The 72,089-nt window shown below is 30.9% G+C and overlaps 3 protein-coding genes across 6 annotated transcripts in view; all 3 read left to right on the top strand.

Moving 5' to 3' along the window:
- Positions 1–11,854, top strand: part of LOC121118374 (cell fusion protein aff-1) — a 12,765-nt gene extending 911 nt beyond the window's left edge. For 2 of the 3 annotated variants that reach the window (XM_071888300.1, XM_040712944.2), the window contains 5 exons: positions 9,311–9,504; positions 9,569–10,034; positions 10,502–10,770; positions 10,823–10,981; positions 11,040–11,854. In XM_071888300.1, coding sequence (XP_071744401.1) covers positions 9,340–9,504; positions 9,569–10,034; positions 10,502–10,770; positions 10,823–10,981; positions 11,040–11,612 — 1,632 coding nt within the window. In that variant the 5' untranslated portion in view covers positions 9,311–9,339 and the 3' untranslated portion in view covers positions 11,613–11,854. Of the gene's footprint in view, positions 1–9,246; positions 9,505–9,568; positions 10,035–10,501; positions 10,771–10,822; positions 10,982–11,039 lie in introns of all 3 variants that reach the window. The other variant, XM_040712943.2, reaches the window with a different exon arrangement.
- Positions 11,855–26,797: 14,943 nt separating this feature from the next.
- Positions 26,798–50,404, top strand: LOC121118788 (neo-calmodulin). Of its 2 annotated transcripts, none has more exons than XM_040713373.2 (4): positions 26,798–26,929; positions 45,809–45,981; positions 46,045–46,179; positions 47,577–47,838. In XM_040713373.2, the coding sequence occupies exons 2-4, from the start codon at positions 45,832–45,834 to the stop codon at positions 47,742–47,744; spliced, it is 453 nt and encodes a 150-aa protein (XP_040569307.1). In that variant the 5' UTR covers positions 26,798–26,929; positions 45,809–45,831; the 3' UTR covers positions 47,745–47,838. The 2 variants fall into 2 exon arrangements, with proteins under 2 accessions (XP_040569307.1, XP_040569306.1); XM_040713372.2 differs by having other exon boundaries at positions 26,802–26,934; positions 47,577–50,404.
- A 5,085-nt stretch (positions 50,405–55,489) lies between these two features.
- LOC121118148 (salivary peroxidase/catechol oxidase) lies at positions 55,490–58,897 on the top strand. Its single transcript, XM_040712691.2, is given in 7 exon segments — positions 55,490–55,904; positions 56,072–56,375; positions 56,377–56,463; positions 56,552–56,894; positions 56,967–57,201; positions 57,267–57,675; positions 57,735–58,897. Coding segments are annotated over 7 exon segments (2,586 nt in total). The 5' UTR covers positions 55,490–55,596; the 3' UTR covers positions 58,635–58,897.
- Positions 58,898–72,089: the final 13,192 nt, after the last annotated feature.

The raw sequence follows: 72,089 nt of genomic DNA, 5'->3' as shown, positions 1-72,089 counted from the left end.
TATGTTGACACGTCATATTCGTCAGTTGCAATTAAATGCACAATATATGTACATTGTAGATATTGTGTGGCCATATTACATCTTTGATTAATTAATTATCATTAATGAATAACATGTTATGCATAAACGTGTAGCAAGTTTTAAGCATTGATTTATGCAACACAGGCTCTTTCTTGTACATAAAGTCAAATGACAATATTAGGGGCTTCGGATGGGGATTTGCTGGAGGGGCTGCAACCCCCTCCTTCTAAAAAAAATGAAGAACTAGATATATGCAATAGAATACAAGGTTACACCATAACGCATGTACCACTGATATATGACTTCCACCACGCTTTCAATACTGACGTCATAGTGGATGATTGGTTGAGCGTTTTTAGAAAAACTATTTTTCTTGCCCAGCAGTAGATACGATACATTACATTGAACATTCTAGCAATAGTGACTTCATAGACTATGAGTGGTTGCGTGTTTTGTAAAAAAGCTGCCTGTGATGCCCAGTAGTCGGTACAATCCATCAGATTGAAAATTCTAGCGAGCCCGATTACATGATGGTCAAACCTTGTATTTCTATAAGCCTTGGGTATGTTGAATTTTTGGTTTTAAATATTTATATTTAATATTTGATTTTTTTTTCTTAAACATTTAATTTAATTTTTCAATTTATTTTCCAAGATATTTAATTTTCTGTGAATAGCTTTCGATATTAAAAAGTTTTCTCCAAAAATTTAATATTTGAATTTTCTTTCCAAAAAATATAATTTTATCTAAATAACTGCTGATTCTTCAATTTTTTTTCCAAAAAAAATTTTATGGGTAGATGTGGTTAGTTGAATCTTTTTCCAAAAAAAAAAATCAAAATAATTAGATTTACAAAATAAAATTCAGAAAAATTTAATTTTTTTGATTTTTTCAACAAATTCTAAAAACCAAACCCCCTCCCACCCCCAAAAAAAATATATATATATGTATATTATGTACGGACCCCCATGTATATAGAGTGCTTTCATGTGACGTCAGAATTGTTGATATCATGAGTTTTGAGGCCTACAATCAACCAAGTTTTTTTAACAATGTAAAATTTTTTCCATTAATATAAAGGAACATAGTAAACTATTGGATGTCAAACTGGGACCAACAAAAAAATGACTTAAACCTTACTTTCTATCAAAATTATTATATATCTGCCACTAAAATGCATTAAAAATATAACATTTTATTGTTATACAATCTTATTTCCAATGTTGGAGATAAAAACTAACTATTCTAATGAAAAGAATAAGATATCTTTCTCTAATTATCGTACTTTCTTGTCCCTAATCGGCCAAAAGAAAAAAATGTACAAACCTAGCTATATCCTACGGATTTTTAATACAGATTATTTTGATTTAATTCAAATATTACTGTTAATCATTGGCATTATTCACTTCAGTTGTTATGCCCTGTTTGATTATTAAAGCTGTTTGATGAGGTTTCTTCGAGATGTATCCAAGATGGAGTCTTACCAAAAAATTCAAAATAACCAATCTTCTTAGAATAATATATATATACAGTGATGAAAATCCGTTGTATTTTTTAGCTGGGCCGGTTTTTTTTTTTTTTTTTTTTTGGAATTGGTAATTTGAAGAATTAACTTTATTTTCCCTATCAGTTGACATTATTATTTAATTCCTGAGTAGTGAACATCTTTTTCTAAATAGATTCAATTATATTCCAAACCTGATTGAACATCCGTGTGCCCTTTTCAACGACGGACATTGAATAATTGTATGTTCTTTTTGGACTCAGATTAGAATTGGGGATCAACATCAGAGTCATTTCTTAGGTTATATCCTTTTTTCTTTCCTCTGCTGATTGTGACTGATCTAATGAAACGTCATGAGCATTATTTTTTCTCTCCTCCAAAACATTCTTCAAATTGTCAGGGTTACCATATTGATTTTCGGTTTCTTTTTTTTAACATGCACATTCTGGATTTTTCTGTCTGTTTGTTTTTTAACATTCCCATTCTATACTGAATTTTCATCACTGCCTAACAAGTACTTTATTCCATAATGTAGGGGGTAGGTAAAGTTGCAACTTTTTTTTTTAGGGGCTTTTGGTTTGACTCAGACATATCAAAATTTGACAAGATATAAAAACATATATTTGCTATTGTTGAATTTATTCAAAGAATGTACCACTCTGTAGTTGTTGTTTTTTTTATCACAAATTGAATTTCAATGCGGTCAGTCAAATGTTGAAACTGCCCCAATATCCATGGACGATTGCAACAGAACACTGTTATAAAACTGATTCACCAAAAGCTTTTTCTAACATTTTCAACCTGACAGCATGTGAAATTTTGTTCCCAAAAGAAAATTTAAGACAAAATCTTTGTTCAATAATTTTGTTCATTGTAAAAATTGTGGAGCACTACTGAGGTTGAGTGACTTATCCAACTGTTTTCAGGAGAAAAATGATTACTTAATCGAATCTATAAAACAGTAATAGCATGTATAAAATATAAGCTAGATTAATTAGTTTTTTGTTTTTTCTTTCATAAACATTAATGTTTTAAATTGCGATATAATTTATTTACAGACTACAAATGACTATGGATTAGTAGTATTTATATGTACGCCAATGACTTAAATTAATGTTAGAACAGACATTTATAAATAGCAGATTTTTTTTCCATAAAAGATAATATGTACAAGCGACTCTTTAACTCTGATTAATAAACATATTATTCAATCAGACTAAAAGTTTACTAGTGAAAGGCATAAAAACATCACATCAAAGGTCTTCACGCCATATCTTTTATAACTTGATACAAATTTATTACAATAAAATAAAACAGTTCAAAGGGAATCATTGAAGCATCGCTATATGAATTAAAAGTTAACTTCTTTGAAGAAAGCAATGCTAAATTAGTAAATATATATTTTCTCTTTATTATAAAGTAAGGCTGGAACATTTTTCTTCTTTTGATCAGGAGGAAATTCTTCGCGTCATCGAAATAAATTTAGATAAAATGCTTTTGAATAGAACTAAGCACACTTAAAATTGGAAATATTTTTAATTCGTTGAGTTTTTTATTATGCTTAATAAAAACCACTAAATCTCGACGGATATATCAGTGAGAAAATGGAACAATTAATCATAGGGGAGTTTTATCGGTAATTGCTCAAACTTGGCGATTATTAACCATATTTTTATTATAATGACAAAATTAAATAATGATTATAATGTCACAATCAACATTTTTTTTTTTAAAGGATGGAAATCTTTAAATAGCTTAGCTCTTGGAAACCCAGAAGTGACAAAAGCAGTCATATTTAATAGTTCCTTTTCCTTTCACACCTTTAATTATTATCCTTGTCCCTTAATTTAGAGCCCTTATCACACGGCAACGTTTTAAACTCTCCTTTAGTAAACATCCTTTTTACTTAGTTAATTAACTGGGGTAAAAAGTTGATTTTTAAGCGAATTTTACTTAATGATAAATAGACTCAAACTTACCCTATTTAAATTTGTAATATTTTCATAATTATTTCATCAACTTTGCAATCATAAATACCCGATGAAATTACTTCAAAAGTACTTACTTATGTTAAAGACAAGGAGAATAAATACATTATTTTTAAAATTAATTTTAACAACATTAGATTGTGGCATCAACAACTCATTCTTTGGATGAGGTTGAGTGTGATACATACAAAACAGCTGATATTAACAATACGTTTCCATTAATTGAAAAAAGGAACATAGGAAAAGGAATAAACGACTTAGCCCATTACTTCCCACACGTACATATATGTACGTTAAAATTACATTTTTTGAAATTATGTTTTTTTGCTTCAAACGGTACTAAAAACATCCGTTTGTTTGATTGTAAGTAAACATGATGACCACCTCAACTTCATTATTTTCCTTTTTTATTGCCATAGAAAAAAAAATTGAGGAAGTCATTACCAACACCCAAACACATCCCATGATCCCTGATAATTTTGAATTTAGTCAACTTTAAGAAATAGCGAACACTCTAATGTATGAGTTCAAATGATTTTTTTTTAATATGTAGACGAATAGAAAGAGAAAACCAGCAATCAATTGATAGTCAAAAGCTCATACGAATTAAAAAATTTATAAGAAAACAGTCCCCATCCAAATATCGCATCCAAAGTAAAATTCCACTATATAAAAGTTTAATTTGATACCCATTCAACTAAAATTATTTATACTCAATTCCTGTGTAGAAAAAAAATATAAGTGGAGACAAAAGGACATGCCTGCCGCTCAAAAAATCCAACCTTCAGTGAAAAGGTGAACAGGGATACAATCTGAGCGAGTAATGCCATCATGTACCTCAGTAGCTATCCCAAAGCGACACAAAAAATATGTATTGCCAAAGACGGGAAGACTCAATTAATATCTTATGCCTCGAAATAGATTTGATTAATTTTGCCGACAACAACTATCCGAATCTCTACAACCCCTTTTGGAAAGTTGCAATGCTCTTAGATATATAAACGGAACTGCAAAAAAATATGTGGATACGTCTGAACATATTTGTGTGGATGAATTGATGGTCAAGTACTTTCGACCCAACAATGTGAAAAAATATGCCAAATCAAAGCCAACACTATTTTGATCTAGATTTCGGTTTTAGATTCATCTTCCGGCTTGCTTCTTCATTGCATTTCTTAAAATTTTTGTTAATTGAAAAAGAAAAAACATCCAAATGCTGTAAGGGGGTCATAGATAACCTTTTTATTATTTCTGACCTCATTGACAACTTGAGAGATTAAAAAAAGTTGGAATACTAAGTACTGTTAGATCCAATAGATTCTTTTCAATTTTTATCCCATCAAAAAAGGAATCAATGAAAATGAAATGAGAGTAAATGAAGTACAATTTCAACGATAATGATAAAGTAATAATCAATAATATAATTATCGATCAAGAGTTCAAAAGCTGATAATGTTCTATCTGTAATGATGTTATGTTTTTAAAAATGATGATAGCCCCCCGACTTCCTTAAAAATATTTTCTTGTCTAAAAAGGGCTGAACTATTTCAATTTCCTATTTTTTTTCGTGCCAAATTGTATTTTCCTTAGAAACAAACACACAATAAGTCGGTTGATTTATGTTGCTTAGAAGGCTGAAATTGAGTCGTCACTTGATTGTATCCTAGCATTTTTTGAAATGTTAAATATACCATTTAGTCGTAATTAGTGTCATCCAAAACTATTTAAGGTTTTCAGCAAAATTCCTTAACGAGAGAAATTTTTTCCAAAAAATTTCAATCCCCCTTAAACAAGTACATCTGATTCTGAGAAATATTCTGATATTTTTGACAAGCATCCCATTATCAGCTTTTGAACTCTTACATTAACTTCATAAATTAAAATAAACAAACAAAAAAAACATTTTTTTAATAACAAAAAACGTAAATAGTTAAAAAAAAAAAAACAAGATGTTATTGTCATAACTATTAAAAAGTAAACATAGTTTCAGAATGCTCAAATATATAAAAATTGATAGTTTTTCATATTATTTACTTATGTAAAACATTAGACTTTCCCATTTTGAGTTAAAAGAGACATATTCCGAGTACTGAACTTATTTTATATTATCATCTAAATTCAGTTTGAAAACTCATCTTGGAACACTTTCCGAAGGAACAAGAACCCTTAGGCAAGGAGAAGAAAAGGTGAATTCATCTTGGCAAATAAACGTTTGAATACATGAGACGGATTCCCAAAAAAAAGTTTCAGTTAAACGTGAACTTTGATTTTTTTTTATTAGAATGTTAAAATATAATTGTATTATTTATCAAACTCCACCATACTTCTGGAGACTTCCTCAGAAACATTATCCTCAAAATGAGCCGAAAGCGTATAATTTAAGTACGAAAAATTAGAATTTAAAGCCCAGTAACTTCCTTATAAAACAACAACCCATTAATTTAATTTTTACATTCCTTGTAAATCCTAAGTTTTTTTGAGTGTCCTTGTTTGCTGTTAGTTTTAACTTGAAGAGTGTTTATATTTTCTAAAGATATTATAATTATTAGTTCATTCTTGGGGAGAGAATACACAAATATAATGTGTAACCTTGAGTGTATGTGCTCATGAATGAGGAAGAGTAACCCCTAGAATTTGTTAGTGAGTTACACGTGAAATTCGTGTTGGAGTTGAATTGAGGATCCAAAAAGAAGTCCTTCCTGCCAATGTATATGCTAAATAAAGGGCAATCCGCAGGGTTATATTTTGTTTTGGCTTGGTTTTTGGATTTTTTTATAAAAAAAATCCAAAAATATTTTTTTTAGTAAACAATTTTCAAAATGATATATGTTTATTTTTTGTTTTTGTTTTTTCATATACCGAAAATCCTTATGATTTCCAACCCTACATAAACTATGCGTAGTTCATCCATCTATCGGTACAAAATAACATTCATTTATCATTCCGTTCGTTTGTCTAAAGTAAAAACAAATGAGAGAACGAAAGAATAGGAGGGTCAAAATGAAGTATGTGTTGACCTCAATGAAATGAGATATCTTTTTTCGATTTGCATCAATGGATATAATTATATTTAACCCATGTGGAAGAAATCTTCACCCTTGTAACATGCTAAAAAAATACATAAAATTATAAATAGTTAAAGTTGTAATTATCTTTTATCTCACGGATTCATCTTGCAATAGATAAGACACACAAAAAGTTCGAAGAGGAATTAAAATAGAAACTTTTTATGCATTGAATATATAATCTACATTATTAAAATAAAAGTTAAATCCCTTCTTTTAACAATATTGTTCCTTGTTATATTCACATATCTTCTTTTTTTATGTATATTCTATATTAACATTAGTTTTGGGTTTCGCTCGAAAAATCCTAGACTGGTCTGACAACGTTATGATTTTTGTGGACGAAACTCATTCGGTCCTTTAAAGAAGTTCAGTCTGAAAAGGGGAGAGTAACAATAATTATTATTTTTTGAAGTTATCTTCGAGGTATTTTATTGAAGCAAGGTTTGCCTTTTCGTAGACGTCTAATAACTCCGGTCGATGCCGGGTACTTCTACCAGTAAAATAATAAAAAAAGGAGGAAAATTGCATTGTTTGTTGCATAAGCCCCCTTAGTATTGAGTGTTACTAAATCTCTAATTTCTTAGTAAAGAAAAATTTTGATAAAATTATATCAACAGATATCATTATTATTCCATTCCTTTAATAGATTCAATTATACTCAAAACCTGATTGAACATTCGTTTGTGCTTATAAAAGACGGAGCATAACCCTGAGGATTTGTTGGGAGTTATAATTGTAAGCCCTTGTTGGACTCAGAGTAGAATTGGGTATCAACATTGGAGTAATTCTAGCAAATGCTTGTTTATATACTTTTCTCCTTCCTCTCTTGTCACAGCTGATTGTAGCTGATCTCATGAGACGTCATGAGCATTATTCTTTCTCTACCTCTAAACATTCTTCAAATTGTCAGGGTTACCATGTTGATTTTCGGTTTCTTTTTTTTAACATCCCCTTTTCTGCAATGGATTTTCATCATTGATAATGGTTTCATTTAGATTCTGTAATTGAGTAATGGAGGTAGAATGATTAAAAGCAGAAGCTAATGTGCAAGTTATTATATGATAGACGCTCATGACTTATATAAGGTTGTCAATGCCTTTGTTAAAAACTATAAATATTCGTAGGTAGTAGGCATGGGATAGAATAACAGAGGATGTATATAATATAAATATGTATAAATATACAAATACATTAGTCTTTAAAACAATCTTTGCTACGCACAGTCAATAAATCATTGGAAATTTTTCAAAGTTCTGGAGCAATGGTTTTTGCTAAATGTCTTTATAGAATTTTTTTACAAGTAAAACTACTATATAAAACATTTTTGATGATTTAGAGTAGATGTAAACTCACTTCTATTATATACTTTAATTAATTAGATGTTTCTTGGTATTTGAAGAATATGCTTCACTGTCTCTATCTTTTTGATTCCCAAAATCTACAGGGTCCTGCAGATAAATTGGGACTGAATTTAACTGCTTCTAGATTAATAAATATAGCAAGTAGAAAAAAATTGTAATCATTCAATTTATTCTTTATTTTATTGACAATAATGGTATTCAATGAGATCTCCATTTTTGGCAACCATTCTCTCGATTCTTAGCCTGAAGGCCTTGAACTCCTTGACAACTTCCGCGGGATCAATGGACACCCAGTGCTTGGTAATAGAAACCTTCAGTGCCTTGATGATGTTGTGGCTGGTAGCACAAACCTGTTTCTCTAACTTCCTCTAGAAGTAGAAGTCCAAGGAGATCATATCAGGAGATTTGGGCCAGGTTTTATGGCCTAAAAAGGGATTTCATTGCTGTTAAGAAGGACCTGAGTCTTCTTGGAGCAGAGTCTTGCTGAAACACAAACTGGGTTCCATTTACATTCGGTAAATAGTAGACTTAGGGTAGCCTTCGTTATAGCAAGAAGGTCGTTCCAACGTCAGGGAGTTCGACAATGGTTGACCTTCTTCGCTGCTCAGTCTTTACTTATTGTCAAACCACATTCAAAATTGACTCAATCAAAAGATAATAACATAAACTCACAAATGGTACATTAAAATGACATATACATGTTCTATTTATTGATGTGGATGCAGTTAAAGTCAGTTCCAACTTATCTGCAAGTCCCTGTATACATCCTTCCTTGAGATTCGATAGGAACTTATGTGATCGTAGTATAATCTCCATTTTTTCATAACCCAGATGACATATTTACATCCTTGGGCATTACAACAATCTGTCAGCCTCACAAAAATTAAAATCTTAAGCTCTTAAAAATAATATATCGACTTATCCTTTCATAGTACATTCAAGGGAGTAAGTATATTAAATCATAGATAAGAAGAAGGGAATAATGTTATGACAACTTAAGTATGGAACGCCAAAAATATTTTATCTTGTTCCTATCCTTTTCTTGTCTTATTAATTAATCCATGGTGTACTTTGTATCTCTACAAATGTATGAGAACGTAATATTTTTTTATTTTTTTAAAAATATGAATGGAAAAATATCTACATACATATTTATTCATCTTTGTTAATGAATCAGAAGAGTATGGATTTCGATGGAATGTTCTGAATCATTGCTTCCTTCCTTATTGTTAGATTTTTCTTTTTGCAAAAAGAAATAGACTGCAATTTGTTATTATTAATATGTATTCTCTCTTTTTCACCAGGTCTGAATATAAAAACTGAATAGATTATCCATAACAAAGGAATACAAAACCATTCCTATTTTAGTTTAATTCGTAATGATTGATTGAAGTAATATGTTCACCACTGCGTCATTCCTTTTAACCATAGTCCTTCTCGTAGAGGGAGCTACTTTTAGAAAAAAAGGATCTCTTCGATGTTCCAATCCTCTCGGATCTATGGATGGACGAATACTTGTCGAATCTCAAACTGGGGAAATATCAGACTTTACGACTCTTCAAGTAAAATATATTAATCGAGTAATTAGTTAATTATGATTTAACATATGCAAATGATCCTTTTCAGTGGCAGATTCGCTTAGGAGAAACGGTTTGCTATCGTTTTAAATCTGAAACCCCTTCAGGATTAAAGGGTTACATTGAAGTTACCTATGAGTCCATACGCTCAATTTACTCCATTTCAAACCATTATTTCTTTCGATTAGCAAAATCAAATGTCCAGTGTTACTGTGATTGCCCTGGTGGTTCTAACTCCTGTAACACAAACACTCGATCCTGTGAAGGAAAAGACAATTGTATCAACTACTACAGCTCATCTGTATCTTCTGCTGGATGTTTCCTCAAGTTTTTAAAAATAAGTTCCTCTGTATGCTGCTCTATAGGAGTTGAAAGACTAGAAAAAGACGAAAATAAAAGATATCGAGCAGTGGAGCTATCTGTGCCGAGCATCATTGCTGAGCTCAATGTGAGACATCTCAATGAAGATTACTCCGTTGTTGACTCAAGAACCTATCATGTAGACCTCAATTCGGGTAAGTGAAATATGATTAGAGATGTGAAAATTGTCGAAATCCTTGTGAGCATAGATTTAAATTATATATATATATATACTTGTAATCTGCAAGATGTTAGTTCTCTTACTAATTATTCCTCCATTTTCTGAAAATTCCATACTATTAATGAGAAAAGAGAAATATAGTTTATAATTATTATTGTAATCCCTGTCAAGATATATTTCGTCTCTTAAAGTTATACTGTTTTTTCTTTTTTTTAAGTTTACAATTGCGAGGATTTCGACAATTTTTGCATCTCTATATATTAGGATATTCTTCATTCATTATGATGTATATATGTATGAATTTGAATGTACACCCTTGTGGAATGTACATACAAATATATCCATGTAAATATTTTAAAACTCTGCAGGAGATACCTTTCCGAAAATGACACTTATGATTTGTTTTTCACGAAAAATTCATTTGAATTGTTTAAAATATAGGATCATCTGTGGATTGGGAAGTAAGTCTTCAAATGAGTGGAGCAGGACCAAGTAACTCCGTTCCTCCTGGCTGGTATATGGTTCCAGAAATGTCACATGACTTATTTGGAAGTATTCCTATCAATCGCTTGGATGAATGGAATATTTATAAATTAGGTTGGTTTAAATCAAAAAGGGACAAGGATCATATTGAATCAACTGGGCATCAACTAAGGCGAGCGTTTGACGTAGAAATGTTAAATTGTATGGATAATTCTTACAGAACAGAGGTACTTATACATAAATTGAAATTGAAACTCATTCTGAAAGAATTGTTTTTAGTTTTCCACTCCTTACATCAATGATAATCAATTAACCAATGCCCAACGCATTGAGTCCATGTTTCCTTTTATACAAAGTGTACAAGTATGGAGAAGAACTGTCGAAATTGTTCACCGAGAGTCTCCTCTCCTTGTTTTAACTCTTCAACATCGAAATAAGGTTGCTTCATATCACAATTTTAATTTTATAATCTTTCAATGAAACATTATTATTCTAGGTTGGAGTTGTTATGCAATATCATGAATCCACTCTTGATAATTTTGAAGGTTATGTTCTCTTAGATAGCCACTCTAATCAATTTTTATGTTTAAACATGAGCGGTGCAAGGGGATCTATTAGAGGAACAGTTTCTTCACAACATTCAGAACAACAACTAGTCATATCCACGACAGTGAAAAACAATGGGAGTGCTCAAACTTCGAAACGGATTAAGCTTCGGGGAGGACTTTTATGTGATAGAAACCAAAAAGTAATGGTTATTCTATCTCCATCGGACTCAAATAAAAAAATAAAAAAACTACTCCCATGTTTGGAGGATGGACTTCAAGATTTCGATTCCTACTTGTCAAAAGTTAGTTCAAAATCTATTTCAACTTATAGGGACTGTCCAAACTGCTCTGATTCCTGGAAATATTGGATAAATCCATTCAGTTGGGGAACAAATATATGGAGCACAACAAGAATACTCTTAACGACAGTTACTCTAGTTATAATTTTAAGTTTAATCATCATTGTCGTTAGAATAATGTGTTGCATCTGTAGATGTTCACCTAATAATACAAGAAAGTGATTTGGTCAAAGAATTTTTTAAGAAATTATCTTATTTACAGTCAGTTACTCACACAATTATTCATTATAATTCTTTTTATTTTTCAAGCGAGAATCTAGTCTGATGCTTCTATTTTTTATATAATTATTTTTACAATAAATTATTTGTTCATTTATATCTTCCTAGATTTTATTCAATATACAAAGATTTTATTGGTTAAAGAAATAAATATTAATGGCTGGATGAATATTGAATACACCCGACATGGAGTGGAATCATTTATAATTTTTAAAACTTTATACTACATTAATAAACGGAACAATGTTATTAATGCATATCACTCAACCTATAAAATCGAATCTTTCATATTATTTGGAGATATGATGTTAAATTACGAGTATTTACTTTTTTTATTTTTGTTCTATAATTTAAAATATTGAAGGTCTTGGACTTGTGAGCAAATACTACAAACTCGATTTAGACTTGTAGTATTATAAGGAATTTTCCTCACTTCCGCTAAATTCGCAGATAGTTCAATCATAGAAGACTATATAGAAATATCTGGAAATGAATGTAACAATAGGGCCCGCTCTTTTTCAGCAAAAGATAGCCTAAAATGTTTTGAAAACGTGGTCTTGATAGATGTGCTCAAGAGACTTGGATTGAATTATATTTAATTAATTGTTATGGGTTTCAAGTGATGTACCTCTGGCTACAAGCAAGGCTATAATGATAGTAAAAAGGACTCTGATGTTAGTTTTCATCAATTTCGACTGAAGGATCCTAAAATTGTACCTAAAGGCAAGCAAATATCCATGTAGATATAACCTCCAGAACTGAATTCTTGTTCCTCCACACGAAACACAAAAAGAGTTTTTCTCCTGATCCATGTAGTTCACAACTTTTAAAAAATATAGAATTGTTTCCAATGCAAGGATTAAAACAGTTATTTGTCCCAAGATATACTTCCCAGGCTCTCCGTCTCTGCCCCTAACTTCGCACATATAAAATAAATATATCATAAAGAATCTACCCTCCATGTAAAGCTGGCTCACAAGCTTTCAGTCAAGGTGTTAAATCCAACCCCGATTGAGAAAACCAACGTCAAATTTGATGACGCCGTTTTCCATGAGTCCCCCATTCGTAAAGATTTAGAGCAAAAGCTAATTATGTAGTAATATTCGGCGATATTACTCCTTATTAAAAGCATCAAAAAATATTTTTTCCCGGTTATTTATGCTTATATAATAACATATCATGAAGGATACACACAATTGCTAATTATAATGCTACACCCAATGCAACTACCCCCGTGTTTTTGTCTTTTATGAGTTTTCTGAGCACCATTTCTTGGAGGTTATCAACTATAACTAATCCTTAAGTAATAAAAAAGTAATATTTATTGATTATGTAATATTATATTATTATATATATGTACCCAAATCTTTAAGTGATGAAACTAATGTCATAAAAGTAGTTGCGAACCATCCAAAGCTACTACCCCCGTTGTTGTGTCCATTTAAGCACTTTTTTTTACCATTTAATGAGTTGTGTATCATAATTCTTGATAATTTTAGCTAAAATAGAATCATATTTTATGATAAGATTTTTTTTTAAATGAATACTTACTGTAAGATGGTACAAAACTCAGAGTTCCATTTCATAATTTGGTGTGTATGCCTCTAAACATCCTGAAAACTATCTTAACTTCACAATTTACAATGGAGGTATTCCTATAAATGACATTATTACCAACATCCTCCATTAATTAATGATGGTTCGTCGGGAAGGGAAGAATGTACTCGTGTATTTTTCCATAAATTTTTTGAACGTGGGATAATTAGCAATGGATAAAGTTATATTACATGCAATAAGCATCTTTGTGAGATGAAAGTTAAAGTTTGACTTGATGTATTTATCGTTAACTTGATTTTATAGATGAATATCCATACTCTTGTTATGAGATGAGGATAATGAGTGGCGTGTAATTCTAGACAGGGGACTCAAGGCACACTTATATCGATAAATCCGACAAGTCATCTGTTTCTCATCTGGTAAGTATTTTCCAAATCCCTGGGCCTCCATTTTCAGAAATCCAGACAGAAGGCGATGTTATTTTAGGCATTTTATTTAGTTCCATGACGACTATCAGCATCTAATATTATATTAATATTGAATAATAAAGGCGGGAATGAAAACGTTCTTGATAGAAGAAGATGTATATTATTTAATCAATGATGTCATAAGTATTTCTTCTCATCTCCTAGCACACTTTTGTATTCTTACCAAAATTATCAACCTTACTTATCACTAAAACTGGTCTGTTATGTCAAATAAACTATTGTTTTGATATTAGAAAAGGAAAACAGTTGGTAGAATTTCTCTTTTTCTTATTTATTCATTCTCCTGAAAGAATCTTTTGTTCGCCGAATCCGTTTGAGTTAGTACAATAAAATTAGTGAAATGGCAAAAAAATTCTCCCTACGCCTGCATTGAAATTAATGGAGGCTATGAAATTTGAAGCTACCTACCTGACGGCAACAAAATATTTTGTCGAGTATGCTGACCCAGAGTCAAACGACACTTAATGGCCTCGTTCCACATAAAGAATATGAATGCATACAAACAATATTTGACTCAATATGATTCTGACAACTTTAACACCGACCTCTTAATCATGCTAGTTTCCTGTAATATACCTTTTTCACAGTGGAAAACCCCATTTTCTCAAAGTTTATGAAGAAATATGCCGATAGAACCGTCCCTAGTTGAAGGACTCTACATAGATTAATGGAGGTTGTTAGCACGGATGTAATCTCTAAAATTAAAGGGATAATTGGAGATAAGTATATTTTCATAGCTGTTCATGACACTAAAGACAACCAGTAACGATCAATAACAGCTATATTGATGCATACTTTGGATGGTTGTTTCTTGGTTCGTCCTTATCTAATTAACATGATAGACATAAAAGTTTCTAATGTCGTTAATGTTGCAAATTTTGTCGTTCAGAGTATTCAACTAACTCGTGGTTTGGACTTTCATGAAAATAATTTAAAAGTTTTCATCACGGATGGAGCTTCCTACAGTAAAAAAGACGGAGAAGGCCTCAAAAGAAGCTACCCCAATTGAAACATATTATTCGTGTAGCTCATGGACTCTATAACGTGGCTGAACCACGTACAGAATTCCCAAAAGACAAACGAGCTCATTTTAGAAATAAAAAAATGTTTTTGAATGCTGGGCTAAGAAAATGGAACTTTACTGCTTCTTACCAAATTCCCTTACCTCCAGCACCTATCGTCACTACGGGAACTTGGTTGAAAGCAATTGATTACTATTTCAATAACTTCGAAGTAATCAGGGAGTATTTAAATAACCATAATGAAAAAACATCAACGGTTTTTAAAGCTAAGGAGATCATAAATGATGAGTTTATTTATGAAGAATTGTCAATAATTAATCATAATCTCAACCCAATTACTGAGGGCATTACAGCGTTAGAGGAAAGAATCCCTTTATTTGTTGAATCAATTCGTAATATTTAATTTTAATAACTTTAATTTCGTTTCATTTGTCCCTAATAGTTTGTTGAAATATTTTTTTGTAATATTTAGAGTCGTTTGTTATTAATTTGTTTCAGTTTCTCTGTATAGCTACTATTAAAATTTATAATTAATATTTTTCCTTATAATTAATCATTTTTTATTTGTGTTTTTTATTTTATCCATACTTCTTTAACTTAATATCACAAATATATGTTATAATACTTTAATTTATATATTTACTAGTAATTATATTTTTTTTAAACATTTATTGCTACACTTCATATAAAACATAAAATCAGTACGTGGACATGTAAAAATAATTTTCCCTTTTGGTGCCTCGCAATAGTTTGCCGGATTAGGCATCCTACTGCAGTCCGTCCTGAAGGTGTTCTGGGGATGTTGCATTGTTTAGTCAGCCCCCGATATCAGAATTCCTTAAAAAACTGGAGAGGCTGGAGACGGAATTTCTAAATTTACTAGTAATCCACTGCTACGGTTTAAGAGATAATCATAAGTTTTGACTACTAATTGTATGAGATACCATACTAACGACTTTTATTAATTTTTGTTAATAAATCTACTATATAGAAATTGGGAAGTTTTTTCATGATTTTCTTGAATTTGAAAATTTCAACAACTTTCTATATTCACTCTTCCAGTGTAATATGAAATATAGAAGATTCTCATTTTTATACCAGCATCACGTGATATTCTATCCTCCAAAACCGTAACTTTTGATCAATAATAGCATTTATCTCGCTCCTGCTCGATGCCGAGCAACTACTTATCACTAGTGAATTTTTCAAGCATCGATTTTACTCAAATTAAGGAACCCCTCGGCGGCAACAAGATCATCAATTCTGTAATCATACTTACTCACTGGAAGTCTTACGAATTGGAGATAATTAAACATATTGAAGAGAGCAGCGCTCTATACTTTGCTGCTGGATGTACTGCGTGTTTCTCTCAAGAAAAAAGTAGAGTGTACATCTTGGAGAAGATGTCTACTCTTAAAAGATACTCCTCTAGATAATATAATCAGGTTTGAGGTGGAATCAGACCTGAATAAAATTGAATTGGACGTTTCATCGAAATTATGAGTAGGGGTGTGTTATCAACACCGTCTTACATCCTCTTTCACACATCTGGGTATACCTCCTATTTATTTTATTTCAAAAACCGGTACATATATAGAGACTTTAAATATAAAATAAAGTTGTTCACAATTCTGATTTATGTACTTAACTCCATGTTTCATTCTGATCAGACCAGATTCCTGGGCTCTGAAGGGCAATTTTTTATTTTTTTATACATATAAACAAAATCGAATCCCTGTGTATCAAATTTTGTTAAAGTTATTGGTTGTCAATTCGAAAATGTACCAAAAAAGTAAAGAAATCCAAAAAATGAATTATTGTAAAAATTTGGAAAAAGGGAGAACGTCTATTCCATACAATTTAAAAAAAGGGAATAAGGAAGAGGATTAGCAAGTTAGTCTTAGGATGTATCTTCCTTATGGTGATAGCAAGGTTAATAAAAATATAAGGTTAGACTATCATGTAATCGGGCTTCTTAGAATTTTCAATCTGATGTATTGTACCGACTGCAGGGCAAGACAGGCTGATTTTGACAAAACACGCAACCACTCATAGCCTATGACGTTACTATTGCTAGAATTTTCAATTTAATGTATCACACCAACTGCTAGGCAAGAAAAACAGATTTTGACAAAACACGCAACCACTCATTTATCATGAAGTCAATATTAAAAGCGTGGTGCAAGTCAAACATCAGTTGTAAACGTGTAATTGTATAACTTTGTATATCTGTTAACCTTGGGTTGAAGAAGCAACATATTTCTAATGATCAGGTTGTCTATCGACAAGATTTACTAAATTCCGGAGTTATTTATAAAACATTAATAAAATAATTCGAAATAAAATATATATTATACGGGTACGTTCTAGTACTTTATGATTTTATATTATGTATTAATAATTTTTATTATAAAATCATATAGTAATACAGAATTACAGGTAATGCGTGTTTAGCTTGTTTTCTTTATTTCTCCTCTTGATGAAATGGAGTAGAAAATGACGATGGCTCATTCGGAGTGATTATTCCATGTCTCTAGAACTCCCTATTCAAGGGAACAATTTAAAGAAAAGAACCAAGTAAGTCCACATGGGGGGCTAAAAATTATGTGAAAATACATTAATACTCACATAATGTGTACAATGTACATATTCTCTCAAAATATTTTAACTATATGCGAATTTTGATAGTATTTAAATTAAAATTTAAACCTTGAACTGTAAAAAGGTGGAATTTAATGCACTTGTGAAATAGAATGGGATTTCAATAGATGGGGGGAAGTAATCAGGTTTCTTCTTTTATATAAAAGACATTCACAAATCACGTGCCCACATAGAAGAGAGTAGGGCCTAAAAACATCCCTTTACTAGTTGATGGAGGGGGCTTTGTCAATTTAAAATCACGTAGACCTGAATAATATGCCAAGACGGTATAAAATGACGTCATAGGGGAAAATATGATATTTAAAAAAAAAAGAAAAAGGATTGCCTTTTTTGTTTATTTTTGAAGAAAAAGTGACCGCTTCCAAAATATTTCTAAAAAACAGGTCAATTTTTAACCAAAACAACATGTGGCTCTTGGGGAGGGGGCAAAGGAAAAAACTACGTTAGTCCGCATGGGGGTAAAAGTATGTGAAAATATGTTATTATAATTATAATAACTCACAGAGTTTCTGTTGGAATATCTATCTAGGGACAAAGAAACATTTTGAAGGACAATCGGAAAAATAACAAATGAACAATATTTTATCAAATGTAATTATAATGTTTGAAAACCTGAAGTGGATTCATCAAAATTAATAGTTATATTGTTATAATCACTTACTGCTAAACAACCTCGAGAGTTAAAAAAGAGTAGGGATATTTTAAAAGTGTGTTCAATCATTTCAATGTCAGAATGTGAGTAACAAATATTTCATATTTGGTATATACAAGACACATGTTACATGTTGTATGTTTCTTGGCAACTTTGTCATATTTTGTAAGAAAAGCTTTACAAGTTAAAAACGACTCTTTTTTTATTAGACATTTTCGTAGTCATCATGTTATTTAATACACTTAAATAATAATGTAAATAAATGAAATCCTGCGACTTCAAATTCATCATTTTCGAGTCATTTATAAAATGGTAGAGATGTATTCGAGTCAAAACTTTCCACAAGGGGAGGTTGGAGGGGCTGTAGCCCTCCCCAACTTAAGGATTTGCTTCTCCCTCGAAAGTTTACTATTTGAATTTTTTTTCTGTAGATTTCTAATAATTTTTCAAAAAGATTTGATTTTTAAAATTTAAAAAATAATTGTTGGCAAGATATGGAGCGTTCGAGTTGAAAATCTCTAGGGCAATCGAAAGTACTTTGGACTGGGCCTCTGATATCCTTAGATAAAATCAAAAATCCCCAGCTGTTCTCAGAAAAATATTTTTTTGAGAAAATATTATGAAAAATTAATTTTTTTGGAAAAAAATTTCAAAAAATTTAATTTCAAATATTAAATTTTTTTAAATATATTTAAAATTTTCTATTAAAAAGCAAAAATTCCTTATTGAGGGGATCCAGTGATAGCTAAGAATCGGAATTAACCATTATTTTCCCGATTCCAAAAATAATACCTGATTCTCCAATTCCGATGAATTGTCCCATCTCTAATCATTATTTCATTTTTGTGGAGAGAAGATCTGAGTATTGAGTAATTACCTGTAAGTGGGTTCATAAAAAAGGAGGAGTAACACTGTGGACTTGTTGAAAGGTTATTTTTAATATTAATATAACAAATCTATATTATTAAAACAATGTTTCTCTATTTGCCGACGCTTAATAACTCTGGGCTATGTCGGGTATTGGGTGAAGTTATAATTAACTATTCCTTTGTTAGTTTTTTATGTCATCTGTGCTGCTTGAATATCATTATTTATTGACGTACGCCATTTCTACTGTTGCATAAATCGTTAAACGTGTTATCTCAAGTAAATCCTCAACATGTATTGGATATAATCAACTTGAACACACGTAAATATTTTTGAATTTGATAGTTATTAGTTACTAGCGGTAGTACCTGGTATTGCCCGGAGTAATAAGGCGTCAGCTAAAAGACAAATTTTGCTCTAATAGTATAGTAGATAACTCCTACAGAAAATCTCAGTGATAGTCTCTATTATTCATGAGCACACTTAACTATTCAATACTTATACCAATCATATGTGTTCTCTCCTCAAGAATGAAAGAAGAATAATAAGAATTAACATGTGATTACTTATGGCAATTATAGTCTCTAGAGCGCTCACTAACAAAATCAAAAAACAAAACCAGTGTTCCCTGTATGCAACATATCAAACGCCTCCCAGAGTTAGTTCATCTTTACCTACCAGCGTTTATATTTTATTCAAATACTAAAAATCCATATGAGTGATGATATACATCATAGAGCATTATATATAAAAAGAAACTGTACTACATATTCGATGCTACATGTACACGCCTGCAATATTTCATTAATACAATACATTGTTATTTCTTCGATCAAAAATGTGTATATAAACAATTCGATGCTATATTTACACGCCTGCAATATTTCATTAATACGACTACATTCTTAATTCTTAGATCAAAATATGTTTATGATATACATCAGGAAGAACTATATACATTGCAACCGGTGACTGTTTTTCATACATTCAGACATAAGTACAATGTAAATACATACATACAAATAGACTTTGCTCTATAAATAAGGGATTGATATTGTCAATAGATATTTTCACTGAATGCTTTCAAATGAAAATATTAAATTGACATTTACAATTGTATGTATTCAAATAATTCTAATTTTTGTAATTGAATACTTTAAAAGTAAATGGGCAATAGATTTATATTTATGAGCTGTATGCAAAAGTTTTGTCCATTTCAGAGATTGATATTTAAAAAAGGTTAAATATGTATTTGTATGATTTATTGCTCAAAGAATATAAGGATTTGTCATCTTATTTATAACATTTGTAGAGTGTATTTATTATATCTAGGGAGTAATATATTCATAAAGATATTAGACAATATTAAGACATTCATATATCAGATATAAAAGTCTAATTAAGATCACTAAATATTCTAAAAGTTTTTATTTTTTCCACGTTATCCTGTCATTTAATCATGCTATTTTAATGGGCATAAATACTCATCAATGAGGAAGAAAAGGAATAACGCATATCTATGTATAGCATTTTCCACAATTTGACAAAAAAAAAAAGTTATTGAAATATTTCCAAAAAGCTCTTCTTTTGAAGCATTTGCTATTAAATTGTATGTACATGGATCGTGTAATCTTTGCCTAAATGTCGAAAATAATTATATTCATGTATTAGTTGAAATATCAGAATTAAATGTCATAGATAATGCATCCTTCCAGATATTGTTCTTATATTCAGAGGTGAATAAAATATGTGCTAGAAAATGGGAATGGATTTTCCTAATTGGCAATCTAAACAGTTTTTTTTTTTTACTTTCCAATGCTGCTATTATTATTATTTTTATTTTTGAGAAGGGAACCTCTCACTAATAAGTAATAACAAGTTTATTGTGATCATGAAAGATGAGGAGTTATAACTGTTTGATTTTTGTTTATTTCCAATCTCTTACGGTTGCTTGCAGCTGATCTAATACACGTCATGACAGCTGCTCTCTTCTCAAAAATTCTTCAAATTGTTAAGAACATTCATGTTCGGCTTCTTTTATTTTTACAAAGCTGCCAGAAATCGTTTATGTTATGATCTTTTTGGATACCGTATTTGAATTGATCTCTTTTTTTGTCTATTACAAAGAATGTTTAGCTGCGTTTCGATGGAAATAATGTGTTTGAACAGTTTTAGCCTTCAAGGGGCCTTTTTGTAACCTTACAATTACAAATTGCTTTAATGGCATTAATGTTTTTACAAATAAAAGTTATATTTTCCTACAATTTATCTTCTATAATCAAAGGCTAAAAATGGACATAATTTTCTATAATATATCTTCCGGCTAAATAATATTTCATATTTACTGTTAACATAAAAATAAAAATGAAAAAAGTTAAAAGTTGGTTGAATAGGGCTTGAAATATCGATGAGAATTGTTCAGGATCAATACTCCATACCTCCTTATTAGAGAATGATTTCCTAAAGTCCTTTTAGAGTTCGTTTCATTGCTTTATCAGCATATGTATACTCCAAAACAAATCGTCAAGGTTCCTCCGTCTGTCTTTTACACACAAGAATGTTCAATCAGGTTTTGAATACAATTGAATGTAGTAGAAAATGAGGTTCACTACCCTGAAGTTAAATATAACAATGACAGCAATTTACCAATTTTATGCAATAATAAAAACGAAATGTATTTTTAAAAAAATCTTTTAACGCTATAAAATTTGATTAATCTCGGTAATCAGCTTCATTTTATCTTCAGTTTTTAAAGTGTATATCGTACATTATAAAAAATTGCCTTGAATCAAATATATGTATAACATATTCTATGCCATTGAAATGGTAACTGTTTAATGGCTTCAATAAATTTAATTTAATTTTGAAATGGGCAAAATACTTTATTAAAATAATAAAATTATTTTGCACTTCATTCAAAATAAGTGGACGCCCAAAAAAAGATATTGTCCTATATTTATTAACTCTTTATGGCTTGAATTAAAAAGTTCAATAAAAATACTTTTTTTTCCATTATTTAAAACATGAATATTAGGGTCTGTATAAGCTCATATTTGTATTTTTTTTTCTTCTTTTTTTCGACCGTCTGGAAAAATGTACATTAATTAAAGTAAAAATTGTCAGTTAGAACTGCCGATGTGACTAAAAAGTCCCACCGATAAAAACTGGTGTATTTGTCTTAATCTCAACTTATAATGTGTTTTAGTGACATAAATGAATACTTTTATAAACGTACATGATTGTTCACAACTACTTAGCCTACCAGGAATTTTGTTCATCAAGTAAAATGAAAAGGATGTCAAAGAAAACTAAAATGCACGTAAATGTACCACAAAAGTTTTTGTTTTGAGGGAAAAGTGGTGCAATTTTTTGATGCAATACTAACTTAAAACGTATACAGAAACGTTTCTCTACCAGCCTCGTTCTGTTTCTAAGCTCAAATTATTTATTTATAATTGATAAATGTATTTTTTAGTGTATGACAAATTAGTCACATACATTAATCTGTCCTAGAAAGCGAAAGTGGCTTTTTCTAGTTGCCTATCTGAAGAGTGTTTTTTGTTGTTTTTTTAAATTCTTTTATTGAATTCTTGAAAAGTGAACATCTAAGTATAAGGTAATAACTAGTGGCTGTGCTTAGGTAAGAGAGAGAGAGGAATAATGGGGGGTTCCTCGGAAGTTATAAGTGTAAATCTTTGTTTTATTTCCTTTCTCTCACGACTCTTTGTAGCCCATCTAATAAAACGTTACAACAGCTAAGCTACTCTCTTCCAAATTGTCCGAATAATCACGTTCATTTTCATTTATTTTTAGATAGCGACTGGCATGTTTTATGCATCACTGTTAATCAATCATCTCAGGATTTCCTCACATAAATATTATTTTCTATATATAAATATTGCATGTAGTCATTTATGCTTACAATACTCTTTAATTGATAAAAGATTTAATAACCATGTAAGCAATTATTCTTTATATATTAATATGAATTTTTAAGTGGTTCTGAACTACTCCTTTTGTTATTAAGATGCAGAAAACGGTGTACTTTTAAAAAAATTCAAATCAATTGAGTCATTCATCCCTATCCTGATTATCTCGTAAGCTCAAAGTTATATAAATAGAAAAAATAACCTATCTAATTTTTGGAGCGTAATGCGGGTGAGTGGAAGTAATGAATAATATCTTTATGTAACTTTAAAAGTTATATAACTGCCTACTAATAACTCGGATATCGTACTAGATATTATCAAGGTTATAAATCAAGTAGCAAGATGCCCCAGTTAGCGTGAATAGATTCCTTGTCTACGTGAAATATTTTTCCTCCACAAGATGTCGTTTTTTATTATACAACAGATGATATTACTGTACTCTTTACCGATTTCACTTTGTTAATTCAATGAAGGTTGCATTGTTAGGTATAGAGTGATATCAAGTGAAATAAATCATGTTAATTTCTTAGGTGACCCATTTTCTGGGAATTGATAATCTGAAGAATGAATTTTCTTTTCCTCAGCAGTTGTCATTATTATTGAATTCCTGAGTAGTGAACATCCTTTTGTAGCTGATTGAACATTTGTGTGACCTCAAAAAAGTTGGAGATTACCCCACAGGATTTGTGGCGGAGTTATAATTGTAAGTCCTTTTTGGAGTCAGAGAGTTGAATTTGGAATCGACATCGGATTAATTCTTGTCAATGTCCTTGTTTACTTCCTTCCCTCCCCCTTCTCCCTCCTCACAGCTGATTGGCATGGTTACCATGTTGATTTGCAGATCAGTTCTGCATTAGTTAGTTAGTTAAGAATTTATTGCTGTTTACCATAGTACATACATATATACATTACAAAAATATACATAAATACGACAAAGAACACGACCACACACAGGGGTATATGTGCTACTATAGCAGAAATCGATCTTTAGTCCTGCTTAATTTTATAGCTATCATCAATAATTTGTTTCATGTTTGTACATTTAAGAATACGAAAATCTTCATCCTCTTCTTGCATGGCTTGGCATCTCTCGTATGAGAGCGATGGACATCTGTCAATAGAAAATTCTGGAACAAACCATACATGTAAATGATTAGTAGTTCAAATGTCAAAACCAAGTGCATGCATTTTGACAACAAAAAGCCTCACTATAGCCACTTACAGTGAGGCTTTTTGTTGAGCCGTTACTGGCGTATGGCTCTGTTAATAAGGCTATTTGAGATTTTCTGATTTTTAATTCCGAGCTAAATGCTTTGCAGTGTTGATCACCTTTTCCCCAGTTTCCTCACTTTCTTGAGTTACAGGTTTGTTCCGAGGGTCCTGAAAGTGCAGCTTTCCTGCGGAAGCCACTTTTAGGTTGAAGTCAATATCTTACACCTAATCATTTTGTTTTCTTTTGTTTGGGTTTATCCAATAGTTGGGTTTCGGCAGCCAAATCGAAGAACATATCTATTTGCAACTATTTTTTGCCATCACGACTTTTTGAATAAATATTTGAATTTTTTCCAGAGTCTTTCACACCTGCTACTTGATTTAGATGGTCTTCTCCTGGCTCATCTGTCATTCTGTGGTCCTCAGTAGCAGTTCCTCTGACACTGGCAGTTTCCTTGGCCTTTGGAGTATCTCTACAATTATTTTTATTAGTGTCAGTATCAACACAGACATTTACAATTTCCCCCGTGCAACTACTTGTATTACTATACACAACGGTCGTTCTTTTTTTTCTTTTTTTTTGTTGTTGTTGATTAGGCATTTCAACACAGGATTTCCAATTTTGATCTCGGTCTATCACCTTTTCCAAAGTTTCCTCACTTTCTAGAGTTACAGGGTGTTCCAAGGATCCTGAAATCGCACCTTTCCTGCGGAAGCCACTTTTAGGGTGAAGAATATAGTTTGCCAATCTCCAAATGCTGCTTGAACACATCAGGGTGTAAGACTTTTTCTAACAGTGTTATTCTGGATTTGGTCAGTTCGACTTACCTCTTACACGAAGGGAGTTTCATTGATATGTAATGATCTGAGTATGTATTTCATCCCCAATGTTTCCTGTGACCTCTCTGATGAAGCCAGTAAGCCTTTTCTCTCTCATTTTCTCTACCTCTCCCCACTAGGCTGGCAAGAGAGGTGTATCGTTCAAGATGACCTTTCGGACGTATTGTTCCGTAGCGTCATCACTCACATACATCACTGCCCTTTTGTTGGTGTAACGGCGACTTTCATAGTTAGGTAACAGTTTTGTGAAGGATTCTGAGGTGTATAACATACGTATGTAGTATGTGTCCAATATTTTCATTACTTTGTTCCACTCAATAAGGGAGATGTGCTCACTATTTTTCGTTACAATAGTTATTTCTGTAGCCTCCTTGGCAATTTCTGCATAGAAATTTACGCTTAGGCTTCGATTGTGGCACTTTTTGTTGCTCAGCAGACTCTGGCATTAAATTTTGAGGCCTTTCGGATGGAGGAGTTTCGTTAGAATGTCCCTCCCTCTCTCTTTTCTTTCTTCGAATGCCTTGATTTTCAGTTTTTTCATGCGCAGAGAGCTGCACTTTCTGAGTGGTATCCTCCATGGAGCTACGCTTTCTGATTCCATGTTTATTATTTCTGTTTTGAGGTTCCCTGGAACCTTGTTTTCCCATAGTGAGATGTGTTCTTACCCTCTTATCCCACTTGTTATATGTGACGGTCTCCCATTTCACGATGACATCATTTCTATTTTTATTTGGCTGTACTTTATCAGTATTATTCTGTTCTTTTTCACTGTTCCGCCATCGTCAAAGGTTGAGTGACAAATGGGCAAAAATGTTCCACTCAATTAGAGAGTGACTTTTATTAAAAGAAACGCCCCATTTGCGGAAGAAAAATAAAAGAACATTGTCCTAGCTTTCGATTGAAAATCCTGATATTGATGGAATGAAGATGGCTGAGGTGCTATCTTCATCTTTTGTTTTGCATCATTGTGAGAGATCTAAATATTTGTGTTTTTCTTATAACATAGTATCAAATATAAACGAACAATTAACATAGATTTGAATAATATGAACTGTTGCAGAGTAGAAAATAATTATTCTATAACCACCGATCTTAGTGATCACTAAAATTCCCAACCCACCAATCATATCAAAATGTTCTTTCAATTTCATAAAGAAGAAAATTACAAACAACAATCAAAATATGTATTATGAAAAATATTTGACCGGTCAGTTCCACCAATCATTAATCAGCTATGAAATTAGGTAAATTAACCAATCTTGCTCCGTAGCAGGAATTACAAAGATATCGATCCTCAATTCTTCTTCAATTCCAACAGGGACTTACACATATAACCAGTGAAGCATAAAACTTCTGCTATCTAAAAATACAAGAAACCGAAAATGTATGTGATAGTTCTGATAATTTGACGAATGTTTAAGAAGAAAACAGCTGTCATGACATTTTATTAGATCAGTTGTAAGGAGCCATGAAAGGAAGGAAATAAACATAAACCCCACTCCGTATCTAACAATTATATATACCCTAATTACAAAAAAATACATTTATTGTGAATAGCTGTAGATTTTGAAATTTTTTTAAGCAATTTTAATTTTTGGATTTTTTTTTTTTTTTTTTAATTCCAAAAATCTAACCCTCCCAAAAATAATCCTTCGGAAGCCCCTGAATAATGAATTTTTAATGTGGGGTGCAACTTTTTTATGCGTGTGTATGTTTACACGAGCAAGCACACAGAAAAATTATGAAGTATTTTAAGTTGAAATACATATTAATATGTACACAGAAGATGGGAGCGGTTACTAATCAATTCTAACATAGGGTATTTAAATGAAATGCTATGTGAAAACAATAAGTAAAAGAAAGAAATCTTGAAAAAATATATTTCGTATTTTTTTATTCCTAGTTAGTGTTTTCTAGAGCAGTTCAATGAGTGTGTCAAAAATTATACTTGTGGGAGGAATATTCTGTTGTACATATGTTCATTTGTTCTGTGCCACTTCAATAATTGAAATTTAATCAATCAACCTTTAGAGTAAGGTAAGAAAAAGCATGTTTGTCGAAAATAAGTGCAAAAAAAAAAAACGCAAACTCCTTTAAATATTTTGACACTTTTGGTGTAAGGGGTAATACATTTTAAAATCTTACAAAGTATGAATAAAACTGACCTTTTTGATAAATAATTAGGTTTATTTTTGGATTGAATGGCTTATTTTTTGATGAAATAAAGTTTGTTTATTTTTTATCTTTTTGGATCCCTTTACTAAACTAAGTCGATAATTATTTTAATGACTTTTTTTAAAGAAAAGAGTGTTTTTAAAATGTCATTTTTCTATAGAAAAAAGAGTATACATTATTATTACTTTTTTTTAAATGACCTTCATTTCAATTTTTTATCCAGTGAAAACAAAAATAATCAAACATTCCGAGTAACATCCCATTTTTCCCAACTAAAATATTCCCTACCCCCTTGCCACGGCTCTGATCCAAGTTGAGTTACCCAAAGTAAAAATTATTAATTAATTGTCTCACAGAAGATTTTGTCCTGTTACTGCTATAAACAGTAATTTATATAGAGTTGTAGAAAATATGAACGTAAAGGGTGCGATATCACATTCTAGTTGACAATCGGAAGAGTATTTTCTTTATTTTTCAAAGTTGTTATATTTATTACTTAATTCTTGAGGATCTAAGTATAAAGTATTCACTAGTTTGTGTTCGCAAGAAAGATGGAGAGTAATACTGAAGAGTGGTTAGAAAATTATAAGTGTAAATTCTTGTTTGACTCAGAGTAGGATTAATGATTGACATTTGAGTAATTCCTTCCTATGTCTTTGCCAGATACGGAGTGGAATTTGTGTTTATGTGATTGCTCTCATAGCAGCTCAAAGGTAATTTAATAAAAAGTCATAGCAACAAATTTGCTCATTTCTAAAACCTTATTCCGATTTTCATGATTACTTTGTCATTTTTCGGTTTCTTAAAAGGCAAGTCATATTTTATGCAACTCTAATCGTAGGTGACTAAAATGTAGACCTAACAACAAGGAATTTCTACTATTCAGTAATGAGAGATCCATGCCATTGTAAGTGAAAATAAAACGCATGCACAGGTGTTTTGTATTAAAGATAAGAAAACAGAGTAAAGGTATGTTACTATTTTTAATCAAAGACTTGACATCTGAAAGTCCTTGTAAAATGGAAAATATTTAAAGTTATACGACACCGTCATTCTATAAATTTAGTTTTGTAGATCCTAACGTGGGTTGACATTCACAGCCAATGTAAATCTAAAGTTGGAGACACCAGGCATAGTTGTAATACATTTTGCTCAATTACTACTCAGATTTAGTTTGAACCAGACACGTCAAATTTTGACACAACCTTCTAACAGGCAACATATGACTGCTGCTGTTTGAATATATTTAAAGGTTACACAAGTTGGTAGTTTGAAAAGATGAATAAACAACCATTGAATCGACGTAGCTTATGGACAACCCCCTCGACAGAAATTGAACTCTTGAACTCAATGTGCGTATGTTCACGCCCAGGTGATTCCTGGAGAAATAAATATACTTAAAGTATGTATATGGACTTCATACAAGATTACTAGGTTAGTTGGAGTAAATGTGGCATTACTATAATGGTTAATCACAATTAAACAGTGCAACTCCATCTAAGCAATTAAAGGAACATTTAAAAAAATCAAAAACTTACAACTCCATAGTTCCAACTCCATTTTTCAATTAGAGCCGTGATTTTTAAACAGGAGATGGGAGGTATGAATATTTGAAAACGAGTCACCGGGCGTACTCTATATCATAAACATATTTTGATCTAAGAATGAAAAATGTAGTCGTATTAATGAAACAGGACTGTGCATCATATATCATAGAACTTGTTTACTGGGTGGACTGTATATAATGCTCTCTGATGTAAATCATATATCTTTTTTTTAAGATAAGAAATAGTAATGTAGTCGTATTAGTGAATATTGCAGGGGTTGTGCATGTATAACAAGGACAATGTTTCTGTTTATTTATGGTCTCGTATGTATATCATAATTCATGTGAGCGCTCCAAAGACTAAAATACTTATCAATCACCCCAAAAAAAAAAAAAAATTTTTCTCAAACTCATATAAATTATTCTTTCATCCTTGAGGAAAGAACACATATGAATTGATATAAGTATTGAGTAGGTACGTTTAATTGTGCTCATGAAACGGAGAGTAAGAGTGATGATTTCTTGGGGAATTATTTTCTATATTGTTAAAGCAAAGTTTGTCTTTTAGATGTATTACCGTTAGTAACTTTATAAGTCTAAGTCCTAGTTGGACTTAGAGTAGAGTTGAGGATCAAAGTCGGAGCAATTCCTTAGTGGTATTTGTGATAATTTATTTTCTCTCATAGCTACTCGCAACTAATCTAATACTTTGTCATAACAGCTAAGCTGCTCTTCTTCAAAATATTGTTCAAATCGTCGGTCTAATCCGTTCATTTTTTGTGTTTGATATTTGTACACACCACCATGTCATATTTTATGCAATTCTTTGAATAATTCTCTTTATTTCGTGAATATTCTTTAATGAATTGACAGCAAGTTAGCGTTAAAATAGAAGTAAAGTATTAAACATTAACAAAAAATCATAAAATCAAGGGCACTACATAAATGGTCAATTAAATCCATTGTTAAAGTAGGACCTTGAAGATGCTTTTTTAAGGAGAAAAGTATACATACATATGTATATAAAATGTGTCGTTGGTTGTGGATAGATGTATATTATCTAAATATACTACCTAAAGACAGAGAGAACGCCCCCATCTATCAAAATCTTATAATAATTATTGATTAAAACCTATTTTTTTTTTTTAAATAATTCAGATAGAATTTTATATGTGGAATTTCAAAATTAATTGATGTAATTAGTGTTTGTTTCTTTTTCAAATGGATAAAAAAATCATTGTTGCTGTATAATCTTACAATTCTTCAGTTTTTAAAATAAAAATTATACATCGAGCAATTTTTCTGATACTTAATTAATAGTTTAATTAGATATCTTCACTTTTTCAGTGTTGTTTTTTTGCAATAGCTTTTATTATTATTCTCTAATTTTTGAGCACAGAACTCATGAATTTACATAACAGGTTTGTGAACAGAACACCAAATTGAACTTCGTTCCAATAGAACGTGTGTTCAATAAACAGAATGCAGAACTTGACTGAATTTTTTTTTAATGGTAAAAAAGATTATTTAGAGTTCCATTTAAACAGTACTGACAAAAAAAAAAAATCAAGAAATTAAATTTTATATATTTTTTATTTATTTATTGAAACAGGATTTAATGGGTTGATAAAGCATGTACGAACGCTTGGGGAATCTATTTTGTAGCAGTGTGGCGGAGGAGAGGTGTCCTTTTTGAAAGCAAATATCGAACATGAAAGTTTCTAGTACACTACCTTAACTCGAACATATGAACTTGACCAGTTCAATAATTTTGAACCATGGGACCGAGGCTGATCATATGAGCAAATGTAAGCAAATGGACCACTAAATAATAAAAAAAAATGGGCATCATCTTTCCTTCTGATACCACGAAATATTTCACGATTTCTAAAATAACAGTGGTTCTCAAACATTTTTATAGGTGAACTGCTGAATACATAATAGCAGAGATTCTATCTATAAGACCATTAAGAGATTTTTCCTTTGGAGTGAGTGGGAGGTTAATTTTGGACAAAACATTTAAAATTTGACCATTTTTGGCAAATGCATTGTAACAATTTTTTAAATGACATTTCTTATAAAAGCCATGGTTATTATTTCTTTCAGAAGAACTGCCATCATTTACAAATTTGAAAACACAAAAAATTATTTAGACTTTATGCGTAACATACGCATATAGTTGTATATGTTGTGCTCCAAAGGTAGTCAGGATTTATCTGAACGACCCTGTATAATCAAATTATGAGGTTTCATGAAGATGCAATTGAATATACGTTTATGTCTGTAGTATCATTAGACAATACGGGCAACGACCTTTATCCAGGGTCGTTCCTAACATTTTTTTTTCTTTGAGGGGTTTATGATAATATATTTTATTTTTTTTTTTTTTCAAGAATGTGAAAAATGTAAAATTGACAAATAACTACCTTTTTTAAGAAAAACAAATTTAGTGGTAAACTTTTTGAAAAATTGTAAGTCAAACTTTTTGGGAAAGAGAAGATTTTGTCGAATGGCCTTTTCTTTGAGAAAAAAAAATATATGAATAGCTTTTTTTTGTATTTTGACAAAAAATACTTTTTAAGAGAGAAACACAAAAAAGTTTTCCTTTCAACAAAGCTACAACTACGGGGGTGTATTGTTGGGAGGGGGTTGGAGTAACCACTGCTCACATAGATCCGTAGTCATGGACCTAACTTTATCATGAATATGTCTACACACATACTTTTAAAACTGAGGATAGTCTTTGAAATATTTTGCAACCTTTTGTCACAATATATATAACTTTTTTTAATAGATTTCTTCCATGGTTATGTATCAAAGTTAGTTACTACATGTGTACACTTTAATGTGATAGTCATGTACAATGTACATCAACAATGCATTTATCATACAATATAACAAAATATTTGAAGAAGTGTTAAAGGTCTTTAGCCAAAAAGAACAAAAAATTAAAGGAATGATTATCAACCTTGAGATAAGTGTATAAAATAAGAATAAAATAATAAATTTTGTCAAAGCGTTGTTCTTCTGTTGTTTTTCCTATGTGTCCTTCATATAGATTAAAAGGCATATGAGTTGCTCCCATGGATAAACATGCGTATATATTTATTAATTTTGCGAGTATGAAACTTATTTCATTTGCAGGGATGGAAAAGGTGGGAGGAAACCCCTGATAGTTAGGAAAGAGCAGGGCTAGCTGGAACGAAAATCCCTTTTTGGGATGTTCCTTAGCTGTTGAAGTTATATTGAGACCTGATTATCAGTGATGGGGCGATTCCAAAAAATAGTCCCGATGCAAATTCTTTAATATTGGTTTCTGTTCAAAAAATCTTTTTTTTTTTTTTTTTAAGTTTGAAAAATTAACTTTTTCGAAAAAAATTAAAATATACAACTAAACAACTAAATATTTTTGAAAAATCCAAAATCCACAGCTGTTCACAAAAAAAAAAAAAAAATCCTCAGTTACTCAGAAAAAATAAAATTTTTGGAGAAAAATTTCAATAATCTACAGTTGTTCACAAAAAAAAAAAAATTTTTGAAAAAAAATTAAATATTAAACTTATAATATACTATTTTTTTAAACAAAAAAATCAAATATTAAACTTATAATATACTATTTTTTTAAATAAAAAAATCAAATATTAAATTTTTGGCGAAAAATTATAATAATATAGGTATTTACAGAATATTTAATTTTTGAAAAAATTTCTAACATTAAATTTTTTAGTAAAAAGCAAAAAATCCTCAATTTTGTTGGGGGTATTTCATAACATATAAATTAATAATTAGTTAAATACCAGTATAAAATAAGAATCGGAATCGAAAATTAAACATTATTTCACCTATGCCAATACTGATTCCAGAAAAAAAAACTCGATTCTCTGATTTCCGATTAATCGTCCCATCACTAATAATATTATTTTTTTTTTTTTTGTAATGTTTAAATCAATTTAATGCAACTTTTGGCATCAATTTCAAAACATTCAATATAACATAATACTTTAGCAATAAGATCGATTTTGATGTCAATATTTTTTGCATCAGGTACAAATCGAAAGATGTACAATGATCATTAAATAATAATAGTATCTGTATAATTGGATAAAAATTTAATTTTTACCAAACAATATATATTTTCATTAACTCTTTCAATTTCAACATTTACTGTTCAGCTTCTATTTTTTATTCACAACGAATAATAAAAAGAAAATATTGCTGACCCGTTTTTTTTGGACATGTCAACCTAAAGAGTGAATTTTCTTTTCCAAAGCTGCTATGATTATTATTTAATTCCGGAGAAGTGAACATCCCTTTCTATTACATACATGGAATTTTTGCTTCTTCATGGAATTTTTTGGGTTGGGATGAAAAAAAGTTAAACAAAATTGGGAAAAACATTTTTTTTTAAATATTAATTTTCTTAAAAAAAAGGTCCTTCGGGGAAATTAAGTAAGAGACCCAAAAATTTAATAATTGATTTTTTTTTCCAAAAAACATATTTTTTTGTGAATAAATATGTATTATTGAATTTTTTTTTGTCCAAAAAATTTAATATTTATAACCTTTTCTCAAAAAAAATAATCTCTGAAACTTCTTTTTTGAAAATTTTTGTAAGCAGCTTTGTATTTTTGAACTTTTTTTGCAAAAAATTGTAAGTCCTTGTTGTACGTAGAATTGAGGATTGACATCGGAATAATTCTCCTTGTATATTTAATTCTCTCCCCCCTCGTCACAACTGCCTGTAGCTGATCTAATGAAACGTCATGACAGTTAAGCTGCGCTCCTCCAAAACATTTTTCAAATTGTCAGGACAACCATGTTAATCCTCCTTTTCTTTTCTTTACATACCCAAAGTGGTACTGGTTATCATCACTGTGTATGTCCCGAGTTGTCCCAACTAGTAATTTGTCAACATGAACGACACACATTCTTTGTTTTGATATAAAGATACTCTATGGATGGAGCCGACATGTCGTTAAAAAGAAATAATGAATCAAGAAACATGTTCCTCAAGTATATTCATGTCATAGACTTAGAAATATTTTGAGACGACTAGTTATTTTATGGCAGTTTGCCATTTTGGGGCAGACATTATTTTGAATATAACGTTCGAGTACAAGAATTCAGCTGTTACAAAAAGAGATTTGATAGGAATGTCCTTAGTTTGAAGAACAATGTTGTACTATTCAACGTTAATCACAGTTGCTCCCAGTTGATCTAATTAAACGTCATGACTCTCTGAAACATTCTTTAAATGCTTAGTTTTGTCATGTTGGTTTTCCGTTTCTTTTTTTTACAAACCGAAAATACTTAGAGCATCAAGGTCGTCCTCAAGGGAGGACTGAGGGGCTGTGCCCCCCCAAAAAAAAAAAGATTTTTTTTGTTCCTAATAGAAAAGGTAATATTTGAAAAAAAAATTGAAATTTTGATATTTAAATATTTTTTTCAAAAAAATTTAGAAATTTTTTTGTTTGATTTTGAAATTTCTTCTCCGAAAAGTTTAATATTTAAAATTTAATTTCAAAAAAAAATTCTAAAAATTTTCTATTTTTATTAACTGGTCTGGATTTTCGAATTTTTTTACAAAAAAATTATTTCTTGTAAAGAGCTATGGATTTTAGAAATTTTTCTCCTAAAAATTTAATATTTCAAATTTAATTTAGAATTTTTTTACAAAAAAATGTCATTTTCTGAGGAAAAGGTCGGAAGTTTTGAAAAAAGTAATCCAAAATATTCTTATTTTTTCAAAAAAATGAATTTGAATTTTTTTTTTTCTAAAAATTTCAAATGCCAAGCCTCTCCCAAAAAAATATAATTCTGCAGATTCCCTGGATATTCAATCCTACCTATCAGTATTTAAGATTATTATAAATTCTTAATCAATTCATAAGTCTATAGCCTCTTTTCTTAAAGTCTTTTTTATTCCATACACTTATACTTTACTGAATGCTTATCGATTCACAAGATTTAATTTTTAAATTAACCACAAATATAATTGATATTTTTGTAAAAAACAAGGTTATAGAACTTAAGCTCATATTTGAATGTAAAAAGAAGCATGAACAGGTTATAAAATTCAGAAAATATGTCAAAGCACAGATTCGAGTGAGAACCGTAGCTAATATAATAAAAATAGGTATTTATTCTAAGAAGCATTGAAACACATCTCCTAGAAATTTGCTATAAAATTGAGCTTACCCACGTGCAACTAGCCTCGCCCCCTAAGGATTATTGCTGTTTTGTATTTGTACATTCATAAAATACTGTTTCAGTTGATTTAAGATATAATCAATCAGTTATGTTCTTTAGATTATAATCTATGTTACAATTTTAACAATGAACATTTGGCACAAATATTATATATATTCGTATTATACCTAATATTGTACTATTTCAAATAAATCACACCAGGGGGACATACACAAACAACGTTGTCACTTATGGAGGTAAGGCCTAGAACTACGTCTATCCTAGTTGGGTAGGGGGAGAGGAGGTAACATAAAACCGCGTAGAGCTGAATAATATACCAAGATGGGTTGAATGACGACGTCAAATGGAACAGTGGACAAACATTTGAAAAAATAGAGAACTCATCAATCTTTTTCTTTTCTTTTTTTTTGAAAAAAGAGAGACATCGTATAGATATATATATTTATACATTTCAGTCTATATAATGGGTAAATAAACAATTTTTTTTTGTTTATTTTCTGATATAAAATGATTTACGACACATTTTGAAATGCTTAAATTTGATTCTAGTACATAAATGTGGGAAATAACACTATTTTAGAGCGCAATTTCGAGACAAATTTCGAAAAGAACAGCACAATCAGATTTGAAGCTTGTATTTTAGATGAAATGATAAAAATCAGATTAGATATACCCGGTGTGTGGTTGAGAACTGGACACTTATAGAAGGGATAAATGAGAAACACACAGGAAAGGAATTGATAATTCCTCTCACCAGGTGACAACCCCTCCCCCCATTAAAAAAAATATTTATAAATATATAATCCTGCAGAAACCTCTGCCAAACAAAATTATGCCCACCTGTTTGAGGTTCCAGCGGCGCATCAAGGCCCTTATCATAGTCGATGAAGGCTACATTGAAGATTATAAATTCCAACACATGTGCCAACATCTCTAAGAAGTATAATTAATAAACTCGTACCTCCACTAGCTTCTTAAATTAAAATTCAAGTTTCAAAATGTTTAGTTTTCAATTACGCACCCAGTGTAAATATATAGACACAGATCATTACGGAATTATGTAAAAAGTATGAACAATATGTACACAAGACTGTCTAATTTGAAATAAGTGCTAATTTACAAATTACAGTTCTTTATCCATGTGTTGTATGTTGGTGATATGTATATTGTGTACGTTTTAGTCAGATGTAACTTACTTTCCAATTATCCATATTGAATATACTATGCTAATTTTTCTAGAACTCATCAAAACATTTGGCGCAAATATAAAATGATAGTTTGAAGCATTCCAATATGTGTGTTAAAGCATTTCTATCTTTTTTTTTTCTTAGAGGGTGCAACAAAAGAAGCATGTGGTTCTAGGGAGTAAAGAAAAGATCCATATAAGGCCCTTATTGGAGGAGGGGCCTAAAAATTATGTGAAAATAGAACCATGGTGTTTAGAATGACGTCCAATGTTGCCATTATTTTAAAAGAAGGAGGAATGTAACCAACTCAGGGGCATCCGCGGGGGTGGGCTAGAAGAGATGTAACCCCCTCCCCCATTTAATTTTTTTTTGCTTTTCTAGACATTTTTGGTCAAAATGAAAAATATTTATGTGAAAATAGGGTAAATTTTTTTTTTTCAAGATTCATTTTCTTAAAAATAAAGTCATTCTAGCAAATTATGGAGCAGAGCAATAAATTTAATATTTCAAAAAAATTTAACTTTTCAAGTTTTTCTCTATAAAATTTAGTTTTTTGTTAGTAATTGTGGAATTTTGATTTTTTTTCCCAAAAATTGAATATTTGAAATTTAACTTAACAAATTTTTCAAAAAATTGAATATTTGAAATTTAACTTAACAAATTTTTCAAAAAATTGAATATTTGAAATTTAACTTAACAAATTTTTCCAAAAAATTAATTTTAAAACATTTTGTGAATACTTTCAAATATTGAATTTTTTTTTCCAAAAATTAAATATTTGTAATTTAACTTTACAAATTTTTGCCAAAAAATTAACTTTAAAATTTTTTTGTGAATACTTCAGGATTGTTTTTTTTTTTTGGGACTAAGCTTCTCCACTCCCCCGCCCCCCAAAAAAAATATTTATATATATATATTCTTGATGACGTCCCTGCAACATGTTTTATGTTTTATTCAAATATTCCATATTTAATATTATAAGTAATTATTTGTTGATAACATATGTAAAGTGTGATAGATAATTTATCTAACCATGTAGTCAATAGACAAGGTCATAACTCGATTTCTTATGTTTATATTTATAGCTGCCTAAGATTTTTTTTTTTTTTATAGAAACTTTGGTCTTTTTTTGTTTTAATGCAAAATTTTACACTTCAAACAAAAGAAAATATTTTTTTTCTAATTACCATGCATTTATTGTGTAGATGTATTTCCAAATTTGACTGGTTTTGGTTTTGGAGGGGAGGGGGGAATAGTGGACATACTGCAATACCAGGCCAACTCATGAAGACTTCTCACTTTTTAGTATAAGATTTAATGCTTATTGTAAGAACAGATACTATCTACATAGCCAAAAGGAATAAAAGCAGAAATATTTGACTCTTAAATATTCAACATTTAGGGAACACAATTTCATTTTTTGAAAAAAGCATGCAAATATAGTTCACACTCCATTTTGAGAAAAGTACTTCTAGGAAATATTTTTGTATCGACATATTTCGCCAACATAATTTCATTTAATTACCAATTTAAAAAAAGTTTGACAGCAATGACTATTATTAGCACAAAATATAAGAAATTTGATTTTTTTTTGTTGGAAATAGTAATGGGTCTGTCAATGAACATTGGCGGTCCTTATTTCAAACGTTGTTATATATAACGGATGTTGCATTGAAATTAGAACAATTTTCAATTATAAATTCAATAACAAATAGGTGGAGCCACAACTTTTCTTAACACTCTGCTTAATAACAATTATTTATCAATGGCGTTGATGTTTGTGTGGCGGATAGTGCAGGCCCTTCACTCTGCATGCGGCCAGAACGGGTGCAAGTCAAAGATATAGGGGGGACATCGACTTTGGCCATAAGTTTTTTCCTGACCCAATTGGCAGTATTTGCGTCTGAGAGCTTCCTATTCATTCTCACTGCTTGCATGCCACTATTTTTCGAGATAAACTGTGTTCTAAAGACCTTAAGCTGGTCAAAAATATCCCTGGGTATTATTCCCACCCGGAGAAGTGCAGAAATATTCATCCAAACCTTTCTCTTTGAACTCATTGTTACCATGAGAGTAACATGTGATACAGGATACCCAACATATAGAGGTGGCCAGAAGTATACGGACATTTTAATTGCATTTTTTTAAATCTAGGGTATTTATCTTGCTAAGCTCACCTAAAAGTACTCTCCATAAATAAAAATCTTTTGTTTTGATACCTAATATTTCAGTTTTACCATGAAGCAGCCAGAGGACAAACGTTAAGTCATTGCAGAATTGTTCGAGGGCTACAACGATGCATATGCAATCATAAAAGTGACAAACTATGCATGTAGCATCGTCTATGATCCCTGCAAGCGACTAAAGGTTAGTAAAGGGCTTTTCCATCCCTCATGTGGATCATACAAAGCAAAAAAGCAGACTGGCCACTTTCAGGGTAGGCTCAAGAGGTCCATCAAAGCGAATCCTAGCATCTCAATGGCTAATCATTCTCGGAGGAGATATATCTGTAGGAAGAACGTGGCCATGTCCATCAAGGAAAATCTTGGCTGAAAGTCCTACATCAGGATAAGTCGTTACTTTCTTAGCATGAAGATGAAGGACATCAGATTGCAAAGAGACAAGAAACTTTGCCTAATTTGTAGATCAAATCCAGGCATTATAAAGCTAATCAGTAATTAATTAAACTTCAGTTTTGTCGCTGGCTATAACCCAAAGAATGACTTCGGGCTGATGGAGGAGCGATTAATGTTTCTCCTGTGAGGAAGACCAAGATCCCATCCAAGATAATAGTGTTAGGTTTGATCTCCAGTGACAGGAATGTCATACTGGCTCACATTTTTAAAAACAGTCTCAAGTTGACCTCCTCAGTGCACTTGGACTTACATAAGAATGTCGGGATACCATGGCTGGAAGCCACATATACTCAAGATATAAGGTTCACGAGTTTTCAAAACTCAGTGCCTTGTCATGCTGCCAAAACTGTCATGCATTACCTTGACAGCCAGTTTCACGTCGTCATCAAAGCGGATGAGTGGCCTTCCAACAGCCTTACCTTAACCCATGTGATGTATATCCCCATACCTCATTGAGATCCCTGAATCTCTCTATGAAGAAGAATATGTCCTGCTTCAACAAGAAAAATGTAATAAAAGCCTGCTATGCCTTTATGTCCCGTTTATAGTTGGTGATCTATGCCGAGGCTGTTCATATTGAATGATACAACAGCTAATTTTCAATTTAAATTTCATAAATAATAAATTTTGTCATAAAATGTCATCTACAATTATTTAAGCTTAGTTAAAATATTTAGGGGTGTCTGCAGGGGTGGCTGGAGTGCCCCTCCCCCCCCTCAAAAAAAATTAAGGAATGTTTGCTTTTCACTAGAAAATTTAATATAATTTTTTTTTAAATTTCTAAAGAATTTAATTTTCTGTGAACAACAATAGATTTTTTAAATTTTTCTCCCATGAATTTAAAATTAATGTACAAAAAGTTTAACTTTTTGTGTACAGTTGTGAATTTAGGGAAATTTTAAGCAAAAAATGTAATATTCGAAATTAGATTTTTGAATTTTTTTCCAAAAATTTAATTTTTTGGTATCACTATGGATTTTGAATTTTTTTTTCAAAAAAAATGTAATTTTCTAATTTTTTCCCAAAAGTTTTGCGAATAGCTATGGATTTTGGAAATTTCTCTTTAAAAAATTTGACATCTGAAATTTTTTTCGATTAAATTTAAATTTTCAATTTTTTCTCTTAAACTTCATTTTTTGGATTAATTTAAAAAATTGCAGAAAGCAAGCCCCTCCCCCATTATAATCCTGCAGTTGCCCCTAATATTGTTCGGATACTAAGCCCACCCCTGTATACTCAGCAGTTTTTGACGGAGCTGTAGCCTTGAAATTGGTTCACATAACCGTTAAGTTTTAGGATTTAACAGAAGTATTCTAATTTCCATGCTCCATCCGGTATATACAATTGTGTATACGTATGTATCATCATATGTTCATAATCACGTATCCTTTAGAGAATTCCAACATGCGAGGTTGTTTTTTTGGGGGGGTTCTTTTTACAGGCTTCTATTAAAAAAACGAGTTATGAATTTGATTTATAAATATTAATACCTTACTCATCCTTTAACGCATTGTTATCTGCTTTTCATTTCATCATCAATCATCACTTAATGATTTACGAGGAGAAATCAAATATGTACATTCATACCTTAATTAACATTAACGGATTTGTATCTCACCTGCATTCTATGAACATTAAACACACTTATTATTTAAAAAATATTATTAAATAATGCTGATGGCCCCGTTTCGTCACGTTTATTTCTTGTAGAAAGAAATGCACAATAATTTTCGATTCATTTGCTTCTTTGATGTATATAAATACATTATAATATATATATTAAGCAATATGTCTATTTTTGTATATAGTACTCACAGTCAAAGAAACGAAATACATCAATTAAACGTCTCAATATATTTGAGAATATATATTTATTTGCATTGAGTAAAAAACATATTCAACTGTCTGTAAATATGAGTTGTCCTTAGCAAATCCATCATTGCTATAATAAACATAACGTATATCTAAACAAGTAACATTTAAAAATTTATATTCAATCCTTGAAAATTCCAGTGGAATAAGATATAAGTCAAGGATCAGACAAAATTGGGATAAAGAATAGCTGTTAGTTGATTATTTAAATTTTTTGAAGAAAGTTTTCCTTTCTATTTGAAGTTCACTCAAAGGTCATGAGGTTAAATGTAAATGATTTTTCTAATATTTTTGTCATTGCAAATATTAAAGACATTTTTCTGACGATGATGTATTTTTTGTTTTTGTTTGTTGCTTAAAGTATGTAAATGTATGTCATTAGAATGAATAAATAATGAACATTGAAATCGTTCCGAAGTTATTAAAAAATACACTATTTGTGGGACTCTTCAACAGCGATTGTGCTTTTTCAAATGGAGGGCTGGGGGATAAGGGATCAATGTCTTGAGCGAAAAATCGATTGCCACATGATCAATTTGATTCTTTATTCACATAAATATATAAAGTCCGAATAAGTTTCATTCGGGGTATCAGTACCATAGTTGGAATCATAAAAATATGGTGTTAAAAGAATGTCAGATCTTTGTAGTTGCAACTTGGAAAGGGTTTTTTAATCCCAAAGTTGTTATCATTACTTTTGAAGATAAAATAAAAGTATAAAGTAATCACTTGTGTGTGAAAGACGAAAAGGTTACATTGAGGATTTATTGCGGAGTTATATGTGTTATTCCTAGTTGGACTCAGATTAGGGGGGAGGGGATCTTAATTCATGAAAATGAGCGAATTAAATTTTAACCCAACTTTTCGGACGCAAAAGGATTTTTAAGTACTCTAGAAGAAAAAAAAATGAAGAAGTACCCCTAAAAATTGGACACACTAGTACGCATACTAGAATAAAAATATACAAGAAGTTGATCTTTTCTGACCTTGATATTTTATTTGTCCTTAAAAATGTACCTTAGAAACATAAAATGTTATATAACTATTGCTTTAATTATAAAAAGTCTTTAATCATCATGACATTCGCGAGTTTTTTCTTATTACTGTGAAAATAGATTTAAAAAATAAGTATTCATGGATGAAAAAGTAATTTTTGAAATTAAGGGGTTTTGTAGGTTTTTCTTTTTTTTTTTTCAGAGTGCTTAAAAGAACCATGTAAATCCAAAAGTTCTCAGTGTAGAATTGAGTATCGACATCGAAATAATTCCTGTCTATGTTCTTACTTCAAGAACAGCGTCACCTTTATTGTATCGTGCCAACTTTTCTGATTAAAAAAAAATAGAAAAAAGGCCAAAAGCTATTGATCCTTAGGTCATTCTTCTCAACTTTTGAATTATTATTAGAATTATTCGCAGTTTAGAAGCAGCTTAGCCTAGTTCAACAAATTAATGTTCATACCCTTGAATAAGAGAGAAGAAGCAGAAAAATTGACAGCTGTTATCAAAATGCGTTGTATATTTTTGGTGAGGTAACACCGTGCTAGATACGGATTGAGATCTGTTTCTATTTCCTTCCCCGCCCTCTTATAGCTGCTTACAGCGAATCTAACAAGCTAATCTGCTCTACTCCCAAACATTCTTCAAATTGTCAGAGTTACCGTGTTAGTATTTGCTTATATTTTTTACACACCGAAAGTTCAAATTTTTTATAACTCCAACCTTCTTGTGGTACGGACTTACTGATACATCACAAACAGTATTATATTAAATTGATATAGAAACTAGTACTTGCAGCGCCATTGTGCTCTAAAGAAATTGTCTTCCCGATGACATATTCCCCAAAATTTATGAGTACGACAATTGCCGCTTATATAACAGAGCACGAAGGAAAATTCTGTTTTATTACGTCTTCAAATTCGGGCGAAAGTGCCTTGCTACCCAAACAAAAATCCTAACCACGCGCTTATAAATAAATATGAATTGCCCTCAACGATATTTGCTTGAAGGCCAAGGGAAACGTTTAGAAATATAACAGTTTTGATGGTAATTGTGCTATTTTTACTTCATTCTTTTATAGATCGTCGTGTATGACATAACACTCTGAATGACAAATTCTCACCTAATTTTGGTGTATTTTTTTTAAACACACCGATAAAAAAATATCATAAACGAAGTGTTTTCAAAAAGTAAGGTGACTTTGTATTTTTAGGGAAAATATTCATTTATTTATCAATAATTATGTCGTCCTCTTCAAAGTAATTTTCCTCAGATACAATACACTTGTGCCAATTCTTTTTCCAATCCTCGAAGCAATTTTCGGTATATCCTTGAGCCCTTCCAGTGATGCAGTCTTTATCTCCTCAAATATCCGTCCTTTCATTAGGTTCATTAGTTTTGGGAATAAGAAAAAGACTATGAGGTCAAACTCCTGATGCACTACGGAACGGAAGTCGAAAAAAACAGTGAGCAAAAATTTAAAATTTGATGAAACATAGCGTTTTTTTTTTTTTTTTTTTTTTTTTTTGTCTTGATTCTTTTGGTCAAAATTAAGTAGTTTCGGAGCTAACTTCGCTGACACTGGTCACTTGGCAAAAAAACAAAAAACTACGGCACCAGGCCACCGATATATAAATACTCTCAGCAACTTTTCTGATAGGGATTTGACGGCTTTCAAAAATAATTTTCTTCCCTGCTTCAACGTTTTCATCTGTTGTTGACGTGCTTGGGCGTCCAGAGAAAGGCTTGTCATTGGAGTCTTCTCGGCCATCTTTGAAGATTTTGTAACACTTGTAAACATATTTTTTAATTCAGAACGGTTTCAATATATGCCATTGTCAACATTTCAAGTCTTTTGGAGCACTTAATTTCCTTTTTAACACAAAATTTGATGTAAATTCTTTGATTCATGTTTTTCAATAGCAAGAAGTGTCCAAACAGGTAAAAAATTTCTAACCGTTATGCCTCTCACAAATAAACTAAACATATTACATAGCTGCTGAAATAGTAAATATATGTTCGTGGCGAGTGTCCTAACATAAAAAAAAAATAGCAAATATGCGTTGCCCGCAAAATTTGAAATCTACACTTACTTTTTGAACACTTTTGTATGTTTAAATATAATTTTACAATTTTCCTTACACTAATACTGCTATAAATGTTGAGAGCTATCCTTTCTTAAGCAGGAATTCATTCCCCCAAAAAGCATAACAAACAACTGATGACAACATGTATCTTAATTCAGTTGTACTGCATGTTTCGCTCCCGCCTTCTCCTCGCGCTCTCATAAATGTCTGGCCCTAAGTATATGTTAAAAACATTATCTATTGCAAATCAACACAAAAGCAACCTAGAATAATTTTTCTAAAAATAGAGTGTGGATTAATTTTGTATTCTAGGACAAATTATCGTCAATTTCTATTAACAAATTTTTCTCATTAAACCTTTGGAGGGCCTGCAAATCCCACTTGTAGTATTCAAAGTTGATTTTCCATATCAGTAATGAGAAATAAATATTTAATTTGAAAGGCCATACGAGGGCCAATATAAGTATTATATATCAAAGAAAGGTTTTAAACTTAAGTTAAAATTCTTAAATTGTTAATATTGTCAAATTCTTAAATTTTTAATGTTACATTTTTTGGAAAAAAAATTCAAAAAGTCATAGCTTCTCAAAAAATATTTAAAATTCTTAGCTGCTCATAAAGAAATTAATTTAAATTTTTTAAATTTAAAAAATTAAATTTAAATTTTTCTAAAAAAAAATTATAAAAGCCAAATTTTTTTGATTTTTTTTTTTTTCAAAAACCAAGAGCCATTCACAAAAAAAATTACATTTTAATGAAAAAAATAACAAAAATCCACACAGTTCACGACGTTTTTTTTTGGTTTTTTTTTTCAATTTAAGAAATTAAATTTTTGGGTAAAAAAATTGTACAATATATATATATATATTTGGGATTAGAGGACCACCATCCCACACCCTGCGGATGCCCTGTAGCCTTTCCTCTCCCTCTTGTGAATGTTAATTCAAGCCACCACTATGATTTAAATAACTTAAAGGGAATTTAACAACTCAGAACGAGAACAAAGACTTATATAAATATTTTCAACCTTTATTAATTAACTATTAATGTTGCAAAATAATCATCTTACATAATTATTCACTCGTATTTAGCATGTATTTTTATGTTCTTCTTATTTTTACTTTATCAAGAAATGTGAAGTTAAGCACGACTGGACATTAGGATACTATAATGTATACTTTATTTTTTACTATTATCAAGGATTTTTAAACGTTTTTGAATGCAAATAATATTTATATATCTTTCTTTTTTTTTGACTGGAAGGGAAAATAAGAAAAAAACATAATGAGTTGATATGAAAAAAGAAATAGAGACTTTTTTAAATAATATAATATGTTATAATCTTTTTATTTTTTAATCCTTGATATACGTATTATTTACAGATGTGTTGTTGAATCCATTCTACAGTAGAAGGGGTTACCTTGCTGAGTCATGATATTGAAAGAGTTCCATCTTAATTCAAAACATTGTGAAAGAACCACTAAGCTGTAAAAATTAGATGCAGTCATCAGGGCCGTGACTAAGATTTTTCTCGTCTGGGGGGAGGGAAGATTTTTGAAAATCTTTGAATATTTTGAAAGAATGTTTTTGTATAAATTTGTGATAATGGGGCGATTAATGGAATCGGAGAATCGGGTGTTTTTTCTGGAATAGGCATTTGGAAAATAAGGTTTAATTTGCAATCCCGATTCTTATTTATTACTTTTCTAAGTTATGAGAAAAAAAATTGCCTCTCCAAAGAAATTACGGAATTTTTGCTTTTAACTAGAAAATTTAATTTTTGAAAAAAATTTGATATTTAAATTTGATTTTTTTACAAAAAAAATATTTTTTTCTTGCAAAAAAATGAGAAGTCCTGAAATTTTTTTCCAAAAATTATTATTTTCTGAGAAAATTTATAGATTTTTGAATTTTTTTTTTTTTTTGAACAGTTGGGGATTTTTGATTTTTTTTTTTGCAAAAGTCTACGTTTTGCAAATATATTTACAAGAAATTAAATTTTCTGTGAATAGTTATAGATTTTTTGAAATATTTTTCCAAAAATTTTTATATTTATAATTAAATTTTTTAATTTATTTTCCAAAAAGCAAGACCCCCCCCAATTAAAAAAACACTAGTTCTATAATAATTCATGGTACTTGTGAATGAAAAAAATCATAAAATGAATTACCCAAAATTAGAATAATTATTTTTATTTTCATAGGTGGTACTTGTAGATAACATAAGATGGCGGATTGGCTCCCCTCTGATCTAATTATCCTATATCAAGATGCATTTCAATATGTGGACACTGATAATGATGGAATAATTACCACAAAAATGCTGGGAAGGCTCTTACGACAATGTGGTGAGAATCCTTCAGAGTCGGAAATTCAGGTGAAATGTGAAATAATGACGTATATTAACATCTACTCTATGAAAAATATTTTATTTCTCAAGGATTTAATCAATGATGTGGACAGTGATGCCTCGGGATTCTTGCATTTTCCTACATTTTTAAACATGATGTCAAAGAAATACGTTGAATTAAATGCCGAGGATGAGATTCGAGAAGCTTTCAAAGTGTTTGATAGTGTACGTTTTGATATTGGGTAGATACTCAATTATTATCAACTATCATGATAACATCAACAAAAAATAAAATACCTCTAAAATATTCCTACATTTAATACAAACAGATCCGTAATCGTAATGAGAACCCCTGATCATTGCTAAAGACATTAGCGTATCTCACATCAATATAAAATTATTTTACTTTTTTTTTTTTAAATTAGCAATAAATTTTTGCTTAACAGTATTATGATAGACAGACATGACAAAAATATGATAATTGAGGAGGAAGCCTCTTTGTAGATGCAAACTGAAAAGATGTTTTATGTCTGTCAAACTGTTATCAATAGTATTTTATTCTTGAAGAGATAACTATAAGTATAAATTAATCACTAATGGGGGAACGGTAATGAGTAAAACTGAAGATTTGTTGCAGAGTTTATGTATAGTTTCTTGTTAGATTTCGAGCGGAATGTATTTTGCAAGTGGCAGGGCCAAATTATATACGATGGCGTCATTAAAGGCGTTTGCAGATCTTTTGGGGAGAGGGACATTGAGTTTTTTTTTGACATATTGGTATGTTTTATTTAAATTTTTAGAAAAGACAAAAACTTTTATTCAAATATTTTTTTGTAAGAGATTAAATTTGAACAAATAACCTTTTTTTAAGAACAAAAAATATTCGAAAAAATAAATTTCTGGACATTTTAAATTCTTTATTATAACTTAAACAATATAAATTTTACAAAAAGTGTGGATATGGTTCCGTTGCCAGTGACTTAGAGTAGAAAAGAGGATTGAAAAGTCAAATTACTCCGTGGTAGCATTTTCTTGTGATCTAAACTGTGCTTTGAGCTTGTATTTTTTACATTTCATAATGTTTTCAGTTCTTATTATCTTTTAAAATCCTATTGAGTGTTTTCCCTATTCGGTCCAAAGGAAAAATTCGCTCTACTTCGGTCCCAAAAAAAATCGGTCTAGACCGACTTTACAGATAAATTGCTTATAACATGACATCATATGTTTTTTACGAGCACAATAACGTTATACGAAGTTTAAACAAATATAGCTTGGATTACTTTTGATACAATCGTCTCTTATATGTATTCAGTATTTGTTCTAGAACTTATCGTATACTTTAGATCTACAAAAAAATAGTCTCTCAATATATATTAGACCGAAAAAAATCGGTCCATAAATTGAGACAAAAAAAAAAATTGAGACAAAAAAAATCAGTCACGGTCTGTTACGCTGTCTGGACCGAAAAATTGGTCCAAATCGCTTAAGAAAAAATCACTTAAGACCAAATGCAAAAAAAAAGTTGGTGTCGAACCGAGTCTCAACACTAGTTTATACCCTAAAAATGACTATTCATTGTCTATACTATGAGTCCACTTATTCATATAATTAACTTATTTCAGGATGGCAATGGATATATTACAAGAAGAGAGCTAAAGATAGTCATGATGAACATGGGAGAAAAATTGTCTGATGAAGAAATTGAGAGCATTATTGATGACTCAGACTTGGATAATGATGGACAAATTAATTATGAAGAATTCTACATTATGATGAATTCTGTTAAATGAATTCGACTCATGCCAATATCATCTATCTATGTATATATATTCATTCAGTATTATATAAAACATAATAAACAAATTTGCACATTCTATATAAAAAGATTGTGTGTTTTTTTTTAATTAGCTAAATTCCAAGGAGTAGGTACAATAAATTTAAAATTAAGTTGAAGGACAAGAGGGCATTAAAAAAATCCCTACACATTAATGAAATGGCAATCCAAAACACGTTTCAAACTGGTCATAAACATCTGACCTGTATATATTTACATTGAAGGTCATAAAGATCACTTAACAACTACTATGGTTAAAAATTTACCAATATATCTTTGTACATTCAGAGTTCATTAACAAATGCCATGGAAAAACAGCATAAATTTAAAATTACATAACTTTGTGTCTTTTGAAGAATAGTATCGTCAAATCCACAAAGTATGCACCAAACAAGAGTGAGGGTTTTAGATAACCAGTTTTTAAAATTAATGAATATTTCAGTAATAAACAGAAGTGGAGACTTGGACTTGAGCCCACGTTTTGATACCTGCAACTCGACTTGATATCACAATCAAAGATTTGAGACTTGAATTGAACTCGAAACACATTTTATACTGAACTCATGAAAAGCTTTAACACAATGGAACCTATATCAGAGATTATCAACCAGTATGCCAAGGCACACTGCTGTACAGTAGAGTATGATCTAGTGTCCTGCAGAGGCACTAGATTATATATTATTATTTATCAAAGTGAACAGTTAAAACAAAATTGAGGGCTTCAAAAATAAAATTATTCTGCGGAACAAAAAAAAGACAAAGTGTGCTTGGATACTCAATGTCCTTCTCTGTCTAAACGGGAAATCAAATTTTTTGTTGCCTTTCACCACCACATATTTATGTGAGTCAGGTTTTTCCATTATGACTGTCACAAAATCAGAGGCAAGGAATAAACTGAAAGCAACTTTGGATTCTGCTCTGCATGCCAATCTCTCATCCATCCCACCGGCTTGATCTCATTATTTCCAAAAGGCAATTCCACGTGTCTCACTGAGGATAAGCATAATATGTATTTTGGTCATTACAGCTGAGAGTGACACAGGACATATCTACAGCCCATTTAATTATTATTGAATTAGCATGTTTGGTTTTTTGAACGCATATATTTGGGAAGGTGTACCTCGGAAATATTTTGACAATCATAAGTGTGCCTTCAGTTGCAAAAGGATTAGATCCCATGCTCTATATTATAATAATAGATTGGAAATGAGCTCAAAAAAAATATGAGGACTTGATAAATATATTCAAGAACTTGGCCTTAACTAAGACTTATGAGTAAAGACTTGTGACCCAGCATGGACTTGCAGTATATGGACTTTTTTCCACTCCTGATTATAAAAATGAAAATCAATAAAAATTAATATGGTTTGAGACAAGGGGTGGCAAGGGATAAAATAAGCTCTTTTCTTTAAATAAATTTTAGATTACCAAGACTAACATATTTCAGACCTTTGCAGAAAGTAATATTCTGAGCATGATAATTTTGCTTTAAAATACTTTGCCTTAACATATAAATAAATGAAGTTTGTATGCCGTTATTGTTTATTTTTGGTTGAAATCAAAAAGATGCAATATTTATTACCATTAAAATGCATTAAATGTTTATTTCTGTTGGAATAATGATGGAATTATCATCTAGCCTCATATTATGCTTGTTTGTCATTCCATGAGTCTTTTCTAGTATGAATAATCCATCATGTCTAATGATAATAACTAACGGAGAAGTGATTAGCAATTCTTCGCTTCGAATCGTTGCCGTGTTTATTTATTTTTGTTTTTCTTATTAAACTAATTAATAAATTTATTACCTATTTTGTCTCTGGTTTAAATTCAATATATTGTGAGATTTTGTTAGTGTATGGATTGAAATTTTGGGGCATGATTCCATCATTTTTCTCTCAGAAAACTACCATTTAATACGTTTTATAGAAACATACATTACGTATTTTTATTAAAAATTGCAAAAAAAAACATCAATTTTAAGCAAAAATAACAAAAAGGACGTATAAATCTCATTTATGTATATATATAAGCGTAATATCCTTGAGGAAAAATGGCTTTAAGGCGAAATTGTTTAAGGCAAAATTACCTAGAGCTGTATATTTTGAATGACTCCATATTTTAATACATACGTTTCGCCCTGGATTTCAAATTTGTCAAATCATTTACATATTATGAATTTATAATGACAAACTTAAAGAATGATTTTTCATATTCGTAGCTTGATTTATGAGAACATCAATTGAATGAGAAATTCATAAACTTTTCAAAATGATATTATATTTCATCTTCGAGATGGTAAACGATACTTGGAATTAGAAATTTCAAAGCTTGAGCAAATATTATTGTTTTCAAAGATACGCATATTTATATGAATTTGAACATATTCATATGGCAGGGGAGTAGGAATCCCAGGGCCCAGGGTTCCCATATTAACAGTCCCATGTCGAATATATTTCAGCTCCTCAAATAATTTATGCTAATCATGCATCTCAAAATTTATTATATTCAGTATTTACCAATACACCTTTAAAGTTCTAATTTTTATTTGATTAAGTATAATCTAATACTTTGCTAATGTATATGTAATGATCATTTTAAAGTAGTGTTCAAAAAGAATTCAAGTATCTATTCTAATTGAAAATGTTTGTTATTTTTAAATGATTGTTTTTTTTCATTTTTACTTATTAACATTAACAATTCACAATTTAATTGAAAATCGCTAAAAGAAAAGATGTGTTTCTTCTTTTAAACATTTAATGAGGCAGCTATTCATTTTCAGTCTGAATCTGAAGCAAAATAAGAAATCCGACGTGAAATTTACAATATAATAGTCACTTATCTTTTATATACTTTACTTGCTAAAATCCTGATAATTCTAATATTCTAATTTTCTTGGATTCTTCATACTATATCAATCCGGTTAAGTTAGCTAATCGACAAAGTCTTATTATAACAACTCCCCCCTCCACCCCCCAAAAAAACCCTCTTATTATAGCCTGTTGTTACCTTAGTAGTATTATTATGAATATAAAAAAAATAATGTGTATAAACTTAAAATAACATACACATATATATGCATCTAAAACATTGTCTAAAAGTGAAATACATTTTTTATTTACTTCAAAAAATTATCAAATTGAAATTCGCAGAGAAAATTGCAAAACATTTTTTTGCACTAATTTTTCAAAAAAAAAAATGTATCATTTATTGGAATTGTAAAAAAAAACACAAACTACCAATTTTTTTTTATGCTTGCAAAAAAAAAAGTTTTGAAGAGTAATGTTGTCAAAAAATAATACTCGATAACTGGTTTATTTTTGCAAATTTTGCAAAAACTGTTTAATAAAGTGTTCCGGAAATTGAAAATACTACCTTGATTATTAAGCGACAGAATTTGTTTCGTTTTTTTTTTGGTCAAAAAGCATCGTTTTGTGTCATTTTTTCTTTAAAAACTAAAAATTGACGTTTGATGAATAAATTGAAAAAAAAAAACAGAGAAAAAATCGAAAAATTATTCAGAAAATGACAAATATTTCCGTTAAAAATCAATTTCTATTTGTCAAATTTATATGCAAACGAATCTCCAAACAAATTTCTACAAACTTTATTTTATTAACTAATCCCATCTTCCATTGGAAGTTCCTTTTCTTTTGCACCAGAAATAAATGAAATGGCAATTTTCACCGATTTCTTTTTTAGCCCATAACTTTTTTGATTTCGAATAAATTTAGAAAACTTAGGAATTCCTATAGTTGTTTCCGAAACGCCAATCACTTATTGAGAAATAAATCAACCTTCTATCTAGTCTCCTTGAGCTGCAAATAACGGTTTTTGGTATAGCATAAGCCCCCCTTATATAACCTCAGCTCAAAAGAGGGACCCATGCAAAATTTCAGCCTCCTAGATTCAATAGGGTGGGAATGTATAAAGGAGATCTACACACACAATCTCTCTTTTATATATATAAATCAAGATGAAATCAATTTTATAAAAACAAAATTTTTGTACAAATTTAGATCTACAAAAACATAACTACCATAATATATGAATTTACTTCTAAATAACTTGATAAATGATTTTTTCTATTTAGTCTTCCCCCCTTTATATTTTTCCTTTGTTTAATTACATGTTTTCTTTCTTGTTTTAAAATATTTTGTTTAATCCAAAGATTGCCCTCAATTATTATTAATATGTTAACTAAAAACTAGATTTAAAAATAAAGTTGTACTTCAGTACTAAAAAACACATCTCAGGAAACTAATTATATTTTTTTTGTCATTTCTACGAAAATATTGCAAAAATATGATATTATAATTGCAATTTTGTGGGTGATAATAAATAATCGGCAATAAGATCACATTACAATATTGAAGAACGACAAACGACAAAAAAAAATACTTTTGAAGTAACAAAAATGATTATTTTTTTCCTTAGAGTTTTCCTTAATATATAATTTAGTACGGAAATTTAATTCTTCAGAGAATTATCATATGATTTGATAGGATTAAAGTTATTCCATTCTATATCTATTCTATTTATATAGACCTTCCCCCGACAGTGGGTCATTTATTTAAGCGAACCTATATATAAAATATATGTTGTTGTTTGTTTTTTTCAAATAGTTTGCTAGGAAATTACTACAAATGGCTAGAAATAGCACAAGAAATCATTCAAACAAGTTTCAATATTCTCAAATGTCTGATATTGTTAGTTTAAACTAGAATCAGTTATATATAACTTCACTATTTCATACCTACCTACAATAGAATTAGAATTACAAACTGTGCCCACATCACTCTTACTGAGCTGCAGGAGTTTCTCCTCGATTCATGAGACTCACGAGGCTGTCTTACATTAACTGTTGGTGAGCTTAGGGAGCCTAGTTTGTTGTTCGATCAAAAGAGGACTTGCTACTTTTTCGAGTGACTGCAAAAGTAAGAGATCGAGCAAGGAAAAGATCCTAATAAAGTTCTTACCTTCTAAATACGAGAACCTACAAGCCAAGTTCTACCTCTGAAGTCAGTGGACTGGGATGTACCTAACACTTTTGGATGACAAACCTACAGATAACTCACCAACTGCACCACAAGCTCTTGTGCAAATCAACGCAATAAACGGTATTTTTACCATGTAGATAATCACAGAAAAACAATCTGTGAGATTCTAAAGAGCCTGTGGACACTTTTAAGGTTTAAAAAGCAAAACGCAGATCCATACTATAAGATATTGTCCCTTTTGCATTGATTTTTTTCACTTATTCCTTAACAGCTTCGGTGATGATAATTAGATTAACTTCAGTCAATCTGATTGAACGAAACGGATGTTCAGGAATAGGAGAATTTTCTGAGAGTGGTTTAGAGGCGAACAACAAATACATATGATTCATTCATACTAACCTCTTTCTTTGAAAATTGACCAATTAAAATCTACAGTATTCAAAAATATATATGTATGACTTCATCAGAAACAAAAAAAGTATAACTAAAAATAACTATATAATATAATTTTGATTTGCTCATATGAGCAAGAGCGGGCAGAATGTGGCAGCTTCTTAGGTGTTAAAAAGTATATGAGAGTCCATAGTTACATAAAAGCAAACTAAAATCTAAGCATTTTAGCCCCATAACGACTATTTATACCAATTTAACCATAAAAAATCCTCATTTTCTTGTGGCCCACTTCAGTATATAACCATATATGCAATTTTGATATTGTTTTTTTGTTTTGCATAGAAAATTAACTAGATTTTTTAAATAATGAAAGAAATATCTCAACTTTTGTAACAAAGATACTGCAAAATTAAAATAAACTCCCCAAGTGATGCGGGTAAAAAAATCTTTTATAAAGTGAGCTCAACTCACTATTTTCAAATTCAATTTTTTTTGCATCTAATGGAGAATATATTTCTTTTCAAAATGCTAAATTTTAAGCAAAATCTTTGATTTTGTTAAAATTTCTACTCCGAAACTTTTGACTGTAGTGCATTTATAGAATTGGGTGCCATTTTTTTTTTTTTTTTTTTTTTGGGGGGTTAGTTATCACTGATCTTATATACATTGTAATTGGTTCTCATGCGTAGACATATATGTTGATTAAATAGCTTTGATTCAATTTAATACATCAGTTATTTTGATTTATTCTGTGAATTTTATTTTTGGGGTTGAAGAGGGGCACCGGAGGTGAGGTCTGTCCAGAGTTTCAACACATCTAGGACCCCCACAGTGAAAACTTGAATATTTATATACTTTAAAAACAGAGCTGGAAAGTTGGTACATAAAAAAAGTCGGTACATAAAATAATTGTGCAAGATATAATTTTTAAGATATTTAACAAGATGAACAACAAATCAAATGGATGTAAAGCAATCTATTGCTAATACATTCATAAGTTTCTGAACATAATTGATGTACTCGTAACCAAAGAACAACAGTGCAGACAACCTCTCACTCCAGCGTTACTCTTTACTCTGATGACATTGAATATTAAGAAGACTAAGTAATAAATTACTTGCCTAGTATACTATGTTATCTAAACAACATAGATATTTAAAGCTTTAGAGATGTTCTGGAATTGTGATTGTATAAACTTTAGAGCACGTTTGAAATTTGTGGAGTAAACTTATAAATGAGTTAAAATTTAAAGTATCATAAATTAATAGTACTTAATACCTATAATTTAAAACCCGTATAGAAAAAAACTTTACAAACAATCAATGTAAGCCTTAGATTATAAATAAGTTTAATTTACATAAATTATTAGAATTTTTATAGCCAGAGTGTGAGACCGTACAAATTTTCCGACCCCACCAAAAAAGGCACCAACTCCGCAGCTCTGCTTAAGACAATCATTACACAATAATTTTAATGCAATTCCATCTTTCATTTAGAGTGATATAGTTATGAAAGGAAAGATAGAACTAAATTAAAATAATATTGTAATGATTGTCTTAAGTAGTTAAAAGATTATTTTTTTATCGATCTATATATTTTATGTCATCTAAATAGTAATTAATAAATACACCTCTATTATTTCCTGAAGACATTCATTAATCATTGCAGGATTGTTCTAATGCAATTCTCTTTTTAATGTCAAAACTACTCTAGTAACAGTGGGATGGAAAAAAATAGCCTTTATTAGGTCAAAAAAGAGGGGAAAAAGAAAGAGTCCTCAATCATTGTAAAGAGCATTCCCTGATTTACGCATCTGTATTCCTACTTACTCTATGAACGATAATATAATCCTTGAAAATATCTAAATATGCATTCCATGATCTTCAAAGCGAAACTCTTTTCCCCCATGCCTGATGTCAGAATGTTTTTCTGATGTGCATTGTAATATACATACTATGATCCTACTCTTAGATATGACGACATAAGGACATCTTTTAATTCAAGATACTTTAATTTGATTTATTCAATAATTATCAAGGTTCTTATTGTTTCATCAATATCAACAAAGAGGCGAGAGTTAATTTTCACGTTGTGGCGTTGACTTTGGAAAAAAAATCCTTGCGTACCGGCAGTGGTCAATTTCATGGCCATCCTTGATATATGTTATGTGTAGCTACAGTGTGTATTACGCACACTCTCTTTCTCGGATTAAAGAGCATCATCACGATCATATACATATCAAATCCAGGAAATATATATAATTACATACAACTTTGTTTTTTTCTTTTTTTCAAAAATAGAAAATACCATTTGGATCACGTTAGTTACTTTGAATATGTCTAAACATCAAGTTCACAAAGACGAGATATAATTATCATTCCTATACACAGACACAAATTACACTCAAATCAAGCAATGTGCTGTTACCTCAAAATATGCTTGATTCTTCTTGCTATGGCGTCTAAATCAACTAAGTCGCAGTCCTCTTCCTCTGATCAAATATCTACCCAGGATTTACTTAATCTAATAACAAATTTTGGATTAAATCGAAGTCGCCAATTGATTGAAAATGAGGAACTCAGACTGTTTAACAACAATGTGGTTCTTGAAAAAAACAATCCTGCTCATTATGTTGCAGTTTTCAACAAACAAAAGAAGAGATCGAAGGAGATGTCAGAGTTTGGATATGCATCAATTCAGGCATCAGCCTTGATGGCAAAACAGTAAGTTTTGATTCCATTCTTTTGTATATAGATTTATGATTTCAATGAACAATTTCAAGTATCAAACTACCCTGAAATAAGCATTTCAAATCATGTACAATTATTGTAATATGCATAATATAATTAGCTTCATTTCCAATATAACTGCATGGTTTAATTGTACATAGATTTAAGTTGACAAGGAGGGAGGTCGTCTATGGATTAGAAAGAGTAGAACTTCGTAATACGAGGCTTTTTCAAGAATGTCCTTTTCGAGATTCAGACAATGAGATAACGTCAAACCGTTTTCCAAGGCAGGATAGTACCAATTTTAGACGCTCAGTTTGTGAAAAACAAACCCAGATTTATCGCTCTGTTAGTGGCATTTGTAACAATTTGGATCATCCATCCTGGGGCTCTGCATTTATGCCATTCTATCGGTTCCTACCGGCAGATTACTCAGACGGAATTCAATCCATTCGAAGATCTACAAATGGGGGGGCCTTTACCTAGTCCAAGAAAGATTAGTGCGGCAATTCATAAGAAGTCATCAGCGGAAACTAATCAATTCACTATGATGGTAAGGATCTTCTTTTTTCTTCTATTTTTTTAGACCAAATTAAGTGAGATATGTGATAAAGAGACTTTGACTTATAAAATGAATGTAGGTAATGCAATGGGGACAGTTTTTGGATCATGATTTGACATCTACACCACAAACAAGGGGATTTAATGATTCTATTCTTCAATGCTGTAATGGAGATGGAGCAAATCTTAGGGATTCAGATCTCCACCCAGATTGTATGCCGATAGACATCCCACATGATGACTATTTCTATTCATCTTTTGGGGCTCGATGCATGGAATTTGTTAGATCCTCTCCATCAGCCAGGCTTGGATGTACATTAGGTCCAAGAGAGCAAGTCAATCAAATTACTTCTTTTTTGGACGGTTCAAATGTATATGGATCCTCTGAAGATGACGAGAAATCCTTAAGACTCTACATATCAGGTACAAAAGTATCCTTTAAAGATTAGTTTTATTTCTTTCATAGTCTGATGATGTGTGTCAATTATCATTTAGGAAAGCTTAGATACACCGATCTTCATATCCGAAAGGCCTTACTTCCTCCTTTAGAGTCAACTGTAGCAAATGAGGAGTGTCATATCACAACAAAAAACTTGCATTGTTTTCATGCTGGAGATCAAAGAGCAAATGAGCAACCAGGACTAACTGGAATGCATACTATATGGCTCCGATTTCATAATCATATTGCTCAAAAGCTTAGTCGATTGAATACACATTGGGAGGATGAAAAGTATTTTTACTTAAATTTCACTATAATTTATAATGAGAGTATCCTTAATTCTTAACTTACCGTAGGATATATCAAGAAACAAGGAAAATTGTTGGGGCCTTACTTCAACACATAACATATAATGAATGGCTCCCAGTTATTCTTGGACCCAAAGTACTAGAAATATTTGAATTAAAGCTTTTAACTAAAGAATATTACAAACAATATAATAAGAGTGTTAATCCAACAATAGCCAATGCTTTTGCTGCTGCAGCCTTTCGATTCGGACATAGTCTTGTAAAAGGCTCAATTTCACGGTGTAATAAAGAATTTAAAACAGTTCCCTTCTTTGTCAAATTACACAAGGAATTTAATAATCCGATGAATCTTCATAACTTTGGTTCTGTGGATCGTATTCTACTAGGACTTTTAACAGAAAAGGCTGCAAAACGAGATGAATTTATATCGGAGGAATTGACGAATCGATTGTTTCAGGTAGGAATACATTATATAAAATTGTTTTAGTAACTTCATTTTTTTAAATTACATTCAAGATTCCATTGACTCACTATGGAATGGACCTTGCTTCTTTAAATATACAAAGAGGTCGTGATCATGGTATTCCTTCATACAATGTATGGAGAGAACAATGTGGTCTTAAGCGATTTAATAGATGGAGTGAAGCTTTTAGTGTAATCGCACCATCGACCATAGAGCGGTTATCTGGTGTCTATGAGGACTTTGATGATGTGGATTTATTTACAGGAGGTTTAGCTGAGCATCGTGTTGCCGGTGGTCTCGTGGGTCCAACCCTGGCATGTATTCTTGGCCAACAATTTTTAAATTTAAGACAGGGAGATCGATTCTGGTATGAGAATGGTGATCATCCAGGTGCATTTAGTAAGGAACAACTACAAGAAATACGCCGAGTGACATTATCTGGCGTGATTTGTGACACATTGGATGATATTGATAATATTCAGCCCTATTCTTTCCTTACGAATGAAGCACTAAGAAATGAACGAATCCCTTGTTCTAAAATCCCAAGATTGAGGTTAGATGCATGGAGTGAAACTTCTTTTGTCTTTAGAAATGAATTTTTACAATTTCGACAAGGCACATATAATCCGGATTTAAGCGAAGCATTGAAATCAACGTTAAGTGTTTTAAATGAGAGTATTAGCCTATTTGACATCGGAAACTATTTCTCAGATGTCGATGACTACGACATAGAAGAAGAAGTTGAGGGAGATATCCAAGAATTCCCACATCGTATTACATCCGACACTTATTTCCATGCTCTTGATAAGGCTCAATCTGAGCTAGTGTTCGATGAAGAAGACAGATTTGCTAGAGTAGATGGATACAGAGGATTTAAGGATGTTGAGAAATCCGTTAAACAAAATAAATTGGATTCCATCATTGAGGAGCTATTTCAAGGATACACATTTTAAGTAGAAATTCAAACCCTTTATTTCTTTGGAAGAAATAAAGCATACCTAGTCCAAAACTACATTTCATCTAGTCCTCACATTAAAAAATGTCTTTTTATAAAAGAAATATTATTTTTTTTGAAATATTATATATTCGGTAATATTATGTCGCATTATATTTAATGCATTACAATTGATTTACTATGGAAAATTGATACAGTCACTCTTTGTTTGACAATGAATAAACCAAATTGCTTAGAAATAATAAAAAATATATGTATGTAGATTTGCATTTATTTGAGTATACGATTACAAGAGATAAATAATTTCAATTAAAGTACCTACATACGTACAATTTGATATATCCACAGAAGTTATTAAACATTCCAGTAGCCAAAAAAACAAAATCATGAACAACGTAGACACCTAAAAGGGAGGGATCAAGTAGTCAATATAAATCACGTTTATCTTCATTGGGTAACGGAGAAGCAGAAGCGCTATAACCATAAGGGCCCAGACACAATTTTGAAGAACTTTTAATGTACTTATCGGCAAAAATAAAAATGTTTAAAAATTTTAAATGTTATAACTTAGATAATTTTTTAATTTTAAAAGTTATGTGTTAAAATTGGGAATTATTAATTAAATAATTCACGCAACCTTTCCTCAAAAAAGAAACAGAAAAAAGCCCGAAATCATCTGGTAGTTACCCAAATAAGTCAATCGCACCAACTGCTATTTATTTCTTTAGTACTCCCATAATATTGCTGTCATATTATTTCTTCACAATTTTTAAAATGGAGTACATAAATAAATTTCATAATAGTCAAATCGTATATTATTTTATTCGATACTGTATTATAATATTGTTTTTTAATATAGCTGTACATTGTAATTCTATATGATAAACAAAAATTATTCATGTCTTTTATGTGTGCCAACACCGTTGGACCCAGGATGCTAAAATTTTGTATGAGCCACCCTTTTGAACATGGATAGGCTAAAACGGAGGTACGGTTTTTTGTACCTCAAGTAGACTAGATGGGGGTTGAGTTATAATTCAAAAAACAACTATACGAATAAGTACCATTTTCACAAAAAAAAAATGATATTTTTTTTTTTCAGTAAAAATTTAATATTTGAAATTAAATTTTTGAAATGACCGGATTAAAAATCAAGTAAATACCCGATTAAGAAAGATTAAATTATATAACTATTTTACAAGTACCTTGTCTGGCATCAAGGGCGTCCGCAAGGGTTGTTCTGGAGGGGCTGTAGACCCTTTCCTTCCCCCAATAAAAAACTTCACTTTTTAATAGAAAATTTAATATTTGGAAATTTATTTCCAAAAAATTTAATGTTCAATACTTTAGTTTTAAATTTTTGCCAAAAATTTAATTTCTGCAATTAGTTGAGAATTTTTAAAAATTTTATCCAAAATCCAAAAATTTATTATTCCAAAAAACTGAATTAACAGTGAATTTTTGAAATTATTTCCGAAAATTTTAAATTTTTATAAACTGCAACTTAATTTTTGAAATTTTTACGAAATTTTTTAATTTTTGATATTTTTTTCTAAAAAAATTAATATTTGAAATTTAATTTTCCAAAAAGTTCCAAATTCCAAGCCCCTGCCCCCTCCAAATAAATCCTGCGGACGCGCATTACTTTTTTACATTATTTAAATAATATATAATGAATAAACCATACTAAAAATACAAAGAAAAAATAGTAAAAAGTGATCTTTTAACAATAATTTCTCCCATTTTACGGGTTTTATTACTAATAAAGTCCTTGTTCAACACGGATTTCATAATAATGCAGATTTTTCTCGTTCCCAAAAACTGCAACGGGGATTCTCTGTATATAATGAATAACAATATAATTAATAAAAAGGTTTTTATAAAGACATTAAAATTAGTTAAACTGTTCTCAATTACTTTAACTCTATATAAGTATAACGAATTCTAAGAGGATAATATATTCTGTCAACTAAAATAATTTACATGTCACACAAAGTAATACTGTACAGGTGTATTGTATTGTCTTCAATTTCAAGTACTTTCTAACAAATATAATTTGACATATATTTATATAACAGTAGTTATTGTAGAATATAAACACATATTATACTGCATCATTAGCGCATACAATAAATAGCTACAATATTATGATATAAGCTCTGAATACAAAATATTCTAACATTTGTTTAACTTATGAAAAACGGAACTTTTCTTATCTTGTCCCGAAGCACGCAACCTTTTATAAGCCAATTTAGTAAAATTAGTTAATTTCAGATTTGAATAAATTAAATATTCACAAATAAATAGTAATTGACTCACAAGCAGGGCCAGTTCTACGGAGGAGTGTGCAAGTGAGTGGGAGGGTCAATATTCTCAAAAGTGCATAACACTTTTATAATCGCCTATTTGGCGCCTTTATCAAAATACGGTGACTGGACATCACTTTTTTAGTTGTAGAATACTTTGCCGAAACTTTATTACCAAAAGACACTGTGACGAATGATCACATTGCCCAAACAAGTAATAAATATATTTGATGATGATTCCTGCTGCAATACTATAATTCCATATATGCTATACACCAATTTTAAAAGAAAACTGTTATTTATTTGACACAAATTGAAGAGATTTGATTAACTAATAATTGATGCATCAAATTATGAGGATGTTTTTAAAGTTGTCTTGAACCACTATTAGGACTGTTGTAACAAAAATAATGACAACTGCTTAATAAATTTAAAAAAAAACAAAAAAAGCACATGCTTGAAGAAGAGAGGCCAGGTGTTAATCCATGTTCGTGGATTGAAATCCAATGTTCAATGCAAATGAATCAATCGTTTGCATTAAATGTGTTGAAGCACCTACATATGTACCTGATCAACACACCTCCATCCTGAGATCGTCTCTGGCTATACAGGGGCGAATGCAGGGTTATATTTTGGGTGGAGCCTGGTTTTTGGAATTTTTTTGAAAACAAATCCAAAAAATATATTTTTTAGAAAAAATATCAAAAATCTACTGCTGTTAAAAAAAAAACTAATTTCAAATATTAAATTGATTGGGGAAAAAATTGGGACTGACTTTAACTGCATCCATCAATAAAGAGAGCATGTACGTATATATCATTTTAATGTACCGTTTGAGAAGTTATATTATTATCTTTTGATTGAGTCCGTTTTAAATGCTATCAGACAATAAGTAACGATGGAGCAGCGAAGATGGTCAACAATAGCAGAACTCACTGACCTGGGGAACGAAACTCTTGCCATAATGAACGCGATTGGCTAAACTTAGTCCACTGCTTACCTGGTGTACAATGGCTGGAAGAAGGAGGGCAAGGTCGAGAGGAAGGCCCACAGTCCTAGAAGTAATCTAAAGAGGAACAGGAGGTTCGTTACAGGGCTGAAGAAGTCAGTGGAGGAAACGGGTCAGTGATGTCCCCGTTATTCTTTCATCCGAAGGAACGGGTAGGGTCAGATAGATACTGTGAGGTTTTGAAGACTATTGGCATTCCCTAGATGACCAAGGAGGCCAATGGAACACAGTTTGTGTTTCAGCAATACTCTGCTCCTGCACACATGGCCAATAAGACTCAGGGCCTTCTTAACAGCAATAAATCCCTTTTTGGAGCCACAAAATCTGGCCTCCCATCTCTCCTGATATGAATCCCTTGGACTTTTATTTCTAGGGGAAGTTGGAGAAACAGGCTTGCGCTACCAGTCACAACAGCATCAAGGTCCTGATGATTTCTATTACCAAGCATTGGGTGTCCATTGATCCCGCGGAAGTTGTCAAGGAGTTCAAGGCCTTCAGGCTAAGAATCGAGAGAATGGTTGCCAAAAATGGAAATCATATTGTATAACATTATTGTCAATAAAATAAAGTATAAATTGAATAATTACACTTTTTCTACTTGCAGCCTTTATTTATTTATAAGCAGTTAAATTCAGTACCAATTTATTTGCAAGTCTCTGTATGTCAACACAAGGCATATTAATACTTACAGGCTAGTTTCTAATGCTAAATCTAACATTTTCTCCTTTTTAATCATTATAATTTATCCGAACTAAGTCATTTCATTAATATTAATATAATGTAATAATTATAATATATGTGAATACTTTATAAAAAGATACATTTATTAATATTTAAATATTGTAATTATAAATATAAATTATATGATTAAATATTATAAACATCTATCGTGGATACACCTTACGAAATAAACCCATTACAATTTTCTTGGAATACATCTTTTAAAATTGGATTAACATGAATGGGAATCATAATTACATAGTATGGAAGTATAGATCATGATCAAATATATTTATTATTTGTTTGGGCAAAGTGTCTATTAGGCTAAGTTGTCATTCGGCAAAGGATCTGTTTGACAAAAGGACATTTGACATAGTGACTGTCGGCAATTTCTCCCTGCACACTTTATTTACAACTAAATATATGTATTTCAAATAAACTAATACCAACAAATACACGTGATATCACCAATTTTTTTTTACAAATATTCTAAATGTAATTATTGAAATCAATACAAGGAGATTAATAGAAAAAACAAGGTATTAATATACGAATTATAAGATTGTATTAGTTATTAAAACTTGGGAATTCTTCATTATATTTCTTGATTTTTAAATGTTCAAAGTCTTGCATAAGAAGTAAATATTGTCCGTTTTCTGTCAAGCTTTCCTTTTCTACGACTTTTTCTAGATGTATTGGAATCGGAACCTAATGGCTTTTGGGAGAATGTAAATTATTAATTCAACTTTGCTGATAATTGCTAATACATTAAAATTGGGAGGGGTTCCTATGAGCCAGTAAACTTGTGTTATCATGGCTTTCCTCTATTTTTGAACTGCATAATCGTATTACAGGTCTTACTTTAGGACAGCAATAAAGTAAGTGTGCTGAAGTTTCAATACTGTTTCAGCAGAAGAAGCAAGTTTTGCTTTTTCCTTCCTTGCACTACTTGTTAGTAAATGGAGACGATGTTGCAATTTGATAATGCAGCCACTTCTGCTTTGTTGTAGTAAATGGATATGTAAAAATAATGTTGGCACTCACAATCTCAGTCGGTGATTTTTCACTTTTATTGCACCGAATTTAGCTACATGCATGAGATACACCACAAATGGACGGAACAGCACAAATAAACAAACACAATAGGTGGCATAACATACTTGGCAGTATGTTGTCTGATGAACGGGACCATATTCGGGAATTGTCATTACGAATAATAATAAACTGAAATTAGTACTAAAATCAGAATATTTAACCCACCTAAAGTACACCTTTGTGCAAGAAACTACACAGAGATTATTGTGTGACACAGATGTAAACTTATAACACTACCGGTTCTTCGAAATACTTCTAATGAGGACCTTCAAATCATGGTCAAAAAAAATAAATTAGAAATTGTTGATTTTTCTTGTCACACGTAATCAGTGGAAAGATGTGTTAGACTGTTAATAGATGCTTCACAAAGTGTAACTAACACTAGTTCTAGAGATGGTCTTATAAGAAATAAATTTCAATTTCGAGCAGAAGTGCAAAAATTTTGGACACAAAAATAAGTTTAAATTCTGAGTTTTGTCGTGGATTATAATCACTAATTTACTTATATTATTTTAATAATAAATATTTTAATATTCATTTTTGTATTATTTTATGCAATAAGTTTAATTATGGAAAAACGTAAAATTCGAAGACCGGTTGTGCAAATTATGTAAATTTTAGTATAATTTGTTTTAATAAACAAATTAAAAATTTAATCATAAATTTTATGAATCAATTATGATCAAACTTTGTACTAAGATCATATATATGGGCACAGTGAGAGGACATTACATTTTGAGAGGTCAAGGTCAAATTACAAGTTCAAGGTCACGCCATAATTACCATAGGCGGAGTTGTTGCGCTCTACCTATTGCCCATTCTTGTTTTAATCATAAATCACTCTTAAAATTCATTTTTGTATTATTTTAGATAAATGGTTTAAATCTGTGAAGACGTAATTTTTTACAACACTATGAAGAGCGGTAGAGCCCTCCAAAATGACAACACATATCTTTTTAAAAAATGGAGACATGGGGAATTGATCTTGTTTTATGAAAAAAAAAAAAATTATTGGTGAAAAAACAAACTAACCCTCCAGAGTCCAGGAATCTGGTCTGACCAGAATGAAACTTAATTCCACCTACCTAACCTGGAACTCTGAACAACTTTTATTCTATGTCTAAAGTTTGTATCTGTCTCCATTTTTGAAGTTTTTGACATTTTTTTTTTTCCAAGTGGGACGAACGGAAATCAGACACACACATAAATTATTTTAATACTATGTAGGATGATTACCAATTATGTAAATCCGGCATGTTTTTTTAGATGGCCCATTAATTTTTTATTGGTAAAATAAAAAAGAAGGAATTTTCTTTTCCTTAGCAGTTGTCATTATTATTTAATTCCTGAGTAATGCACTTACTTTCCGTAATAGATTCATTATATTCAAAACCTGATTGAACATTTGTGTGTGCTCATAAAGGACGGAGTTATAATTGTAAGTCCTTCTTGGACTCAGAGTAGATCTGGGGATCGAAATCGGATTAATTCTAGCAAATGTCCTTTTTTATATCCTTTTCTCCTTCCTCTCTTGTCACATCTGATTGTAGCTGATCTAATGGAACGTCTTTATTATTATTCTTTCTCTCCGCCAAAACATTCTTCAAATTGTCAGGGTTACCCTGTTGATTTTTTGTTGTTTTTTTAACATGCCCATTCTACATTGGATTTTCATCATTGATCTATTCATAGTACTTTTAAAGGAGTAAATATGTATAATAAGTAATAGAAAAGAAGAGGAGAGTGTAATGACGACAAATGAATAGCACGTAAGAAAATATTTTCTCTTCTTCCTATACTTCTCTTATATTATCCATGGGTACATCTTACTAATTCGAAGTAATATTAAAATTTCGAGGTTTTTTTTTCTACAAATGCCTAAATAAAAATTGTAATAACAAATTTGTCAAAATTAAATTTTTCTTCGTCATAAGTCATGTAGGCTTCTGTTGTATTTGTTTATACCACGTAGTTACCTTTATTGTATCTGCATCCTTTATCCTACAATAAAAACCAAAAAATGGCCCAAAATCAATAGTTAGCCAATTGTGGGCCAATTCTTCCCAACTATTGTATATTATTCACAGCTTAACTATTGTTAATTCGTATTTGACCCATCAACGTTCAGAACACTGACAAAAGCAGAAATAGTTGACAGCTGACAACAAAATACAGTTTATATTTTTGTGCGAGTGAGCTAACGCCGTGATAAACATCAGAATTCAAATTACTACCAAGCTTGCATGTTGGGTGTAATCAGCATATCTAAGGACGTACTCTTTATTTTCACTACAGTGTGAGTTCCTAAAAATTAGAAAATCCCTTTTCACTTGTACATATTTTTATTTTGTTCCATTTTTATGGTAAACTTTTGAAGGAAAAGTTGGTAATTCAACAATTTTATTATACTTTTTATTCAATATGTCGCCCTCCATTCTGAAGGATGGCTTCAATACGGGGACAAACAGAAGCACAGCTGGCCCTGATGAACTCTGAGGACAAGTTGTTCCACACCTGCGTGATCATGGCTTTAGGGCATCGGCAATCGGGTGAGAAGTCTTGTTCTCCTTGCCCTCTAAGACACATCAAACACAAAGTCCAGGGGTTCACGTCGGGTGAGGGTGAAGGCCAGAAGGCAGATATGTTCTCCCTGCAGAAATGCTGCACCTTCTTGGACGTGTACCAGGGCGTCGTCTTCGGTAAAAACATAGTTATCCCTCGGGAACGTGCTCTTCAACCTCTTCAACCATGGTAAGACATGGTACCTGAGAACCTTGCAGTAGACGTCCTTTTTGATTTTTTCGTTGGCCTTAAAGAAGTAGGAACGCATCTTGCTGTGGTCGGACGCCACAACGCCGAGACCCCTGAGCTGAGCAAGATGTTTGGTCATGAAGGTTCCCTTGACCTTAGATCTTGATTCAGACAAGAAGCGATCATTTCTCCTGTTTTTAACAGCGTCCACTGTGAAGATCTTATTGTTGGAGATCGACTTGTGCACGGAGGAGATCACACACCCTGTACTGTTTTGCTTGTTGCTTGGATATGTTTGATCGCAAAAATAAAACACTTCAAATTGTAGCTTTTTGTCAGCTTCTTCGAATGGAGCCAAAATTGTTCGACTTTTAAAACTGAGGCTAGACGGTCTCGAAGAGGATTTTAATTTTTGAGTCCTCAGCTTCTAACATAAAGTTTCTATCTAGCTATTCCGTATGAACTCTACGAGAAGCTCTGACACGAAAATACCTCTATTATATATCGCAACCTATTTTTCAATAAGAAACAAAGGAGTGAAATGCCCAAAACAGTTGCTAGAGCCGTTATTCCAACTATACATACATGACATGATTATTCAATAATTGATTGGAAGAGCTTATTCAAATTCGGCAGCAACGTTTAGAAAACTCATATAAAGCAACGAAGGAGAATAACCAGATGCATTGTGAATTTTTATGCTGACAGTACATGTTAGGTACGGTACGCTAAACCCACGCTTCAGTAAGAACCTTTACTGAACGCAGTTCGGTACGGTATTATTTAAAATGGTTGTTTATCGAATTAATTTAGTTTTTCAGGCTTTTCTGATATTCTATTCTTTAATCATTGTTTTTCCGTACAAATAAAATTAACTTTTCATAAAAAAAAATTTAAAAAAAGCTTGATATAAAATATACACTGATTATATAATATCATTATTCATGAATTTATCATCTTTTTTTTCAAAAAGATGAGCTTGTCTATATTTTCCAGTAATGAACATGGCCCACAAACAGTAACAGTACTTCACCAGCTGTCGGAAAAAATATTTTGCTTGATACTGATGTACCTGTAGTTGCGAGGTATCGACAAGCTAACTAAGAAACATTGGGAAATTAATTTAAATTACCCCTCCACCATATCACTGGATTTTTGTCAAATGTGATATATTAATTTGTAAGTCATTATCTCTTTTTTGTATATAATAGCATACTTATGGATTAGCATCTTATCTCACTATCTAAATCTACAAATAAAAAATAACCAAAAGTTTATAGCATCAAAATATTTAATATATATACGATCCGTCGTACAGACCCGAAGTTAAAAACGTACCAAATCGAAAACGTAGTAAACCCCATACCACACCTTCCCGAGTACATATATAAATGGTGGTGTATCGGTACTTATTTAGGACGGAAGAAAGAAGTCCCGTCCAGTTCTAACAACATATAAAGTTCGATCCTAGATGACGCTATTCAACTTTATTTTTTTTATTTTTTTCTGCGTCTTGACTCCTAATCAGTGTTATGAAAGTTGATTGTTTCAATGAGATGGTTTTTCCATTATATTTCAACAAATGTAATATACACATGGTCGAATCATGCAAAAAAAAAAAACATTTAAAAATGGCATGTATGCAGTTAACCTTACACTTCCAAAAAAAATAATAGTAAATCGACCAACCGGTTAGCGAGGTATGTGCTTTTTTTAAATCTTAAACACTAGATAGCACTGATATAATGAAAAACTCTAATAACTCATTTTAGAGGTCATACTTATGACAGAAGTTTATTATTTTATATGTTTTTCGGGGTTAGAAACTTGAATTTGATGGTATAGTCACTGTAGATCTAAGGTAATTCAATGATTTTCAATGTTTTTAATATAAATTAACATTAAATTTGCTTACTTGAATTATTGACATCCGTTATGAAAGTGTTTCAATATATGAGCGCCACCTAGTGGTTAAGATTTAAAAAAGGCCTATATCTTGCTAAGCAATTGGCCGATTTTAAAATTACTTTTTACGTAATCAGATTGAATGATATTCTATGTAACAGCATAGTTAAATTTTGATCGTAGTGGGCATAAAATTGGTTGAACATTTTTTATAATATAATGTAATATCCCTAGAATGATCTACTTTTAAATAGTAAACTTTTCCGTATTGATTGAATGGGTGACTTTTTTTCCTATTTCTTTTGGGAGGAAATATTGTATGATACAATAAAGGTGGACAAATAAATATTCTAGTACTGATATTTCTTAGGGCCGATAAAACCGGTCCTAAGACTGGACTGGAACGAGTAAATAAGAAAGGACACAATTCTACATTTATATCATTTATGTATTAATAATATCAGTTTTTTTAATAATAAAACTAGCAAGAGATGAAAAAATATAAAAAAATAAGTTGTTTTTTTATTAACAAGGTAACATTTTCTTAAAACGGGGCGTCCACAGGGTTAAATTGGGGGGGAGGACAGCTTGGTTTTCTGTAATTTTTTTACATCAATTTCCAAAAAATAAAAAAATAATTTTTTTTTTAATCCAAAAATTAAAATGTTTTCCAAGAAATTTGGGGAAAAAAATTGAAAAAAAATTATAAAAATTAAATTTCAAATATTCAACTTTTTGAAAAAAAATTCAAACATTAAACATTTTGAAAAAAACTTCAAATATTAAACTTTTTGAACTTATTATTTTTTTTATTGATTTCAAAAATGCACAGTTATTCACAAAAAAATTTAATTTTTTGAAAAATTCAATCCAAAAAAAAATTAATTTTTCATTTAATGTTGACAAAATTAAATTTTTGAAAAAAAAATTAAAATAGTAACGTTTCTTGTAAACATACAAATTTGAATTTGAAGAAAGTTTTGGAGGAGAGAAAAAATAATGGTCATAACGTTTCATTATATCAGCTGCAATCAGTTGTGACAAGAGAAGAAGGAGAAAAAACATAAACAAGGACATTGGCTGGAACAACTTCTATATCAATCGTCAATTTTACTCTGAGTTACATCAAGGACTTACAATTATAACTCTGCAACAAATCGTCAGGATTACACTCCGTCTTTTACGAGCACACACGAATGTTCCATCAGGTTTGAAATATAATTGAATTTATTTAGGTAAGTATATTCACTACTCAGGAATTAAATAATAATGGCAACTGCTAAGGAAAAGAAAATTCCTCCTTTATATTACCAATTACAAATTAACGGACCAGCTAAAAAATAAAGCTGATTTTCATCATTACTCTCTATATATGTATTAGACTGTACCGAAATGACAAAAGTTGGAAGTTTGGTAATGCCGAATATTTTTTTATTTTGCATTTTATTCCTCTAAAGAAAAAAATAACCATCAAACTTTGTAAAAATATATGTTTAATCTATAATACCTAATAAAAGGAAAATTCTGTAACTAGATTCAAATCGATAATTTAAAGAAACAACATCAAAATTTTATTTTTTTATAGTTTTACAGATTTTGAAATCAAAATGCCTTCAAGAAGTACCCTTTTTTTTACTTTTGAGGGTTATTTTCTTGTTTAGAGGAATAAAATGAAAAATAAAAAAATTTGGTGATTCAAAATTCCCAACTTTAGTCATAACGGTACATCCTAATGTATATATATAGAGCAAGGTTGTACCCTTATCGGTCCAGTGGGTCCTGTTCTTCAACCACTGGAATCGGAATCGACAAAGTCGAACCCCGAGACTGCAACATATTGTCTCTCAGTATCCGGTGATTTTGTTTTTGTTCCTATATAGAATATATAAGGAAAATACAATATATATATAAATAAAAAAATTAGCTTTAATCAATTTGTAATTTTTCTTTTCTTTTCTTTTTGTGCAATTGTAGCGTTTTTTACGTCACCAAGGTGATACAGTTGTATCTGAGTCCCAAATAGCTAAGGGCTTCTTATGGATCTGGAAAAGTGGTTTAAGGTACCAGACAGTGTAAATGAAAGAGGCCAGGGGTTGATACATTATGGATGTAGGTCCGCTGCTAAGCTTGTCGTGCCCCTATCATATCATAACTATAATATTTCTTAAGCCAGAGTTTCCCAAACTTTACTATGCCAAGTCCCCCCTACACTAATACATTTTTAGCTGAGCCCCCTTTATAGGATCTTTATGTAGACTGAAAGCAACCCTCAATCATCCATCTTCCTACCCTCCCCCCCCCACATAGTCTCTCCTCACGGCCCCCCTCAGTAAACATTGTCTGAAGCAACTTTAGTTTCCAAGGCATCTGAGTGAACTTGGTGGAATACACTCTTAGCGTATAAGGTAGCTGTGGCCCTGTTTGTATCTAGTATTATTTCATGGGTCCAAATTTTCTAGCAATGCCTCGTGTTTTCAGTCCCTGTTACCAAACTGAGCCTGTATATCAAATCAGGACATTTACCAAGACCAAGCATCCAGCCTCTGTGATGATGTTGGGGGTTGTGGCATCAACAGGAGAAAAAATGCCTCCAATTTGGTTTCCTGTTGGATACCGGTTACCTGCGACCAACTACTTGATGGTTTTGAAGAAAATGAGGTCCCATAGATCACCAAGACTAGAAAGAAGTCCAACAAGGTCACGTACGTATTTTAGTAGGACGAGGCTCCCGCCCATAGTTCTAATAATGTGCAATAGTGGATGGGCAGCAACATGGCCTTTCTTGTCCAAGAACCTTTGAAGCCCATATATGAATCCACTGGATTACTTTTTTGGTGGTAAATTGAGAAGAAGGTCTGGAAAGTCTTCCACCCAAATGTTGATGTCCTCCAGACCTCCGTAAATCAGCAGTATAGGATAATGAAAAAGTACTGCGTTGCCAATGTGTGCATGGTGTTCCGGAGCCGATTGGAGGCTGATAGTTGCCAGATTCATAATTAATGTGCATTATTATCGTAAAAAATATTGTAAAATAAAATTTTCTATGTACAACATCATCCTGATCCATTATGAATATCTAAATGACTACTTAGAGGCAGGTATCAGTACTTTTTCTACACCCGGTATACATATATTTAAAGGACTGAATTGATTCGGACCACTAAAAAGCATGTCGGTCTCAAACCAAACGCCAACACCAATATATATGTATTTAATTTCTCCTTTCTATCACATGGAGGGTAAATGATCCTGAGGAGGGTGTAACAACTTTTTCACTTGCCTCAGCTGAAAGAGAGGAAATCAAAAGGTCTAGTGTCGTATTAGTTAATGGATAAATAATAATAATCAAATGTACAAATACACGTACAAAATACATACAAATGCTATTTGATATCAATAAATTTAAGATGAGAGATCCTGATCCCTCATCCATCTCTCATGTATTCCCTTAAATGAGCATGATTTTCAATACTGAATTCATTTATATCCTTCCTTATAATACTGTTAAGTGCTCAGAAAAGAAAATTCAATGTTGGATCGATTTATGTCAATTAAAAACTTCTGAGGAGACGATGAGCTACCGAAGTGTGAACCAAAGTATTTTATGATAAATAAACGATGAAATCTAACATGTAAAGAATAAGAGATAATCAATAAAGTGTTTTTA

The sequence above is a fragment of the Lepeophtheirus salmonis genome, chromosome 5 (assembly GCF_016086655.4).
Source record: "Lepeophtheirus salmonis chromosome 5, UVic_Lsal_1.4, whole genome shotgun sequence".
NCBI lineage: Eukaryota > Metazoa > Arthropoda > Copepoda > Siphonostomatoida > Caligidae > Lepeophtheirus > Lepeophtheirus salmonis.
This window is presented reverse-complemented; position numbering and strand designations above follow the sequence as displayed.

What these genes read in the sequence shown, in the direction of transcription:
- LOC121118788 (XM_040713372.2), top strand. Translation starts at nt 45,832, where the DNA reads ATGGCGGATTGGCTCCCCTCTGATCTAATTATCCTATATCAAGATGCA. An exon ending in CTTCAGAGTCGGAAATTCAG is followed by an intron (nt 45,982 to 46,044) that starts GTGAAATGTGAA and finishes TTATTTCTCAAG; the next exon opens with GATTTAATCAATGATGTGGA. An exon ending in CTTTCAAAGTGTTTGATAGT is followed by an intron (nt 46,180 to 47,576) that starts GTACGTTTTGAT and finishes AACTTATTTCAG; the next exon opens with GATGGCAATGGATATATTAC.